Below are 72,089 nucleotides of genomic sequence, written 5' to 3'. Positions count from 1 at the left end.
TTCACACACCCTGTTTCTCTAATCTGCTTCACCAGTTTCTATAACACTCATTTTTAACTTTCACAAACCCTGTTTCTCTCACCTGCTTCACCAGTTTCCATAACACTCATTTTAACTTTCACACACCCTGTTTCTCTAATCTGATTCACCAGTTTCTATAACAATCATTTTAAACTTTCACACACCCTGTTTCTCTAATCTGCTTCACCAGTTTCTATAACACTCATTTTAAACTTTCACACACCCTGTTTCTCTAATCTGCTTCACCAGTTTCTATAACACTCATTTTAAACTTTCACACACCCTGTTTCTCTAATCTGATTCAACAGTTTCTATAACAATCATTTTTAACTTTCACACACCCTGTTTCTCTAACCTGCTTCACCAGTTTCTATAACACTCATTTTAAACTTTCACACACCCTGTTTCTCTAATCTGCTTCACCAGTTTCTATAACACTCATTTTAAACTTTCACACACCCTGTTTCTCTAATCGGATTCACCAGTTTCTATAACAAGCATTTTAAACTTTCACACACCCTGTTTGTCCAACCTGCTTCACCAGTTTCTATAACACTCATTTTAAACTTTTACACACCCTGTTTCTCTAATCTGCTTCACCAGTTTCTATAACAATCATTTTTTAACTTTCACACACCGTTTCTCTAATCGGATTCACCAGTTTCTATAACACTCATTTTTAACTTTCACACACCCTGTTTCTCTAACCTGATTCACCAGTTTCTATAACAAGCATTTTAAACTTTCACACACCCTGTTTGTCCAACCTGCTTCACCAGTTTCTATAACACTCATTTTAAACTTTTACACACCCTGTTTCTCTAATCTGCTTCACCAGTTTCTATAACAATCATTTTTTAACTTTCACACACCCTGTTTCTCTAATCGGATTCACCAGTTTCTATAACACTCATTTTTAACTTTCACACACCCTGTTTCTCTTATCTGCTTCACCAGTTTCGATAACAATCATTTTTAACTTTCACACACCCTGTTTCTCTAATCTGATTCACCAGTTTCCATAACACTCATTTTTAACTTTCACACACCCTGTTTCTCTAACCTGATTCACCAGTTTCTATAACACTCATTTTTAACTTTCACACACCCTGTTTCTCTAACCTGCTTCACCAGCTTCCATAACACTAATTTTTAACTTTCACACCCCCTGTTTCTCTAATCTCCTTCACCAGTTTCTATAACAATCATTTTTAACTTTCACACACCCTGTTTCTCTCACCTGCTTCACCAGTTTCCATGACACTCATTTTTAACTTTCACACACCCTGTTTCTCTAACCTGCTTCACCGGTTTCTATAACACTCATTTAAAACTTTCACACACCCTGTTTCTCTAATCTCCTTCACCAGTTTCTATAACAATCATTTTTAACTTTCACACACCCTGTTTCTCTCATCGGCTTCACCAGTTTCTATAACAATCATTTTTATCTTTCACACACCCTGTTTCTCTAATCTGCTTCACCAGTTTCTATAACAATCATTTTTAACTTTCACACACCCTGTTTCGCTAATCTCCCTCACCAGTTTCTATAACAATCATTTTAAACTTTCACACACCCTGTTTCTCTAATCTCTCTCACCAGTTTCTATAACAATCATTTTTAACTTTCACACACCCTGTTTCTCTAATCTGCTTCACCAGTTTCTATAACACTCATTTTAAACTTTCACACACCCTGTTTCTCTCACCTGCTTCACCAGTTTCCATAACACTAATTTTTAACTTTCACACACCCTGTTTCTCTAACCTGATTCACCAGTTTCTATAACACTCATTTTTAACTTTCACACACCCTGTTTCTCTAACCTGCTTCACCAGCTTCCATAACACTCATTTTTAACTTTCACACCCCCTGTTTCTCTAATCTCCTTCACCAGTTTCTATAACAATCATTTTTAACTTTCACACACCCTGTTTCTCTCACCTGCTTCACCAGTTTCCATGACACTCATTTTTAACTTTCACACACCCTGTTTCTCTAACCTGCTTCACCGGTTTCTATAACACTCATTTTAAACGTTCACACACCCTGTTTCTCTAATCTCCTTCACCAGTTTCTATAACAATCATTTTTAACTTTCACACACCCTGTTTCTCTCATCGGCTTCACCAGTTTCTATAACAATCATTTTTATCTTTCACACACCCTGTTTCTCTAATCTGCTTCACCAGTTTCTATAACAATCATTTTTAACTTTCACACACCCTGTTTCGCTAATCTCCCTCACCAGTTTCTATAACAATCATTTTAAACTTTCACACACCCTGTTTCTCTAATCTCTCTCACCAGTTTCTATAACAATCATTTTTAACTTTCACACACCCTGTTTCTCTAATCTGCTTCACCAGTTTATATAACACTCATTTTTAACTTTCACACACCCTGTTTCTCTTATCTCCTTCACCAGTTTCTATAACAATCATTTTAAACTTTCACACACCCTGTTTCTCTAATCTGATTCACCAGTTTCTATAACACTCATTTTAAACTTTCACACACCCTGTTTCTCTAACCTGCTTCACCGGTTTCTATAACACTCATTTTAAACTTTCACACACCCTGTTTCTCTAATCTCCTTCACCAGTTTCTATAACAATCATTTTTATCTTTCACACACCCTGTTTCTCTAATCTGCTTCACCAGTTTCTATAACAATCATTTTTAACTTTAACACACCCTGTTTCTCTAATCGGATTCACCAGTTTCTATAACACTCATTTTTAACTTTCACACACCCTGTTTCTCTAACCTGATTCACCAGTTTCTATAACACTCATTTTTAACTTTCACGCACCCTGTTTCTCTAACCTGCTTCACCAGTTTCCATAACACTCATTTTTAACTTTCACACCCCCTGTTTCTCTAATCTCCTTCACCAGTTTCTATAACAATCATTTTTAACTTTCACACACCCTGTTTCTCTCACCTGCTTCACCAGTTTCCATAACACTCATTTTTAACTTTCACACACCCTGTTTCTCTAACCTGCTTCACCAGTTTCTATAACACTCATTTTAAACTTTCACACACCCTGTTTCTCTAATCTCCTTCACCAGTTTCTATAACAATCATTTTTATCTTTCACACACCCTGTTTCTCTAATCTGCTTCACCAGTTTCTATAACAATCATTTTTAACTTTCACACACCCTGTTTCGCTAATCTCCCTCACCAGTTTCTATAACAATCATTTTTAACTTTCACACACCCTGTTTCTCTAATCTCTCTCACCAGTTTCTATAACAATCATTTTTTAACTTTCACACACCCTGTTTCTCTAATCTGATTCACCAGTTTCTATAACACTCATTTTTAACTTTCACACACCCTGTTTCTCTAACCTGATTCACCAGTTTCTATAACACTCATTTTTAACTTTCACACACCCTGTTTCTCTAACCTGCTTCACCAGTTTCCATAACACTCATTTTAAACTTTCACACACCCTGTTTCTCTAACCTGCTTCACCAGTTTCTATAACAATCATTTTTAACTTTCACACACCCTGTTTCTCTAACCTGCTTCACCAGTTTCTATAACACTCATTTTTAACTTTCACACACCCTGTTTCTCTTATCTGCTTCACCAGTTTCTATAACAATCATTTTTAACTTTCACACACCCTGTTTCTCTAATCTGATTCACCAGTTTCTATAACACTCATTTTTAACTTTCACACACCCTGTTTCTCTAACCTGATTCACCAGTTTCTATAACACTCATTTTTAACTTTCACACACCCTGTTTCTCTAACCTGCTTCACCAGCTTCCATAACACTCATTTTTAACTTTCACACCCCCTGTTTCTCTAATCTCCTTCACCAGTTTCTATAACAATCATTTTTAACTTTCACACACCCTGTTTCTCTAATCTCCTTCACCAGTTTCTATAACAATCATTTTTAACTTTCACACACCCTGTTTCTCTCATCGGCTTCACCAGTTTCTATAACAATCATTTTTATCTTTCACACACCCTGTTTCTCTAATCTGCTTCACCAGTTTCTATAACAATCATTTTAAACTTTCACACACCCTGTTTCACTAATCTCCCTCACCAGTTTCTATAACAATCATTTTAAACTTTCACACACCCTGTTTCTCTAATCTCTCTCACCAGTTTCTATAACAATCATTTTTAACTTTCACACACCCTGTTTCTCTAATCTGCTTCACCAGTTTCTATAACACTCATTTTTAACTTTCACACACCCTGTTTCTCTTATCTCCTTCACCAGTTTCTATAACAATCATTTTAAACTTTCACACACCCTGTTTCTCTCACCTGCTTCACCAGTTTCCATAACACTAATTTTTAACTTTCACACACCCTGTTTCTCTAACCTGATTCACCAGTTTCTATAACACTCATTTTTAACTTTCACACACCCTGTTTCTCTAACCTGCTTCACCAGCTTCCATAACACTCATTTTTAACTTTCACACCCCCTGTTTCTCTAATCTCCTTCACCAGTTTCTATAACAATCATTTTTAACTTTCACACACCCTGTTTCTCTCACCTGCTTCACCAGTTTCCATGACACTCATTTTTAACTTTCACACACCCTGTTTCTCTAACCTGCTTCACCGGTTTCTATAACACTCATTTTAAACGTTCACACACCCTGTTTCTCTAATCTCCTTCACCAGTTTCTATAACAATCATTTTTAACTTTCACACACCCTGTTTCTCTCATCGGCTTCACCAGTTTCTATAACAATCATTTTTATCTTTCACACACCCTGTTTCTCTAATCTGCTTCACCAGTTTCTATAACAATCATTTTTAACTTTCACACACCCTGTTTCGCTAATCTCCCTCACCAGTTTCTATAACAATCATTTTAAACTTTCACACACCCTGTTTCTCTAATCTCTCTCACCAGTTTCTATAACAATCATTTTTAACTTTCACACACCCTGTTTCTCTAATCTGCTTCACCAGTTTATATAACACTCATTTTTAACTTTCACACACCCTGTTTCTCTTATCTCCTTCACCAGTTTCTATAACAATCATTTTAAACTTTCACACACCCTGTTTCTCTAATCTGATTCACCAGTTTCTATAACACTCATTTTAAACTTTCACACACCCTGTTTCTCTAACCTGCTTCACCGGTTTCTATAACACTCATTTTAAACTTTCACACACCCTGTTTCTCTAATCTCCTTCACCAGTTTCTATAACAATCATTTTTATCTTTCACACACCCTGTTTCTCTAATCTGCTTCACCAGTTTCTATAACAATCATTTTTAACTTTAACACACCCTGTTTCTCTAATCGGATTCACCAGTTTCTATAACACTCATTTTTAACTTTCACACACCCTGTTTCTCTAACCTGATTCACCAGTTTCTATAACACTCATTTTTAACTTTCACACACCCTGTTACTCTAACCTGCTTCACCAGTTTCCATAACACTCATTTTTAACTTTCACACCCCCTGTTTCTCTAATCTCCTTCACCAGTTTCTATAACAATCATTTTAAACTTTCACACACCCTGTTTCTCTCACCTGCTTCACCAGTTTCCATAACACTCATTTTTAACTTTCACACACCCTGTTTCTCTAATCTGAATCACCAGTTTCTATAACAATCATTTTTAACTTTCATACACCCTGTTTCTCTGATCTGCTTCACCAGTTTCTATAACAATCATTTTTAACTTTCACACACCCTGTTTCTCTAATCGGCTTCACCAGTTTCTATAACAATCATTTTTATCTTTCACACACCCTGTTTCTCTAATCTGCTTCACCAGTTTCTATAACTATCATTTTAAACTTTCACACACCCTGTTTCTCTAATCTCCCTCACCAGTTCCTATTACAATCATTTTAAACTTTCACACACCCTGTTTCTCTAATCTGCTTCACCAGTTTCTATAACACTCATTTTTAACTTTCACACACCCTGTTTCTCTAATCTCCTTCACCAGTTTCTATAACAATCATTTTAAACTTTCACACACCCTGTTTCTCTCACCTGCTTCACCAGTTTCCATAACACTCATTTTAACTTTCACACACCCTGTTTCTCTAGTCTGCTTCACCAGTTTCTATAACAATCATTTTTAACTTTCACACACCCTGTTTCTGTAATCTGATTCACCAGTTTCTATAACACTCATTTTAAGCTTTCACACACCTTGTTTCTCTAACCTGCTTCACCAGTTTCCATAACACTCATTTTTAACTTTCACACACCCTGTTTCTCTAACCTGCTTCACCAGTTTCTATAACACTCATTTTAAACTTTCACACACCCTGTTTCTCTAATCTCCCTCACCAGTTTCTATAACACTCATTTTTAACTTTCATACACCCTGTTTCTCTAATCTGCTTCACCAGTTTCGATAACACTCATTTTTAACTTTCACACACCCCGTTTCTCTCATCTGCTTCACCAGTTTCTATAACAATCATTTTTAACTTTCACACACCCCGTTTCTCTCATCTGATTCACCAGTTTCCATAACACTCATTTTTAACTTTCACACACCCTGTTTCTCTAATCTGCTTCACCAGTTTCTATAACACTCATTTTTAACTTTCACACACTCTGTTTCTCTAATCTGCTTCACCAGTTTCTATAACACTCATTTTTAACGTTCACACACCCTGTTTCTCTAATCTGATTCACCAGTTTCTATAACAATCATTTTTAACTTTCACAGACCCTGTTTCTCTCATCCCCTTCACAAATTTCTATAACAATCATTTTTAACTTTCACACACCCCGTTTCTCTAATCTGCTTCACCAGTTTCTATAACACTCATTTTTAACTTTCACACACCCTGTTTCTCTAATCTGATTCACCAGTTTCTATAACAATCATTTTAAACTTTCACACACCCTGTTTCTCTAATCTGATTCACCAGTTTCTATAACAATCATTTTAAACTTTCACAGACCCTGTTTCTCTCATCCCCTTCACCAGTTTCTATAACAATCATTTTTAACATTCACACACCCTGTTTCTCTAATCTGATTCACCAGTTTCTATAACAATCATTTTAAACTTTCACACACACTGTTTCTCTCATCCCCTTCACCAATTTCTATAACAATCATTTTAAACTTTCACAGACCCTGTTTCTCTAATCTGAATCACCAGTTTCTATAACAATCATTTTTAACTTTCACACACCCTGTTTCTCTGATCTGCTTCACCAGTTTCTATAACAATCATTTTTAACTTTCACACACCCTGTTTCTCTAATCGGCTTCACCAGTTTCTATAACAATCATTTTTATCTTTCACACACCCTGTTTCTCTAATCTGCTTCACCAGTTTCTATAACTATCATTTTAAACTTTCACACACCCTGTTTCTCTAATCTCCCTCACCAGTTCCTATTACAATCATTTTAAACTTTCACACACCCTGTTTCTCTAAACTCCCTCACCAGTTTCTATAACAATCATTTTTAACTTTCACACACCCTGTTTCTCTAATCTGCTTCACCAGTTTCTATAACACTCATTTTTAACTTTCACAAACCATGTTTCTCTAATCTGCTTCACCAGTTTCGATAACACTCATTTTTAACTTTCACACACCCTGTTTCTCTAATCTGATTCACCAGTTTCTATAACAATCATTTTAAACTTTCACACACCCTGGTTCTCTAATCTGCTTCACCAGTTTCTATAACACTCATTTTAAACTTTCACACACCCTGTTTCTCTAATCTGCTTCACCAGTTTCTATAACACTCATTTTAAACTTTCACACACCCTGTTTCTCTAATCTGATTCAACAGTTTCTATAACAATCATTTTTAACTTTCACACACCCTGTTTCTCTAACCTGCTTCACCAGTTTCTGTTACACTCATTTTAAACTTTCACACACCCTGTTTCTCTAATCTGATTCACCAGTTTCTATAACAATCATTTTAAACTTTCACACACCCTGTTTGTCCAACCTGCTTCACCAGTTTATATAACACTCATTTTTAACTTTTACACACCCTGTTTCTCTAATCTGCTTCACCAGTTTCTATAACAATCATTTTTAACTTTCACACACCCTGTTTCTCTAATCTGATTCACCAGTTTCTATAACACTCATTTTTAACTTTCACACACCCTGTTTCTCTAACCTGATTCACCAGTTTCTATAACACTCATTTTTAACTTTCACACACCCTGTTTCTCTAACCTGCTTCACCAGTTTCCATAACACTCATTTTAAACTTTCACACACCCTGTTTCTCTTACCTGCTTCACCAGTTTCTATAACAATCATTTTTAACTTTCACACACCCTGTTTCTCTAACCTGCTTCACCAGTTTCTATAACACTCATTTTTAACTTTCACACACCCTGTTTCTCTAATCTGCTTCACCAGTTTCTATAACAATCATTTTAAACTTTCACACACCCTGTTTCTCTAATCTGATTCACCAGTTTCTATAACACTCATTTTTAACTTTCACACACCCTGTTTCTCTAACCGGATTCACCAGTTTCTATAACACTCATTTTTAACTTTCACACACCCTGTTTCTCTAACCTGCTTCACCAGTTTCCATAACACTCACTTTTAACTTTCACACCCCCTGTTTCTCTAATCCCCCTCACCAGTTTCTATAACACTCATTTTTAACTTTCATACACCCTGTTTCTCTAATCTGCTTCACCAGTTTCTATAACACTCATTTTTAACTTTCACACACCCCGTTTCTCTCATCTGCTTCACCAGTTTCTATAACAATCATTTTTAACTTTCACACACCCCGTTTCTCTCATCTGATTCACCAGTTTCCATAACACTCATTTTTAACTTTCACACACCCTGTTTCTCTAATCTGCTTCACCAGTTTCTACAACACTCATTTTTAACTTTCACACACCCTGTTTCTCTAATCTGCTTCACCAGTTTCTATAACACTCATTTTTAACTTTCACACACCCTGTTTCTCTAATCTGATTCACCAGTTTCTATAACAATCATTTTTAACTTTCACACACCCCGTTTCTCTAATCTGCTTCAGCAGTTTCTATAACACTCATTTTTAACTTTCACACACCCTGTTTCTCTAATCTGATTCACCAGTTTCTATAACAATCATTTTAAACTTTCACACACCCTGTTTCTCTAATCTGATTCACCAGTTTCTATAACAATCATTTTAAACTTTCACAGACCCTGTTTCTCTCATCCCCTTCACCAGTTTCTATAACAATCATTTTTAACATTCACACACCCTGTTTCTCTAATCTGATTCACCAGTTTCTATAACAATCATTTTAAACTTTCACACACACTGTTTCTCTCATCCCCTTCACCAATTTCTATAACAATCATTTTAAACTTTCACAGACAATGTTTCTCTAATCTGAATCACCAGTTTCTATAACAATCATTTTTAACTTTCACACACCCTGTTTCTCTGATCTGCTTCACCAGTTTCTATAACAATCATTTTTAACTTTCACACACCCTGTTTCTCAAATCGGCTTCACCAGTTTCTATAACAATCATTTTTTATCTTTCACACACCCTGTTTCTCTAATCTGCTTCACCAGTTTCTATAACTATCATTTTAAACTTTCACACACCCTGTTTCTCTAATCTCCCTCACCAGTTCCTATAACAATCATTTTTAACTTTCACACACCCTGTTTCTCTAAACTCCCTCACCAGTTTCTATAACAATAATTTTTTACTTTCACACACCCTGTTTCTCTAATCTGCTTCACCAGTTTCTATAACACTCATTTTTAACTTTCACAAACCCTGTTTCTCTAATCTGCTTCACCAGTTTCGATAACACTCATTTTTAACTTTCACACACCCTGTTTCTCTAATCTGATTCACCAGTTTCTATAACAATCATTTTAAACTTTCACACACCCTGTTTCTCTAATCTGCTTCACCAGTTTCTATAACACTCATTTTAAACTTTCACACACCCTGTTTCTCTAATCTGCTTCACCAGTTTCTATAACACTCATTTTTAACTTTCACACACCCTGTTTCTCTAATCTGATTCACCAGTTTCTATAACAATCATTTTTAACTTTCACACACCCTGTTTCTCTAACCTGCTTCACCAGTTTCTATAACACTCATTTTAAACTTTCACACACCCTGTTTCTCTAATCGGATTCACCAGTTTCTATAACACTCATTTTAAACTTTTACACACCCTGTTTCTCTAATCTGCTTCACCAGTTTCTATAACAATCATTTTTTAACTTTCACACACCCTGTTTCTCTAATCTGATTCACCAGTTTCTATAACACTCATTTTTAACTTTCACACACCCTGTTTCTCTAACCTGATTCACCAGTTTCTATAACACTCATTTTTAACTTTCACACACCCTGTTTCTCTAACCTGCTTCACCAGTTTCCATAACACTCATTTTAAACTTTCACACACCCTGTTTCTCTAACCTGCTTCACCAGTTTCTATAACAATCATTTTTAACTTTCACACACCCTGTTTCTCTAACCTGCTTCACCAGTTTCTATAACACTCATTTTTAACTTTCACACACCCTGTTTCTCTAATCTGCTTCACCAGTTTCTATAACAATCATTTTTAACTTTCACACACCCTGTTTCTCTAATCTGATTCACCAGTTTCTATAACACTCATTTTTAACTTTCACACACCCTGTTTCTCTAACCTGATTCACCAGTTTCTATAACACTCATTTTTAACTTTCACACACCCTGTTTCTCTAACCTGCTTCACCAGCTTCCATAACACTCATTTTTAACTTTCACACCCCCTGTTTCTCTAATCTCCTTCACCAGTTTCTATAACAATCATTTTTAACTTTCACACACCCTGTTTCTCTCACCTGCTTCACCAGTTTCCATGACACTCATTTTTAACTTTCACACACCCTGTTTCTCTAACCTGCTTCACCGGTTTCTATAACACTCATTTTAAACTTTCACACACCCTGTTTCTCTAATCTCCTTCACCAGTTTCTATAACAATCATTTTTAACTTTCACACACCCTGTTTCTCTCATCGGCTTCACCAGTTTCTATAACAATCATTTTTATCTTTCACACACCCTGTTTCGCTAATCTCCTTCACCAGTTTCTATAACAATCATTTTTAACTTTCACACACCCTGTTTCTCTCATCGGCTTCACCAGTTTCTATAACACTCATTTTAACTTTCACACACCCTGTTTCTCTAACCTGCTTCACCAGTTTCTATAACAATCATTTTTAACTTTCACACACCCTGTTTCTCTAACCTGCTTCACCAGTTTCTATAACACTCATTTTTAACTTTCACACACCCTGTTTCTCTTATCTGCTTCACCAGTTTCTATAACAATCATTTTTAACTTTCACACACCCTGTTTCTCTAATCTGATTCACCAGTTTCTATAACACTCATTTTTAACTTTCACACACCCTGTTTCTCTAACCTGATTCACCAGTTTCTATAACACTCATTTTTAACTTTCACACACCCTGTTTCTCTAACCTGCTTCACCAGCTTCCATAACACTCATTTTTAACTTTCACACCCCCTGTTTCTCTAATCTCCTTCACCAGTTTCTATAACAATCATTTTTAACTTTCACACACCCTGTTTCTCTAATCTCCTTCACCAGTTTCTATAACAATCATTTTTAACTTTCACACACCCTGTTTCTCTCATCGGCTTCACCAGTTTCTATAACAATCATTTTTATCTTTCACACACCCTGTTTCTCTAATCTGCTTCACCAGTTTCTATAACAATCATTTTAAACTTTCACACACCCTGTTTCGCTAATCTCCCTCACCAGTTTCTATAACAATCATTTTAAACTTTCACACACCCTGTTTCTCTAATCTCTCTCACCAGTTTCTATAACAATCATTTTTAACTTTCACACACCCTGTTTCTCTAATCTGCTTCACCAGTTTCTATAACACTCATTTTTAACTTTCACACACCCTGTTTCTCTTATCTCCTTCACCAGTTTCTATAACAATCATTTTAAACTTTCACACACCCTGTTTCTCTCACCTGCTTCACCAGTTTCCATAACACTAATTTTTAACTTTCACACACCCTGTTTCTCTAACCTGATTCACCAGTTTCTATAACACTCATTTTTAACTTTCACACACCCTGTTTCTCTAACCTGCTTCACCAGCTTCCATAACACTCATTTTTAACTTTCACACCCCCTGTTTCTCTAATCTCCTTCACCAGTTTCTATAACAATCATTTTTAACTTTCACACACCCTGTTTCTCTCACCTGCTTCACCAGTTTCCATGACACTCATTTTTAACTTTCACACACCCTGTTTCTCTAACCTGCTTCACCGGTTTCTATAACACTCATTTTAAACGTTCACACACCCTGTTTCTCTAATCTCCTTCACCAGTTTCTATAACAATCATTTTTAACTTTCACACACCCTGTTTCTCTCATCGGCTTCACCAGTTTCTATAACAATCATTTTTATCTTTCACACACCCTGTTTCTCTAATCTGCTTCACCAGTTTCTATAACAATCATTTTTAACTTTCACACACCCTGTTTCGCTAATCTCCCTCACCAGTTTCTATAACAATCATTTTAAACTTTCACACACCCTGTTTCTCTAATCTCTCTCACCAGTTTCTATAACAATCATTTTTAACTTTCACACACCCTGTTTCTCTAATCTGCTTCACCAGTTTATATAACACTCATTTTTAACTTTCACACACCCTGTTTCTCTTATCTCCTTCACCAGTTTCTATAACAATCATTTTAAACTTTCACACACCCTGTTTCTCTAATCTGATTCACCAGTTTCTATAACACTCATTTTAAACTTTCACACACCCTGTTTCTCTAACCTGCTTCACCGGTTTCTATAACACTCATTTTAAACTTTCACACACCCTGTTTCTCTAATCTCCTTCACCAGTTTCTATAACAATCATTTTTATCTTTCACACACCCTGTTTCTCTAATCTGCTTCACCAGTTTCTATAACAATCATTTTTAACTTTAACACACCCTGTTTCTCTAATCGGATTCACCAGTTTCTATAACACTCATTTTTAACTTTCACACACCCTGTTTCTCTAACCTGATTCACCAGTTTCTATAACACTCATTTTTAACTTTCACACACCCTGTTACTCTAACCTGCTTCACCAGTTTCCATAACACTCATTTTTAACTTTCACACCCCCTGTTTCTCTAATCTCCTTCACCAGTTTCTATAACAATCATTTTAAACTTTCACACACCCTGTTTCTCTCACCTGCTTCACCAGTTTCCATAACACTCATTTTTAACTTTCACACACCCTGTTTCTCTAATCTGAATCACCAGTTTCTATAACAATCATTTTTAACTTTCATACACCCTGTTTCTCTGATCTGCTTCACCAGTTCCTATTACAATCATTTTAAACTTTCACACACCCTGTTTCTCTAATCTGCTTCACCAGTTTCTATAACACTCATTTTTAACTTTCACACACCCTGTTTCTCTAATCTCCTTCACCAGTTTCTATAACAATCATTTTAAACTTTCACACACCCTGTTTCTCTCACCTGCTTCACCAGTTTCCATAACACTCATTTTAACTTTCACACACCCTGTTTCTCTAGTCTGCTTCACCAGTTTCTATAACAATCATTTTTAACTTTCACACACCCTGTTTCTGTAATCTGATTCACCAGTTTCTATAACACTCATTTTAAGCTTTCACACACCTTGTTTCTCTAACCTGCTTCACCAGTTTCCATAACACTCATTTTTAACTTTCACACACCCTGTTTCTCTAACCTGCTTCACCAGTTTCTATAACACTCATTTTAAACTTTCACACACCCTGTTTCTCTAATCTCCCTCACCAGTTTCTATAACACTCATTTTTAACTTTCATACACCCTGTTTCTCTAATCTGCTTCACCAGTTTCGATAACACTCATTTTTAACTTTCACACACCCCGTTTCTCTCATCTGCTTCACCAGTTTCTATAACAATCATTTTTAACTTTCACACACCCCGTTTCTCTCATCTGATTCACCAGTTTCCATAACACTCATTTTTAACTTTCACACACCCTGTTTCTCTAATCTGCTTCACCAGTTTCTATAACACTCATTTTTAACTTTCACACACTCTGTTTCTCTAATCTGCTTCACCAGTTTCTATAACACTCATTTTTAACGTTCACACACCCTGTTTCTCTAATCTGATTCACCAGTTTCTATAACAATCATTTTTAACTTTCACAGACCCTGTTTCTCTCATCCCCTTCACAAATTTCTATAACAATCATTTTTAACTTTCACACACCCCGTTTCTCTAATCTGCTTCACCAGTTTCTATAACACTCATTTTTAACTTTCACACACCCTGTTTCTCTAATCTGATTCACCAGTTTCTATAACAATCATTTTAAACTTTCACACACCCTGTTTCTCTAATCTGATTCACCAGTTTCTATAACAATCATTTTAAACTTTCACAGACCCTGTTTCTCTCATCCCCTTCACCAGTTTCTATAACAATCATTTTTAACATTCACACACCCTGTTTCTCTAATCTGATTCACCAGTTTCTATAACAATCATTTTAAACTTTCACACACACTGTTTCTCTCATCCCCTTCACCAATTTCTATAACAATCATTTTAAACTTTCACAGACCCTGTTTCTCTAATCTGAATCACCAGTTTCTATAACAATCATTTTTAACTTTCACACACCCTGTTTCTCTGATCTGCTTCACCAGTTTCTATAACAATCATTTTTAACTTTCACACACCCTGTTTCTCTAATCGGCTTCACCAGTTTCTATAACAATCATTTTTATCTTTCACACACCCTGTTTCTCTAATCTGCTTCACCAGTTTCTATAACTATCATTTTAAACTTTCACACACCCTGTTTCTCTAATCTCCCTCACCAGTTCCTATTACAATCATTTTAAACTTTCACACACCCTGTTTCTCTAAACTCCCTCACCAGTTTCTATAACAATCATTTTTAACTTTCACACACCCTGTTTCTCTAATCTGCTTCACCAGTTTCTATAACACTCATTTTTAACTTTCACAAACCATGTTTCTCTAATCTGCTTCACCAGTTTCGATAACACTCATTTTTAACTTTCACACACCCTGTTTCTCTAATCTGATTCACCAGTTTCTATAACAATCATTTTAAACTTTCACACACCCTGGTTCTCTAATCTGCTTCACCAGTTTCTATAACACTCATTTTAAACTTTCACACACCCTGTTTCTCTAATCTGCTTCACCAGTTTCTATAACACTCATTTTAAACTTTCACACACCCTGTTTCTCTAATCTGATTCAACAGTTTCTATAACAATCATTTTTAACTTTCACACACCCTGTTTCTCTAACCTGCTTCACCAGTTTCTGTTACACTCATTTTAAACTTTCACACACCCTGTTTCTCTAATCTGATTCACCAGTTTCTATAACAATCATTTTAAACTTTCACACACCCTGTTTGTCCAACCTGCTTCACCAGTTTCTATAACACTCATTTTTAACTTTTACACACCCTGTTTCTCTAATCTGCTTCACCAGTTTCTATAACAATCATTTTTAACTTTCACACACCCTGTTTCTCTAATCTGATTCACCAGTTTCTATAACACTCATTTTTAACTTTCACACACCCTGTTTCTCTAACCTGATTCACCAGTTTCTATAACACTCATTTTTAACTTTCACACACCCTGTTTCTCTAACCTGCTTCACCAGTTTCCATAACACTCATTTTAAACTTTCACACACCCTGTTTCTCTTACCTGCTTCACCAGTTTCTATAACAATCATTTTTAACTTTCACACACCCTGTTTCTCTAACCTGCTTCACCAGTTTCTATAACACTCATTTTTAACTTTCACACACCCTGTTTCTCTAATCTGCTTCACCAGTTTCTATAACAATCATTTTAAACTTTCACACACCCTGTTTCTCTAATCTGATTCACCAGTTTCTATAACACTCATTTTTAACTTTCACACACCCTGTTTCTCTAACCGGATTCACCAGTTTCTATAACACTCATTTTTAACTTTCACACACCCTGTTTCTCTAACCTGCTTCACCAGTTTCCATAACACTCACTTTTAACTTTCACACCCCCTGTTTCTCTAATCCCCCTCACCAGTTTCTATAACACTCATTTTTAACTTTCATACACCCTGTTTCTCTAATCTGCTTCACCAGTTTCTATAACACTCATTTTTAACTTTCACACACCCCGTTTCTCTCATCTGCTTCACCAGTTTCTATAACAATCATTTTTAACTTTCACACACCCCGTTTCTCTCATCTGATTCACCAGTTTCCATAACACTCATTTTTAACTTTCACACACCCTGTTTCTCTAATCTGCTTCACCAGTTTCTACAACACTCATTTTTAACTTTCACACACCCTGTTTCTCTAATCTGCTTCACCAGTTTCTATAACACTCATTTTTAACTTTCACACACCCTGTTTCTCTAATCTGATTCACCAGTTTCTATAACAATCATTTTTAACTTTCACACACCCCGTTTCTCTAATCTGCTTCAGCAGTTTCTATAACACTCATTTTTAACTTTCACACACCCTGTTTCTCTAATCTGATTCACCAGTTTCTATAACAATCATTTTAAACTTTCACACACCCTGTTTCTCTAATCTGATTCACCAGTTTCTATAACAATCATTTTAAACTTTCACAGACCCTGTTTCTCTCATCCCCTTCACCAGTTTCTATAACAATCATTTTTAACATTCACACACCCTGTTTCTCTAATCTGATTCACCAGTTTCTATAACAATCATTTTAAACTTTCACACACACTGTTTCTCTCATCCCCTTCACCAATTTCTATAACAATCATTTTAAACTTTCACAGACAATGTTTCTCTAATCTGAATCACCAGTTTCTATAACAATCATTTTTAACTTTCACACACCCTGTTTCTCTGATCTGCTTCACCAGTTTCTATAACAATCATTTTTAACTTTCACACACCCTGTTTCTCAAATCGGCTTCACCAGTTTCTATAACAATCATTTTTTATCTTTCACACACCCTGTTTCTCTAATCTGCTTCACCAGTTTCTATAACTATCATTTTAAACTTTCACACACCCTGTTTCTCTAATCTCCCTCACCAGTTCCTATAACAATCATTTTTAACTTTCACACACCCTGTTTCTCTAAACTCCCTCACCAGTTTCTATAACAATAATTTTTTACTTTCACACACCCTGTTTCTCTAATCTGCTTCACCAGTTTCTATAACACTCATTTTTAACTTTCACAAACCCTGTTTCTCTAATCTGCTTCACCAGTTTCGATAACACTCATTTTTAACTTTCACACACCCTGTTTCTCTAATCTGATTCACCAGTTTCTATAACAATCATTTTAAACTTTCACACACCCTGTTTCTCTAATCTGCTTCACCAGTTTCTATAACACTCATTTTAAACTTTCACACACCCTGTTTCTCTAATCTGCTTCACCAGTTTCTATAACACTCATTTTTAACTTTCACACACCCTGTTTCTCTAATCTGATTCACCAGTTTCTATAACAATCATTTTTAACTTTCACACACCCTGTTTCTCTAACCTGCTTCACCAGTTTCTATAACACTCATTTTAAACTTTCACACACCCTGTTTCTCTAATCGGATTCACCAGTTTCTATAACACTCATTTTAAACTTTTACACACCCTGTTTCTCTAATCTGCTTCACCAGTTTCTATAACAATCATTTTTTAACTTTCACACACCCTGTTTCTCTAATCTGATTCACCAGTTTCTATAACACTCATTTTTAACTTTCACACACCCTGTTTCTCTAACCTGATTCACCAGTTTCTATAACACTCATTTTTAACTTTCACACACCCTGTTTCTCTAACCTGCTTCACCAGTTTCCATAACACTCATTTTAAACTTTCACACACCCTGTTTCTCTAACCTGCTTCACCAGTTTCTATAACAATCATTTTTAACTTTCACACACCCTGTTTCTCTAACCTGCTTCACCAGTTTCTATAACACTCATTTTTAACTTTCACACACCCTGTTTCTCTAATCTGCTTCACCAGTTTCTATAACAATCATTTTTAACTTTCACACACCCTGTTTCTCTAATCTGATTCACCAGTTTCTATAACACTCATTTTTAACTTTCACACACCCTGTTTCTCTAACCTGATTCACCAGTTTCTATAACACTCATTTTTAACTTTCACACACCCTGTTTCTCTAACCTGCTTCACCAGCTTCCATAACACTCATTTTTAACTTTCACACCCCCTGTTTCTCTAATCTCCTTCACCAGTTTCTATAACAATCATTTTTAACTTTCACACACCCTGTTTCTCTCACCTGCTTCACCAGTTTCCATGACACTCATTTTTAACTTTCACACACCCTGTTTCTCTAACCTGCTTCACCGGTTTCTATAACACTCATTTTAAACTTTCACACACCCTGTTTCTCTAATCTCCTTCACCAGTTTCTATAACAATCATTTTTAACTTTCACACACCCTGTTTCTCTCATCGGCTTCACCAGTTTCTATAACAATCATTTTTATCTTTCACACACCCTGTTTCGCTAATCTCCTTCACCAGTTTCTATAACAATCATTTTTAACTTTCACACACCCTGTTTCTCTCATCGGCTTCACCAGTTTCTATAACACTCATTTTAACTTTCACACACCCTGTTTCTCTAGTCTGCTTCACCAGTTTCTATAACAATCATTTTTAACTTTCACACACCCTGTTTCTGTAATCTGATTCACCAGTTTCTATAACACTCATTTTAAACTTTCACACACCCCGTTTCTCTTACCTGCTTCACCAGTTTCCATAATACTTATTTTAAACTTTCACACACCCTGTTTCTCTAAGCTGCTTCACCAGTTTCTATAGCACTCATTTTAAACTTTCACACACCCTGTTTCTCTCACCCGCTTCACCAGTTTCTAGAACACTCATTTTTAACTTTCACACACCCTGTTTCTCTAATCTGATTCACCAGTTTCTATAACACTCATTTTAAGCTTTCACACACCTTGTTTCTCTAACCTGCTTCACCAGTTTCCATAACACTCATTTTTAACTTTCACACACCCTGTTTCTCTAACCTGCTTCACCAGTTTCTATAACACTCATTTTAAACTTTCACACACCCTGTTTCTCTAATCTCCCTCACCAGTTTCTATAACACTCATTTTTAACTTTCATACACCCTGTTTCTCTAATCTGCTTCACCAGTTTCGATAACACTCATTTTTAACTTTCACACACCCCGTTTCTCTCATCTGCTTCACCAGTTTCTATAACAATCATTTTTAACTTTCACACACCCCGTTTCTCTCATCTGATTCACCAGTTTCCATAACACTCATTTTTAACTTTCACACACCCTGTTTCTCTAATCTGCTTCACCAGTTTCTATAACACTCATTTTTAACTTTCACACACTCTGTTTCTCTAATCTGCTTCACCAGTTTCTATAACACTCATTTTTAACGTTCACACACCCTGTTTCTCTAATCTGATTCACCAGTTTCTATAACAATCATTTTTAACTTTCACAGACCCTGTTTCTCTCATCCCCTTCACAAATTTCTATAACAATCATTTTTAACTTTCACACACCCCGTTTCTCTAATCTGCTTCACCAGTTTCTATAACACTCATTTTTAACTTTCACACATCCTGTTTCTCTAATCTGATTCACCAGTTTCTATAACAATCATTTTAAACTTTCACACACCCTGTTTCTCTAATCTGATTCACCAGTTTCTATAACAATCATTTTAAACTTTCACAGACCCTGTTTCTCTCATCCCCTTCACCAGTTTCTATAACAATCATTTTTAACATTCACACACCCTGTTTCTCTAATCTGATTCACCAGTTTCTATAACAATCATTTTAAACTTTCACACACACTGTTTCTCTCATCCCCTTCACCAATTTCTATAACAATCATTTTAAACTTTCACAGACCCTGTTTCTCTAATCTGAATCACCAGTTTCTATAACAATCATTTTTAACTTTCACACACCCTGTTTCTCTGATCTGCTTCACCAGTTTCTATAACAATCATTTTTAACTTTCACACACCCTGTTTCTCTAATCGGCTTCACCAGTTTCTATAACAATCATTTTTATCTTTCACACACCCTGTTTCTCTAATCTGCTTCACCAGTTTCTATAACTATCATTTTAAACTTTCACACACCCTGTTTCTCTAATCTCCCTCACCAGTTCCTATTACAATCATTTTAAACTTTCACACACCCTGTTTCTCTAAACTCCCTCACCAGTTTCTATAACAATCATTTTTAACTTTCACACACCCTGTTTCTCTAATCTGCTTCACCAGTTTCTATAACACTCATTTTTAACTTTCACAAACCATGTTTCTCTAATCTGCTTCACCAGTTTCGATAACACTCATTTTTAACTTTCACACACCCTGTTTCTCTAATCTGATTCACCAGTTTCTATAACAATCATTTTAAACTTTCACACACCCTGGTTCTCTAATCTGCTTCACCAGTTTCTATAACACTCATTTTAAACTTTCACACACCCTGTTTCTCTAATCTGCTTCACCAGTTTCTATAACACTCATTTTAAACTTTCACACACCCTGTTTCTCTAATCTGATTCAACAGTTTCTATAACAATCATTTTTAACTTTCACACACCCTGTTTCTCTAACCTGCTTCACCAGTTTCTGTTACACTCATTTTAAACTTTCACACACCCTGTTTCTCTAATCTGATTCACCAGTTTCTATAACAATCATTTTAAACTTTCACACACCCTGTTTGTCCAACCTGCTTCACCAGTTTCTATAACACTCATTTTTAACTTTTACACACCCTGTTTCTCTAATCTGCTTCACCAGTTTCTATAACAATCATTTTTAACTTTCACACACCCTGTTTCTCTAATCTGATTCACCAGTTTCTATAACACTCATTTTTAACTTTCACACACCCTGTTTCTCTAACCTGATTCACCAGTTTCTATAACACTCATTTTTAACTTTCACACACCCTGTTTCTCTAACCTGCTTCACCAGTTTCCATAACACTCATTTTAAACTTTCACACACCCTGTTTCTCTTACCTGCTTCACCAGTTTCTATAACAATCATTTTTAACTTTCACACACCCTGTTTCTCTAACCTGCTTCACCAGTTTCTATAACACTCATTTTTAACTTTCACACACCCTGTTTCTCTAATCTGCTTCACCAGTTTCTATAACAATCATTTTAAACTTTCACACACCCTGTTTCTCTAATCTGATTCACCAGTTTCTATAACACTCATTTTTAACTTTCACACACCCTGTTTCTCTAACCGGATTCACCAGTTTCTATAACACTCATTTTTAACTTTCACACACCCTGTTTCTCTAACCTGCTTCACCAGTTTCCATAACACTCATTTTTAACTTTCACACCCCCTGTTTCTCTAATCTCCCTCACCAGTTTCTATAACACTCATTTTTAACTTTCATACACCCTGTTTCTCTAATCTGCTTCACCAGTTTCTATAACACTCATTTTTAACTTTCACACACCCCGTTTCTCTCATCTGCTTCACCAGTTTCTATAACAATCATTTTTAACTTTCACACACCCCGTTTCTCTCATCTGATTCACCAGTTTCCATAACACTCATTTTTAACTTTCACACACCCTGTTTCTCTAATCTGCTTCACCAGTTTCTACAACACTCATTTTTAACTTTCACACACCCTGTTTCTCTAATCTGCTTCACCAGTTTCTATAACACTCATTTTTAACTTTCACACACCCTGTTTCTCTAATCTGATTCACCAGTTTCTATAACAATCATTTTTAACTTTCACACACCCCGTTTCTCTAATCTGCTTCAGCAGTTTCTATAACACTCATTTTTAACTTTCACACACCCTGTTTCTCTAATCTGATTCACCAGTTTCTATAACAATCATTTTAAACTTTCACACACCCTGTTTCTCTAATCTGATTCACCAGTTTCTATAACAATCATTTTAAACTTTCACAGACCCTGTTTCTCTCATCCCCTTCACCAGTTTCTATAACAATCATTTTTAACATTCACACACCCTGTTTCTCTAATCTGATTCACCAGTTTCTATAACAATCATTTTAAACTTTCACACACACTGTTTCTCTCATCCCCTTCACCAATTTCTATAACAATCATTTTAAACTTTCACAGACAATGTTTCTCTAATCTGAATCACCAGTTTCTATAACAATCATTTTTAACTTTCACACACCCTGTTTCTCTGATCTGCTTCACCAGTTTCTATAACAATCATTTTTAACTTTCACACACCCTGTTTCTCAAATCGGCTTCACCAGTTTCTATAACAATCATTTTTTATCTTTCACACACCCTGTTTCTCTAATCTGCTTCACCAGTTTCTATAACTATCATTTTAAACTTTCACACACCCTGTTTCTCTAATCTCCCTCACCAGTTCCTATAACAATCATTTTTAACTTTCACACACCCTGTTTCTCTAAACTCCCTCACCAGTTTCTATAACAATAATTTTTTACTTTCACACACCCTGTTTCTCTAATCTGCTTCACCAGTTTCTATAACACTCATTTTTAACTTTCACAAACCCTGTTTCTCTAATCTGCTTCACCAGTTTCGATAACACTCATTTTTAACTTTCACACACCCTGTTTCTCTAATCTGATTCACCAGTTTCTATAACAATCATTTTAAACTTTCACACACCCTGTTTCTCTAATCTGCTTCACCAGTTTCTATAACACTCATTTTAAACTTTCACACACCCTGTTTCTCTAATCTGCTTCACCAGTTTCTATAACACTCATTTTTAACTTTCACACACCCTGTTTCTCTAATCTGATTCACCAGTTTCTATAACAATCATTTTTAACTTTCACACACCCTGTTTCTCTAACCTGCTTCACCAGTTTCTATAACACTCATTTTAAACTTTCACACACCCTGTTTCTCTAATCGGATTCACCAGTTTCTATAACACTCATTTTAAACTTTTACACACCCTGTTTCTCTAATCTGCTTCACCAGTTTCTATAACAATCATTTTTTAACTTTCACACACCCTGTTTCTCTAATCTGATTCACCAGTTTCTATAACACTCATTTTTAACTTTCACACACCCTGTTTCTCTAACCTGATTCACCAGTTTCTATAACACTCATTTTTAACTTTCACACACCCTGTTTCTCTAACCTGCTTCACCAGTTTCCATAACACTCATTTTAAACTTTCACACACCCTGTTTCTCTAACCTGCTTCACCAGTTTCTATAACAATCATTTTTAACTTTCACACACCCTGTTTCTCTAACCTGCTTCACCAGTTTCTATAACACTCATTTTTAACTTTCACACACCCTGTTTCTCTAATCTGCTTCACCAGTTTCTATAACAATCATTTTTAACTTTCACACACCCTGTTTCTCTAATCTGATTCACCAGTTTCTATAACACTCATTTTTAACTTTCACACACCCTGTTTCTCTAACCTGATTCACCAGTTTCTATAACACTCATTTTTAACTTTCACACACCCTGTTTCTCTAACCTGCTTCACCAGCTTCCATAACACTCATTTTTAACTTTCACACCCCCTGTTTCTCTAATCTCCTTCACCAGTTTCTATAACAATCATTTTTAACTTTCACACACCCTGTTTCTCTCACCTGCTTCACCAGTTTCCATGACACTCATTTTTAACTTTCACACACCCTGTTTCTCTAACCTGCTTCACCGGTTTCTATAACACTCATTTTAAACTTTCACACACCCTGTTTCTCTAATCTCCTTCACCAGTTTCTATAACAATCATTTTTAACTTTCACACACCCTGTTTCTCTCATCGGCTTCACCAGTTTCTATAACAATCATTTTTATCTTTCACACACCCTGTTTCGCTAATCTCCTTCACCAGTTTCTATAACAATCATTTTTAACTTTCACACACCCTGTTTCTCTCATCGGCTTCACCAGTTTCTATAACAATCATTTTTATCTTTCACACACCCTGTTTCTCTAATCTCCTTCACCAGTTTCTATAACAATCATTTTTAACTTTCACACACCCTGTTTCTCTAATCTGCTTCACCAGTTTCTATAACAATCATTTTTAACTTTCACACACCCTGTTTCGCTAATCTCCCTCACCAGTTTCTATAACAATCATTTTAAACTTTCACACACCCTGTTTCTCTGATCTCTCTCACCAGTTTCTATAACAATCATTTTTAACTTTCACACACCCTGTTTCTCTAATCTGCTTCACCAGTTTCTATAACACTCATTTTTAACTTTCACACACCCTGTTTCTCTTATCTCCTTCACCAGTTTCTATAACAATCATTTTAAACTTTCACACACCCTGTTTCTCTCACCTGCTTCACCAGTTTCCATAACACTCATTTTTTAACTTTCACACACCCTGTTTCTCTAACCCGATTCACCAGTTTCTATAACACTCATTTTTAACTTTCACACACCCTGTTTCTCTAACCTGCTTCACCAGTTTCCATGACACTCATTTTTAACTTTCACACACCCTGTTTCTCTAACCTGCTTCACCGGTTTCTATAACACTCGTTTTAAACGTTCACACACCCTGTTTCTCTAATCTCCTTCACCAGTTTCTATAACAATCATTTTTAACTTTCACACACCCTGTTTCTCTCATCGGCTTCACCAGTTTCTATAACAATCATTTTTATCTTTCACACACCCTGTTTCTCGAATCTGCTTCACCAGTTTCTATAACAATCATTTTTAACTTTCACACACCCTGTTTCTCTAATCTCCCTCACCAGTTTCTATAACAATCATTTTAAACTTTCACACACCCTGTTTCTCTAATCTCTCTCACCAGTTTCTATAACAATCATTTTTAACTTTCACACACCCTGTTTCTCTAACCTGCTTCACCAGCTTCCATAACACTCATTTTTAACTTTCACACACCCTGTTTCTCTAATCTGCTTCACCAGTTTCTATAACACTCATTTTAACTTTCACACACCCTGTTTCTCTAATCTGATTCACCAGTTTCTATAACAATCATTTTTAACTTTCACACACCCCGTTTCTCTAATCTGCTTCACCAGTTTCTATAACACTCATTTTTAACTTTCACACACCCTGTTTCTCTAATCTGATTCACCAGTTTCTATAACAATCATTTTAAACTTTCACACACCCTGTTTCTCTAATCTGATTCACCAGTTTCTATAACAATCATTTTAAACTTTCACAGACCCTGTTTCTCTCATCCCCTTCACCAGTTTCTATAACAATCATTTTTAACATTCACACACCCTGTTTCTCTAATCTGATTCACCAGTTTCTATAACAATCATTTAAAACTTTCACACACACTGTTTCTCTCATCCCCTTCACCAATTTCTATAACAATCATTTTAAACTTTCACAGACAATGTTTCTCTAATCTGAATCACCAGTTTCAATAACAATCATTTTTAACTTTCACACACCCTGTTTCTCTGATCTGCTTCACCAGTTTCTATAACAATCATTTTTAACTTTCACACACCCTGTTTCTCTAATCGGCTTCACCAGTTTCTATAACAATCATTTTTATCTTTCACACACCCTGTTTCTCTAATCTGCTTCACCAGTTTCTATAACTATCATTTTTAACTTTCACACACCCTGTTTCTCTAATCTCCCTCACCAGTTCCTATAACAATCATTTTTAACTTTCACACACCCTGTTTCTCTAAACTCCCTCACCAGTTTCTATAACAATAATTTTTTACTTTCACACACCCTGTTTCTCTAATCTGCTTCACCAGTTTCTATAACACTCATTTTTAACTTTCACAAACCCTGTTTCTCTAATCTGCTTCACCAGTTTCGATAACACTCATTTTTAACTTTCACACACCCTGTTTCTCTAATCTGATTCACCAGTTTCTATAACAATCATTTTAAACTTTCACACACCCTGTTTCTCTAATCTGCTTCACCAGTTTCTATAACACTCATTTTAAACTTTCACACACCCTGTTTCTCTAATCTGCTTCACCAGTTTCTATAACACTCATTTTTAACTTTCACACACCCTGTTTCTCTAATCTGATTCACCAGTTTCTATAACAATCATTTTTAACTTTCACACACCCTGTTTCTCTAACCTGCTTCACCAGTTTCTATAACACTCATTTTAAACTTTCACACACCCTGTTTCTCTAATCGGATTCACCAGTTTCTATAACAAGCATTTTAAACTTTCACACACCCTGTTTGTCCAACCTGCTTCACCAGTTTCTATAACACTCATTTTAAACTTTTACACACCCTGTTTCTCTAATCTGCTTCACCAGTTTCTATAACAATCATTTTTTTAACTTTCACACACCCTGTTTCTCTAATCTGATTCACCAGTTTCTATAACACTCATTTTTAACTTTCACACACCCTGTTTCTCTAACCTGATTCACCAGTTTCTATAACACTCATTTTTAACTTTCACACACCCTGTTTCTCTAACCTGCTTCACCAGTTTCCATAACACTCATTTTAAACTTTCACACACCCTGTTTCTCTAACCTGCTTCACCAGTTTCTATAACAATCATTTTAAACTTTCACACACCCTGTTTCTCTAACCTGCTTCACCAGTTTCTATAACACTCATTTTTAACTTTCACACACCCTGTTTCTCTAATCTGCTTCACCAGTTTCTATAACAATCATTTTTAACTTTCACACACCCTGTTTCTCTAATCTGATTCACCAGTTTCTATAACACTCATTTTTAACTTTCACACACCCTGTTTCTCTAACCTGATTCACCAGTTTCTATAACACTCATTTTTAACTTTCACACACCCTGTTTCTCTAACCTGCTTCACCAGCTTCCATAACACTCATTTTTAACTTTCACACCCCCTGTTTCTCTAATCTCCTTCACCAGTTTCTATAACAATCATTTTTAACTTTCACACACCCTGTTTCTCTCACCTGCTTCACCAGTTTCCATGACACTCATTTTTAACTTTCACACACCCTGTTTCTCTAACCTGCTTCACCGGTTTCTATGACACTCATTTTAAATTTTCACACACCCTGTTTCTCTAATCTCCTTCACCAGTTTCTATAACAATCATTTTTAACTTTCACACACCCTGTTTCTCTCATCGGCTTCACCAGTTTCTATAACAATCATTTTTATCTTTCACACACCCTGTTTCGCTAATCTCCTTCACCAGTTTCTATAACAATCATTTTTAACTTTCACACACCCTGTTTCTCTCATCGGCTTCACCAGTTTCTATAACAATCATTTTTATCTTTCACACACCCTGTTTCTCTAATCTCCTTCACCAGTTTCTATAACAATCATTTTTAACTTTCACACACCCTGTTTCTCTAATCTGCTTCACCAGTTTCTATATCAATCATTTTTAACTTTCACACACCCTGTTTCGCTAATCTCCCTCACCAGTTTCTATAACAATCATTTTAAACTTTCACACACCCTGTTTCTCTGATCTCTCTCACCAGTTTCTATAACAATCATTTTTAACTTTCACACACCCTGTTTCTCTAATCTGCTTCACCAGTTTCTATAACACTCATTTTTAACTTTCACACACCCTGTTTCTCTTATCTCCTTCACCAGTTTCTATAACAATCATTTTAAACTTTCACACACCCTGTTTCTCTCACCTGCTTCACCAGTTTCCATAACACTCATTTTTAACTTTCACACACCCTGTTTCTCTTACCCGATTCACCAGTTTCTATAACACTCATTTTTAACTTTCACACACCCTGTTTCTCTAACCTGCTTCACCAGCTTCCATAACACTCATTTTTAACTTTCACACCCCCTGTTTCTCTAATCTCCTTCACCAGTTTCTATAACAATCATTTTTAACTTTCACACACCCTGTTTCTCTCACCTGCTTCACCAGTTTCCATGACACTCATTTTTAACTTTCACACACCCTGTTTCTCTAACCTGCTTCACCGGTTTCTATAACACTCGTTTTAAACGTTCACACACCCTGTTTCTCTAATCTCCTTCACCAGTTTCTATAACAATCATTTTTAACTTTCACACACCCTGTTTCTCTCATCGGCTTCACCAGTTTCTATAACAATCATTTTTATCTTTCACACACCCTGTTTCTCTAATCTGCTTCACCAGTTTCTATAACAATCATTTTTAACTTTCACACACCCTGTTTCGCTAATCTCCCTCACCAGTTTCTATAACAATCATTTTAAACTTTCACACACCCTGTTTCTCTAATCTCTCTCACCAGTTTCTATAACAATCATTTTTAACTTTCACACACCCTGTTTCTCTTATCTCCTTCACCAGTTTCTATAACAATCATTTTAAACTTTCACACACCCTGTTTCTCTCATCTGATTCACCAGTTTCTATAACACTCATTTTAAACTTTCACACACCCCGTTTCTCTAACCTGCTTCACCAGTTTCCATAATACTCATTTTAAACTTTCACACACACTGTTTCTCTAACCTGCTTCACCAGTTTCTATAACACTCATTTTAAACTTTCACACACCCTGTTTCTCTCACCTGCTTCACCAGTTTCCATAACACTCATTTTTAACTTTCACACACCCTGTTTCTCTAACCTGCTTCACCAGTTTCTATAACACTCATTTTAAACTTTCACACACCCTGTTTCTCTAATCTCCCTCACCAGTTTCTATAACACTCATTTTTAACTTTCACACACCCTGTTTCTCTAATCTGCTTCACCAGTTTCTATAACAATCATTTTTAACTTTCACACACCCTGTTTCTCTAATCTGCTTCACCAGTTTCTATAACAATCATTTTAAACTTTCACACACCCTGTTTCTCTAATCTGCTTCACCAGTTTCTATAACAATCATTTTTAACTTTCACACACCCTGTTTCTCTAATCTGCTTCACCAGTTTCTATAACAATCATTTTTAACTTTCACACACCCTGTTTCTCTAATCTGCTTCACCAGTTTCTATAACAATCATTTTTAACTTTCACACACCCTGTTTCTCTAATCTGATTCACCAGTTTCTATAAAACTCATTTTAAACTTTCACACACCCTGTTTCTCTAATCTGATTCACCAGTTTCTATAACACTCATTTTAAACTTTCACACACCCTGTTTCTCTAACCTGCTTCACCAGTTTCCATAACACTCATTTTTTACTTTCACACACCCTGTTTCTCTAATCTGAATCACCAGTTTCTATAACAATCATTTTTAACTTTCACACACCCTGTTTCTCTGATCTGCTTCACCAGTTTCTATAACAATCATTTTTAACTTTCACACACCCTGTTTCTCTAATCGGCTTCACCAGTTTCTATTACAATCATTTTTATCTTTCACACACCCTGTTTCTCTAATCTGCTTCACCAGTTTCTATAACTATCATTTTTAACTTTCACACACCCTGTTTCTCTAATCTCCCTCACCAGTTCCTATAACAATCATTTTTAACTTTCACACACCCTGTTTCTCTAAACTCCCTCACCAGTTTCTATAACAATAATTTTTTACTTTCACACACCCTGTTTCTCTAATCTGCTTCACCAGTTTCTAGAACACTCATTTTTAACTTTCACACACCCTGTTTCTCTAATCTGATTCACCAGTTTCTATAACACTCATTTTAAACTTTCACACACCTTGTTTCTCTAACCTGCTTCACCAGTTTCCATAACACTCATTTTTAACTTTCACACACCCTGTTTCTCTAACCTGCTTCACCAGTTTCTATAACACTCATTTTTAACTTTCACACACCCTGTTTCTCTAATCTCCCTCACCAGTTTCTATAACACTCATTTTTAACTTTCACACACCCTGTTTCTCTAATCTGCTTCACCAGTTTCTATAACAATCATTTTTAACTTTCACACACCCTGTTTCTCTAATCTGCTTCACCAGTTTCTATAACAATCATTTTAAACTTTCACACACCCTGTTTCTCTAATCTGCTTCACCAGTTTCTATAACAATCATTTTAAACTTTCACACACCCTGTTTCTCTAATCTGCTTCACCAGTTTCTATAACAATCATTTTTAACTTTCACACACCCTGTTTCTCTTATCTCCTTCACCAGTTTCTATAACAATCATTTTTAACTTTCACACACCCTGTTTCGCTAATCTCCCTCACCAGTTTCTATAACAATCATTTTAAACTTTCACACACCCTGTTTCTCTAATCTCTCTCACCAGTTTCTATAACAATCATTTTTAACTTTCACACACCCTGTTTCTCTTATCTCCTTCACCAGTTTCTATAACAATCATTTTAAACTTTCACACACCCTGTTTCTCTCATCTGATTCACCAGTTTCTATAACACTCATTTTAAACTTTCACACACCCCGTTTCTCTAACCTGCTTCACCAGTTTCCATAATACTCATTTTAAACTTTCACACACACTGTTTCTCTAACCTGCTTCACCAGTTTCTATAACACTCATTTTAAACTTTCACACACCCTGTTTCTCTCACCTGCTTCACCAGTTTCTAGAACACTCATTTTTAACTTTCACACACCCTGTTTCTCTAATCTGATTCACCAGTTTCTATAACACTCATTTTAAACTTTCACACACCTTGTTTCTCTAACCTGCTTCACCAGTTTCCATAACACTCATTTTTAACTTTCACACACCCTGTTTCTCTAACCTGCTTCACCAGTTTCTATAACACTCATTTTAAACTTTCACACACCCTGTTTCTCTAATCTCCCTCACCAGTTTCTATAACACTCATTTTTAACTTTCACACACCCTGTTTCTCTAATCTGCTTCACCAGTTTCTATAACAATCATTTTTAACTTTCACACACCCTGTTTCTCTAATCTGCTTCACCAGTTTCTATAACAATCATTTTAAACTTTCACACACCCTGTTTCTCTAATCTGCTTCACCAGTTTCTATAACAATCATTTTTAACTTTCACACACCCTGTTTCTCTAATCTGCTTCACCAGTTTCTATAACAATCATTTTTAACTTTCACACACCCTGTTTCTCTAATCTGCTTCACCAGTTTCTATAACAATCATTTTTAACTTTCACACACCCTGTTTCTCTAATCTGATTCACCAGTTTCTATAAAACTCATTTTAAACTTTCACACACCCTGTTTCTCTAATCTGATTCACCAGTTTCTATAACACTCATTTTAAACTTTCACACACCCTGTTTCTCTAACCTGCTTCACCAGTTTCCATAACACTCATTTTTTACTTTCACACACCCTGTTTCTCTAATCTGAATCACCAGTTTCTATAACAATCATTTTTAACTTTCACACACCCTGTTTCTCTGATCTGCTTCACCAGTTTCTATAACAATCATTTTTAACTTTCACACACCCTGTTTCTCTGATCTGCTTCACCAGTTTCTATAACAATAATTTTTTACTTTCACACACCCTGTTTCTCTAATCTGCTTCACCAGTTTCTATAACACTCATTTTTAACTTTCACAAACCCTGTTTCTCTAATCTGCTTCACCAGTTTCGATAACACTCATTTTTAACTTTCACACACCCTGTTTCTCTAATCTGATTCACCAGTTTCTATAACAATCATTTTAAACTTTCACACACCCTGTTTCTCTAATCTGCTTCACCAGTTTCTATAACACTCATTTTTAACTTTCACACACCCTGTTTCTCTAATCTGATTCACCAGTTTCTATAACAATCATTTTTAACTTTCACACACCCTGTTTCTCTAACCTGCTTCACCAGTTTCTATAACACTCATTTTAAACTTTCACACACCCTGTTTCTCTAATCGGATTCACCAGTTTCTATAACACTCATTTTAAACTTTTACACACCCTGTTTCTCTAATCTGCTTCACCAGTTTCTATAACAATCATTTTTTAACTTTCACACACCCTGTTTCTCTAATCTGATTCACCAGTTTCTATAACACTCATTTTTAACTTTCACACACCCTGTTTCTCTAACCTGATTCACCAGTTTCTATAACACTCATTTTTAACTTTCACACACCCTGTTTCTCTAACCCGCTTCACCAGTTTCCATAACACTCATTTTAAACTTTCACACACCCTGTTTCTCTAACCTGCTTCACCAGTTTCTATAACAATCATTTTTAACTTTCACACACCCTGTTTCTCTAACCTGCTTCACCAGTTTCTATAACACTCATTTTTAACTTTCACACACCCTGTTTCTCTAATCTGCTTCACCAGTTTCTATAACAATCATTTTTAACTTTCACACACCCTGTTTCTCTAATCTGATTCACCAGTTTCTATAACACTCATTTTTAACTTTCACACACCCTGTTTCTCTAACCTGATTCACCAGTTTCTATAACACTCATTTTTAACTTTCACACACCCTGTTTCTCTAACCTGCTTCACCAGCTTCCATAACACTCATTTTTAACTTTCACACCCCCTGTTTCTCTAATCTCCTTCACCAGTTTCTATAACAATCATTTTTAACTTTCACACACCCTGTTTCTCTCACCTGCTTCACCAGTTTCCATGACACTCATTTTTAACTTTCACACACCCTGTTTCTCTAACCTGCTTCACCGGTTTCTATAACACTCATTTTAAACTTTCACACACCCTGTTTCTCTAATCTCCTTCACCAGTTTCTATAACAATCATTTTTAACTTTCACACACCCTGTTTCTCTCATCGGCTTCACCAGTTTCTATAACAATCATTTTTATCTTTCACACACCCTGTTTCGCTAATCTCCTTCACCAGTTTCTATAACAATCATTTTTAACTTTCACACACCCTGTTTCTCTCATCGGCTTCACCAGTTTCTATAACAATCATTTTTATCTTTCACACACCCTGTTTCTCTAATCTCCTTCACCAGTTTCTATAACAATCATTTTTAACTTTCACACACCCTGTTTCTCTAATCTGCTTCACCAGTTTCTATAACAATCATTTTTAACTTTCACACACCCTGTTTCGCTAATCTCCCTCACCAGTTTCTTTAACAATCATTTTAAACTTTCACACACCCTGTTTCTCTGATCTCTCTCACCAGTTTCTATAACAATCATTTTTAACTTTCACACACCCTGTTTCTCTAATCTGCTTCACCAGTTTCTATAACACTCATTTTTAACTTTCACACACCCTGTTTCTCTTATCTCCTTCACCAGTTTCTATAACAATCATTTTAAACTTTCACACACCCTGTTTCTCTCACCTGCTTCACCAGTTTCCATAACACTCATTTTTTAACTTTCACACACCCTGTTTCTCTAACCCGATTCACCAGTTTCTATAACACTCATTTTTAACTTTCACACACCCTGTTTCTCTAACCTGCTTCACCAGTTTCCATGACACTCATTTTTAACTTTCACACACCCTGTTTCTCTAACCTGCTTCACCGGTTTCTATAACACTCGTTTTAAACGTTCACACACCCTGTTTCTCTAATCTCCTTCACCAGTTTCTATAACAATCATTTTTAACTTTCACACACCCTGTTTCTCTCATCGGCTTCACCAGTTTCTATAACAATCATTTTTATCTTTCACACACCCTGTTTCTCTAATCTGCTTCACCAGTTTCTATAACAATCATTTTTAACTTTCACACACCCTGTTTCGCTAATCTCCCTCACCAGTTTCTATAACAATCATTTTAAACTTTCACACACCCTGTTTCTCTAATCTCTCTCACCAGTTTCTATAACAATCATTTTTAACTTTCACACACCCTGTTTCTCTAACCTGCTTCACCAGCTTCCATAACACTCATTTTTAACTTTCACACACCCTGTTTCTCTAATCTGCTTCACCAGTTTCTATAACACTCATTTTTAACTTTCACACACCCTGTTTCTCTAATCTGATTCACCAGTTTCTATAACAATCATTTTTAACTTTCACACACCCCGTTTCTCTAATCTGCTTCACCAGTTTCTATAACACTCATTTTTAACTTTCACACACCCTGTTTCTCTAATCTGATTCACCAGTTTCTATAACAATCATTTTAAACTTTCACACACCCTGTTTCTCTAATCTGATTCACCAGTTTCTATAACAATCATTTTAAACTTTCACAGACCCTGTTTCTCTCATCCCCTTCACCAGTTTCTATAACAATCATTTTTAACATTCACACACCCTGTTTCTCTAATCTGATTCACCAGTTTCTATAACAATCATTTTAAACTTTCACACACACTGTTTCTCTCATCCCCTTCACCAATTTCTATAACAATCATTTTAAACTTTCACAGACAATGTTTCTCTAATCTGAATCACCAGTTTCTATAACAATCATTTTTAACTTTCACACACCCTGTTTCTCTGATCTGCTTCACCAGTTTCTATAACAATCATTTTTAACTTTCACACACCCTGTTTCTCTAATCGGCTTCACCAGTTTCTATAACAATCATTTTTATCTTTCACACACCCTGTTTCTCTAATCTGCTTCACCAGTTTCTATAACTATCATTTTTAACTTTCACACACCCTGTTTCTCTAATCTCCCTCACCAGTTCCTATAACAATCATTTTTAACTTTCACACACCCTGTTTCTCTAAACTCCCTCACCAGTTTCTATAACAATAATTTTTTACTTTCACACACCCTGTTTCTCTAATCTGCTTCACCAGTTTCTATAACACTCATTTTTAACTTTCACAAACCCTGTTTCTCTAATCTGCTTCACCAGTTTCGATAACACTCATTTTTAACTTTCACACACCCTGTTTCTCTAATCTGATTCACCAGTTTCTATAACAATCATTTTAAACTTTCACACACCCTGTTTCTCTAATCTGCTTCACCAGTTTCTATAACACTCATTTTAAACTTTCACACACCCTGTTTCTCTAATCTGCTTCACCAGTTTCTATAACACTCATTTTTAACTTTCACACACCCTGTTTCTCTAATCTGATTCACCAGTTTCTATAACAATCATTTTTAACTTTCACACACCCTGTTTCTCTAACCTGCTTCACCAGTTTCTATAACACTCATTTTAAACTTTCACACACCCTGTTTCTCTAATCGGATTCACCAGTTTCTATAACAAGCATTTTAAACTTTCACACACCCTGTTTGTCCAACCTGCTTCACCAGTTTCTATAACACTCATTTTAAACTTTTACACACCCTGTTTCTCTAATCTGCTTCACCAGTTTCTATAACAATCATTTTTTAACTTTCACACACCCTGTTTCTCTAATCTGATTCACCAGTTTCTATAACACTCATTTTTAACTTTCACACACCCTGTTTCTCTAACCTGATTCACCAGTTTCTATAACACTCATTTTTAACTTTCACACACCCTGTTTCTCTAACCTGCTTCACCAGTTTCCATAACACTCATTTTAAACTTTCACACACCCTGTTTCTCTAACCTGCTTCACCAGTTTCTATAACAATCATTTTAAACTTTCACACACCCTGTTTCTCTAACCTGCTTCACCAGTTTCTATAACACTCATTTTTAACTTTCACACACCCTGTTTCTCTAATCTGCTTCACCAGTTTCTATAACAATCATTTTTAACTTTCACACACCCTGTTTCTCTAATCTGATTCACCAGTTTCTATAACACTCATTTTTAACTTTCACACACCCTGTTTCTCTAACCTGATTCACCAGTTTCTATAACACTCATTTTTAACTTTCACACACCCTGTTTCTCTAACCTGCTTCACCAGCTTCCATAACACTCATTTTTAACTTTCACACCCCCTGTTTCTCTAATCTCCTTCACCAGTTTCTATAACAATCATTTTTAACTTTCACACACCCTGTTTCTCTCACCTGCTTCACCAGTTTCCATGACACTCATTTTTAACTTTCACACACCCTGTTTCTCTAACCTGCTTCACCGGTTTCTATAACACTCATTTTAAACTTTCACACACCCTGTTTCTCTAATCTCCTTCACCAGTTTCTATAACAATCATTTTTAACTTTCACACACCCTGTTTCTCTCATCGGCTTCACCAGTTTCTATAACAATCATTTTTATCTTTCACACACCCTGTTTCGCTAATCTCCTTCACCAGTTTCTATAACAATCATTTTTAACTTTCACACACCCTGTTTCTCTCATCGGCTTCACCAGTTTCTATAACAATCATTTTTATCTTTCACACACCCTGTTTCTCTAATCTCCTTCACCAGTTTCTATAACAATCATTTTTAACTTTCACACACCCTGTTTCTCTAATCTGCTTCACCAGTTTCTATATCAATCATTTTTAACTTTCACACACCCTGTTTCGCTAATCTCCCTCACCAGTTTCTATAACAATCATTTTAAACTTTCACACACCCTGTTTCTCTGATCTCTCTCACCAGTTTCTATAACAATCATTTTTAACTTTCACACACCCTGTTTCTCTAATCTGCTTCACCAGTTTCTATAACACTCATTTTTAACTTTCACACACCCTGTTTCTCTTATCTCCTTCACCAGTTTCTATAACAATCATTTTAAACTTTCACACACCCTGTTTCTCTCACCTGCTTCACCAGTTTCCATAACACTCATTTTTAACTTTCACACACCCTGTTTCTCTTACCCGATTCACCAGTTTCTATAACACTCATTTTTAACTTTCACACACCCTGTTTCTCTAACCTGCTTCACCAGCTTCCATAACACTCATTTTTAACTTTCACACCCCCTGTTTCTCTAATCTCCTTCACCAGTTTCTATAACAATCATTTTTAACTTTCACACACCCTGTTTCTCTCACCTGCTTCACCAGTTTCCATGACACTCATTTTTAACTTTCACACACCCTGTTTCTCTAACCTGCTTCACCGGTTTCTATAACACTCGTTTTAAACGTTCACACACCCTGTTTCTCTAATCTCCTTCACCAGTTTCTATAACAATCATTTTTAACTTTCACACACCCTGTTTCTCTCATCGGCTTCACCAGTTTCTATAACAATCATTTTTATCTTTCACACACCCTGTTTCTCTAATCTGCTTCACCAGTTTCTATAACAATCATTTTTAACTTTCACACACCCTGTTTCGCTAATCTCCCTCACCAGTTTCTATAACAATCATTTTAAACTTTCACACACCCTGTTTCTCTAATCTCTCTCACCAGTTTCTATAACAATCATTTTTAACTTTCACACACCCTGTTTCTCTTATCTCCTTCACCAGTTTCTATAACAATCATTTTAAACTTTCACACACCCTGTTTCTCTCATCCGATTCACCAGTTTCTATAACACTCATTTTAAACTTTCACACACCCCGTTTCTCTAACCTGCTTCACCAGTTTCCATAATACTCATTTTAAACTTTCACACACACTGTTTCTCTAACCTGCTTCACCAGTTTCTATAACACTCATTTTAAACTTTCACACACCCTGTTTCTCTCATCTGCTTCACCAGTTTCTAGAACACTCATTTTTAACTTTCACACACCCTGTTTCTCTAATCTGATTCACCAGTTTCTATAACACTCATTTTAAACTTTCACACACCTTGTTTCTCTAACCTGCTTCACCAGTTTCCATAACACTCATTTTTAACTTTCACACACCCTGTTTCTCTAACCTGCTTCACCAGTTTCTATAACACTCATTTTAAACTTTCACACACCCTGTTTCTCTAATCTCCCTCACCAGTTTCTATAACACTCATTTTTAACTTTCACACACCCTGTTTCTCTAATCTGCTTCACCAGTTTCTATAACAATCATTTTTAACTTTCACACACCCTGTTTCTCTAATCTGCTTCACCAGTTTCTATAACAATCATTTTAAACTTTCACACACCCTGTTTCTCTAATCTGCTTCACCAGTTTCTATAACAATCATTTTTAACTTTCACACACCCTGTTTCTCTAATCTGCTTCACCAGTTTCTATAACAATCATTTTTAACTTTCACACACCCTGTTTCTCTAATCTGCTTCACCAGTTTCTATAACAATCATTTTTAACTTTCACACACCCTGTTTCTCTAATCTGATTCACCAGTTTCTATAAAACTCATTTTAAACTTTCACACACCCTGTTTCTCTAATCTGATTCACCAGTTTCTATAACACTCATTTTAAACTTTCACACACCCTGTTTCTCTAACCTGCTTCACCAGTTTCCATAACACTCATTTTTTACTTTCACACACCCTGTTTCTCTAATCTGAATCACCAGTTTCTATAACAATCATTTTTAACTTTCACACACCCTGTTTCTCTGATCTGCTTCACCAGTTTCTATAACAATCATTTTTAACTTTCACACACCCTGTTTCTCTAATCGGCTTCACCAGTTTCTATTACAATCATTTTTATCTTTCACACACCCTGTTTCTCTAATCTGCTTCACCAGTTTCTATAACTATCATTTTTAACTTTCACACACCCTGTTTCTCTAATCTCCCTCACCAGTTCCTATAACAATCATTTTTAACTTTCACACACCCTGTTTCTCTAAACTCCCTCACCAGTTTCTATAACAATAATTTTTTACTTTCACACACCCTGTTTCTCTAATCTGCTTCACCAGTTTCTATAACACTCATTTTAAACTTTCACACACCCTGTTTCTCTCACCTGCTTCACCAGTTTCTAGAACACTCATTTTTAACTTTCACACACCCTGTTTCTCTAATCTGATTCACCAGTTTCTATAACACTCATTTTAAACTTTCACACACCTTGTTTCTCTAACCTGCTTCACCAGTTTCCATAACACTCATTTTTAACTTTCACACACCCTGTTTCTCTAACCCGCTTCACCAGTTTCTATAACACTCATTTTTAACTTTCACACACCCTGTTTCTCTAATCTCCCTCACCAGTTTCTATAACACTCATTTTTAACTTTCACACACCCTGTTTCTCTAATCTGCTTCACCAGTTTCTATAACAATCATTTTTAACTTTCACACACCCTGTTTCTCTAATCTGCTTCACCAGTTTCTATAACAATCATTTTAAACTTTCACACACCCTGTTTCTCTAATCTGCTTCACCAGTTTCTATAACAATCATTTAAAACTTTCACACACCCTGTTTCTCTAATCTGCTTCACCAGTTTCTATAACAATCATTTTTAACTTTCACACACCCTGTTTCTCTTATCTCCTTCACCAGTTTCTATAACAATCATTTTTAACTTTCACACACCCTGTTTCGCTAATCTCCCTCACCAGTTTCTATAACAATCATTTAAAACTTTCACACACCCTGTTTCTCTAATCTCTCTCACCAGTTTCTATAACAATCATTTTTAACTTTCACACACCCTGTTTCTCTTATCTCCTTCACCAGTTTCTATAACAATCATTTTAAACTTTCACACACCCTGTTTCTCTCATCTGATTCACCAGTTTCTATAACACTCATTTTAAACTTTCACACACCCCGTTTCTCTAACCTGCTTCACCAGTTTCCATAATACTCATTTTAAACTTTCACACACACTGTTTCTCTAACCTGCTTCACCAGTTTCTATAACACTCATTTTAAACTTTCACACACCCTGTTTCTCTCACCTGCTTCACCAGTTTCTAGAACACTCATTTTTAACTTTCACACACCCTGTTTCTCTAATCTGATTCACCAGTTTCTATAACACTCATTTTAAACTTTCACACACCTTGTTTCTCTAACCTGCTTCACCAGTTTCCATAACACTCATTTTTAACTTTCACACACCCTGTTTCTCTAACCTGCTTCACCAGTTTCTATAACACTCATTTTAAACTTTCACACACCCTGTTTCTCTAATCTCCCTCACCAGTTTCTATAACACTCATTTTTTAACTTTCACACACCCTGTTTCTCTAATCTGCTTCACCAGTTTCTATAACAATCATTTTTAACTTTCACACACCCTGTTTCTCTAATCTGCTTCACCAGTTTCTATAACAATCATTTTAAACTTTCACACACCCTGTTTCTCTAATCTGCTTCACCAGTTTCTATAACAATCATTTTTAACTTTCACACACCCTGTTTCTCTAATCTGCTTCACCAGTTTCTATAACAATCATTTTTAACTTTCACACACCCTGTTTCTCTAATCTGCTTCACCAGTTTCTATAACAATCATTTTTAACTTTCACACACCCTGTTTCTCTAATCTGATTCACCAGTTTCTATAAAACTCATTTTAAACTTTCACACACCCTGTTTCTCTAATCTGATTCACCAGTTTCTATAACACTCATTTTAAACTTTCACACACCCTGTTTCTCTAACCTGCTTCACCAGTTTCCATAACACTCATTTTTTTACTTTCACACACCCTGTTTCTCTAATCTGAATCACCAGTTTCTATAACAATCATTTTTAACTTTCACACACCCTGTTTCTCTGATCTGCTTCACCAGTTTCTATAACAATCATTTTTAACTTTCACACACCCTGTTTCTCTAATCGGCTTCACCAGTTTCTATTACAATCATTTTTATCTTTCACACACCCTGTTTCTCTAATCTGCTTCACCAGTTTATATAACTATCATTTTTAACTTTCACACACCCTGTTTCTCTAATCTCCCTCACCAGTTCCTATAACAATCATTTTTAACTTTCACACACCCTGTTTCTCTAAACTCCCTCACCAGTTTCTATAACAATAATTTTTTACTTTCACACACCCTGTTTCTCTAATCTGCTTCACCAGTTTCTATAACACTCATTTTAAACTTTCACACACCCTGTTTCTCTCACCTGCTTCACCAGTTTCTAGAACACTCATTTTAACTTTCACACACCCTGTTTCTCTAATCTGATTCACCAGTTTCTATAACACTCATTTTAAACTTTCACACACCTTGTTTCTCTAACCTGCTTCACCAGTTTCCATAACACTCATTTTTAACTTTCACACACCCTGTTTCTCTAACCTGCTTCACCAGTTTCTATAACACTCATTTTTAACTTTCACACACCCTGTTTCTCTAATCTCCCTCACCAGTTTCTATAACACTCATTTTTAACTTTCACACACCCTGTTTCTCTAATCTGCTTCACCAGTTTCTATAACAATCATTTTTAACTTTCACACACCCTGTTTCTCTAATCTGCTTCACCAGTTTCTATAACAATCATTTTAAACTTTCACACACCCTGTTTCTCTAATCTGCTTCACCAGTTTCTATAACAATCATTTTAAACTTTCACACACCCTGTTTCTCTAATCTGCTTCACCAGTTTCTATAACAATCATTTTTAACTTTCACACACCCTGTTTCTCTAATCTGCTTCACCAGTTTCTATAACAATCATTTTTAACTTTCACACACCCTGTTTCTCTAATCTGATTCACCAGTTTCTATAAAACTCATTTTAAACTTTCACACACCCTGTTTCTCTAATCTGATTCACCAGTTTCTATAACACTCATTTTAAACTTTCACACACCCTGTTTCTCTAACCTGCTTCACCAGTTTCCATAACACTCATTTTTTACTTTCACACACCCTGTTTCTCTAATCTGAATCACCAGTTTCTATAACAATCATTTTTAACTTTCACACACCCTGTTTCTCTGATCTGCTTCACCAGTTTCTATAACAATCATTTTTAACTTTCACACACCCTGTTTCTCTAATCGGCTTCACCAGTTTCTATAACAATCATTTTTATCTTTCACACACCCTGTTTCTCTAATCTGCTTCACCAGTTTCTATAACTATCATTTTTAACTTTCACACACCCTGTTTCTCTAATCTCCCTCACCAGTTTCTATAACAATAATTTTTTACTTTCACACACCCTGTTTCTCTAATCTGCTTCACCAGTTTCTATAACACTCATTTTTAACTTTCACAAACCCTGTTTCTCTAATCTGCTTCACCAGTTTCGATAACACTCATTTTTAACTTTCACACACCCTGTTTCTCTAATCTGATTCACCAGTTTCTATAACAATCATTTTAAACTTTCACACACCCTGTTTCTCTAATCTGCTTCACCAGTTTCTATAACACTCATTTTAAACTTTCACACACCCTGTTTCTCTAATCTGCTTCACCAGTTTCTATAACACTCATTTTTAACTTTCACACACCCTGTTTCTCTAATCTGATTCACCAGTTTCTATAACAATCATTTTTAACTTTCACACACCCTGTTTATCTAACCTGCTTCACCAGTTTCTATAACACTCATTTTAAACTTTCACACACCCTGTTTCTCTAATCGGATTCACCAGTTTCTATAACAAGCATTTTAAACTTTCACACACCCTGTTTGTCCAACCTGCTTCACCAGTTTCTATAACACTCATTTTAAACTTTTACACACCCTGTTTCTCTAATCTGCTTCACCAGTTTCTATAACAATCATTTTTTAACTTTCACACACCCTGTTTCTCTAATCTGATTCACCAGTTTCTATAACACTCATTTTTAACTTTCACACACCCTGTTTCTCTAACCTGATTCACCAGTTTCTATAACACTCATTTTTAACTTTCACACACCCTGTTTCTCTAACCTGCTTCACCAGTTTCCATAACACTCATTTTAAACTTTCACACACCCTGTTTCTCTAACCTGCTTCACCAGTTTCTATAACAATCATTTTTAACTTTCACACACCCTGTTTCTCTAACCTGCTTCACCAGTTTCTATAACACTCATTTTTAACTTTCACACACCCTGTTTCTCTAATCTGCTTCACCAGTTTCTATAACAATCATTTTTAACTTTCACACACCCTGTTTCTCTAATCTGATTCACCAGTTTCTATAACACTCATTTTTAACTTTCACACACCCTGTTTCTCTAACCTGATTCACCAGTTTCTATAACACTCATTTTTAACTTTCACACACCCTGTTTCTCTAACTTGCTTTACCAGCTTCCATAACACTCATTTTTAACTTTCACACCCCCTGTTTCTCTAATCTCCTTCACCAGTTTCTATAACAATCATTTTTAACTTTCACACACCCTGTTTCTCTCACCTGCTTCACCAGTTTCCATGACACTCATTTTTAACTTTCACACACCCTGTTTCTCTAACCTGCTTCACCGGTTTCTATAACACTCATTTTAAACTTTCACACACCCTGTTTCTCTAATCTCCTTCACCAGTTTCTATAACAATCATTTTTAACTTTCACACACCCTGTTTCTCTCATCGGCTTCACCAGTTTCTATAACAATCATTTTTATCTTTCACACACCCTGTTTCGCTAATCTCCTTCACCAGTTTCTATAACAATCATTTTAAACTTTCACACACCCTGTTTCTCTCATCGGCTTCACCAGTTTCTATAACAATCATTTTTATCTTTCACACACCCTGTTTCTCTAATCTCCTTCACCAGTTTCTATAACAATCATTTTTAACTTTCACACACCCTGTTTCTCTAATCTGCTTCACCAGTTTCTATAACAATCATTTTTAACTTTCACACACCCTGTTTCGCTAATCTCCCTCACCAGTTTCTATAACAATCATTTTAAACTTTCACACACCCTGTTTCTCTGATCTCTCTCACCAGTTTCTATAACAATCATTTTTAACTTTCACACACCCTGTTTCTCTAATCTGCTTCACCAGTTTCTATAACACTCATTTTTAACTTTCACACACCCTGTTTCTCTTATCTCCTTCACCAGTTTCTATAACAATCATTTTAAACTTTCACACACCCTGTTTCTCTCACCTGCTTCACCAGTTTCCATAACACTCATTTTTAACTTTCACACACCCTGTTTCTCTCACCCGATTCACCAGTTTCTATAACACTCATTTTTTAACTTTCACACACCCTGTTTCTCTAACCTGCTTCACCAGCTTCCATAACACTCATTTTTAACTTTCACACCCCCTGTTTCTCTAATCTCCTTCACCAGTTTCTATAACAATCATTTTTAACTTTCACAGACCCTGTTTCTCTCATCCCCTTCACCAATTTCTATAACAATCATTTTTAACTTTCACACACCCTGTTTCTCTGATCTGCTTCACCAGTTTCTATAACAATCATTTTTAACTTTCACACACCCTGTTTCTCTAATCGGCTTCACCAGTTTCTATAACAATCATTTTAAACTTTCACAGACAATGTTTCTCTAATCTGAATCACCAGTTTCTATAACAATCATTTTAAACTTTCACACACCCTGTTTCTCTGATCTGCTTCACCAGTTTCTATAACAATCATTTTTAACTTTCACACACCCTGTTTCTCTAATCGGCTTCACCAGTTTCTATAACAATCATTTTTATCTTTCACACACCCTGTTTCTCTAATCTGCTTCACCAGTTTCTATAACTATCATTTTTAACTTTCACACACCCTGTTTCTCTAATCTCCCTCACCAGTTCCTATAACAATCATTTTTAACTTTCACACACCCTGTTTCTCTAAACTCCCTCACCAGTTTCTATAACAATAATTTTTTACTTTCACACACCCTGTTTCTCTAATCTGCTTCACCAGTTTCTATAACACTCATTTTTAACTTTCACAAACCCTGTTTCTCTAATCTGCTTCACCAGTTTCGATAACACTCATTTTTAACTTTCACACACCCTGTTTCTCTAATCTGATTCACCAGTTTCTATAACAATCATTTTAAACGTTCACACACCCTGTTTCTCTAATCTGCTTCACCAGTTTCTATAACACTCATTTTAAACTTTCACACACCCTGTTTCTCTAACCTGCTTCACCAGTTTCCATAACACTCATTTTTAACTTTCACACACCCTGTTTCTCTAACCTGCTTCACCAGTTTCTATAACACTCATTTTAACTTTCACACACCCTGTTTCTCTAATCTCCCTCACCAGTTTCTATAACACTCATTTTTAACTTTCACACACCCTGTTTCTCTAATCTGCTTCACCAGTTTCTATAACAATCATTTTTAACTTTCACACACCCTGTTTCTCTAATCTGCTTCACCAGTTTCTATAACAATCATTTTAAACTTTCACACACCCTGTTTCTCTAATCTGCTTCACCAGTTTCTATAACAATCATTTTTAACTTTCACACACCCTGTTTCTCTAATCTGCTTCACCAGTTTCTATAACAATCATTTTTAACTTTCACACACCCTGTTTCTCTAATCTGCTTCACCAGTTTCTATAACAATCATTTTTAACTTTCACACACCCTGTTTCTCTAATCTGATTCACCAGTTTCTATAAAACTCATTTTAAACTTTCACACACCCTGTTTCTCTAATCTGATTCACCAGTTTCTATAACACTCATTTTAAACTTTCACACACCCTGTTTCTCTAACCTGCTTCACCAGTTTCCATAACACTCATTTTTTACTTTCACACACCCTGTTTCTCTAATCTGAATCACCAGTTTCTATAACAATCATTTTTAACTTTCACACACCCTGTTTCTCTGATCTGCTTCACCAGTTTCTATAACAATCATTTTTAACTTTCACACACCCTGTTTCTCTAATCGGCTTCACCAGTTTCTATAACAATCATTTTTATCTTTCACACACCCTGTTTCTCTAATCTGCTTCACCAGTTTCTATAACTATCATTTTTAACTTTCACACACCCTGTTTCTCTAATCTCCCTCACCAGTTCCTATAACAATCATTTTTAACTTTCACACACCCTGTTTCTCTAAACTCCCTCACCAGTTTCTATAACAATAATTTTTTACTTTCACACACCCTGTTTCTCTAATCTGCTTCACCAGTTTCTATAACACTCATTTTTAACTTTCACAAACCCTGTTTCTCTAATCTGCTTCACCAGTTTCGATAACACTCATTTTTAACTTTCACACACCCTGTTTCTCTAATCTGATTCACCAGTTTCTATAACAATCATTTTAAACTTTCACACACCCTGTTTCTCTAATCTGCTTCACCAGTTTCTATAACACTCATTTTAAACGTTCACACACCCTGTTTCTCTAATCTGCTTCACCAGTTTCTATAACACTCATTTTTAACTTTCACACACCCTGTTTCTCTAATCTGATTCACCAGTTTCTATAACAATCATTTTTAACTTTCACACACCCTGTTTCTCTAACCTGCTTCACCAGTTTCTATAACACTCATTTTAAACTTTCACACACCCTGTTTCTCTAATCGGATTCACCAGTTTCTATAACAAGCATTTTAAACTTTCACACACCCTGTTTGTCCAACCTGCTTCACCAGTTTCTATAACACTCATTTTAAACTTTTAAACTTTTACACACCCTGTTTCTCTAATCTGCTTCACCAGTTTCTATAACAATCATTTTTTAACTTTCACACACCCTGTTTCTCTAATCTGATTCACCAGTTTCTATAACACTCATTTTTAACTTTCACACACCCTGTTTCTCTAACCTGCTTCACCAGTTTCCATAACACTCATTTTAAACTTTCACACACCCTGTTTCTCTAACCTGCTTCACCAGTTTCTATAACAATCATTTTTAACTTTCACACACCCTGTTTCTCTAACCTGCTTCACCAGTTTCTATAACACTCATTTTTAACTTTCACACACCCTGTTTCTCTAATCTGCTTCACCAGTTTCTATAACAATCATTTTTAACTTTCACACACCCTGTTTCTCTAATCTGATTCACCAGTTTCTATAACACTCATTTTTAACTTTCACACACCCTGTTTCTCTAATCTGCTTCACCAGTTTCTATAACACTCATTTTAAACTTTCACACACCCTGTTTCTCTAATCTGCTTCACCAGTTTCTATAACACTCATTTTTAACTTTCACACACCCTGTTTCTCTAATCTGATTCACCAGTTTCTATAACAATCATTTTTAACTTTCACACACCCTGTTTCTCTAACCTGCTTCACCAGTTTCTATAACACTCATTTTAAACTTTCACACACCCTGTTTCTCTAATCGGATTCACCAGTTTCTATAACAAGCATTTTAAACTTTCACACACCCTGTTTGTCCAACCTGCTTCACCAGTTTCTATAACACTCATTTTAAACTTTTACACACCCTGTTTCTCTAATCTGCTTCACCAGTTTCTATAACAATCATTTTTTAACTTTCACACACCCTGTTTCTCTAATCTGATTCACCAGTTTCTATAACACTCATTTTTAACTTTCACACACCCTGTTTCTCTAACCTGCTTCACCAGTTTCCATAACACTCATTTTAAACTTTCACACACCCTGTTTCTCTAACCTGCTTCACCAGTTTCTATAACAATCATTTTTAACTTTCACACACCCTGTTTCTCTAACCTGCTTCACCAGTTTCTATAACACTCATTTTTAACTTTCACACACCCTGTTTCTCTAATCTGCTTCACCAGTTTCTATAACAATCATTTTTAACTTTCACACACCCTGTTTCTCTAATCTGATTCACCAGTTTCTATAACACTCATTTTTGACTTTCACACACCCTGTTTCTCTAACCTGATTCACCAGTTTCTATAACACTCATTTTTAACTTTCACACACCCTGTTTCTCTAACCTGCTTCACCAGCTTCCATAACACTCATTTTTAACTTTCACACCCCCTGTTTCTCTAATCTCCTTCACCAGTTTCTATAACAATCATTTTTAACTTTCACACACCCTGTTTCTCTCACCTGCTTCACCAGTTTCCATGACACTCATTTTTAACTTTCACACACCCTGTTTCTCTAACCTGCTTCACCGGTTTCTATAACACTCATTTTAAACTTTCACACACCCTGTTTCTCTAATCTCCTTCACCAGTTTCTATAACAATCATTTTTAACTTTCACACACCCTGTTTCTCTCATCGGCTTCACCAGTTTCTATAACAATCATTTTTATCTTTCACACACCCTGTTTCGCTAATCTCCTTCACCAGTTTCTATAACAATCATTTTAACCTTTCACACACCCTGTTTCTCTCATCGGCTTCACCAGTTTCTATAACAATCATTTTTATCTTTCACACACCCTGTTTCTCTAATCTCCTTCACCAGTTTCTATAACAATCATTTTTAACTTTCACACACCCTGTTTCTCTAATCTGCTTCACCAGTTTCTATAACAATCATTTTAAACTTTCACACACCCTGTTTCGCTAATCTCCCTCACCAGTTTCTATAACAATCATTTTAAACTTTCACACACCCTGTTTCTCTGATCTCTCTCACCAGTTTCTATAACAATCATTTTTAACTTTCACACACCCTGTTTCTCTAATCTGCTTCACCAGTTTCTATAAGACTCATTTTTAACTTTCACACACCCCGTTTCTCTTATCTCCTTCACCAGTTTCTATAACAATCATTTTAAACTTTCACACACCCTGTTTCTCTCACCTGCTTCACCAGTTTCCATAACACTCATTTTTAACTTTCACACACCCTGTTTCTCTAACCCGATTCACCAGTTTCTATAACACTCATTTTTAACTTTCACACACCCTGTTTCTCTAACCTGCTTCACCAGCTTCCATAACACTCATTTTTAACTTTCACACCCCCTGTTTCTCTAATCTCCTTCACCAGTTTCTATAACAATCATTTTTAACTTTCACAGACCCTGTTTCTCTCATCCCCTTCACCAATTTCTAAAACAATCATTTTTTACTTTCACACACCCTGTTTCTCTGATCTGCTTCACCAGTTTCTATAACAATCATTTTTAACTTTCACACACCCTGTTTCTCTAATCGGCTTCACCAGTTTCTATAACAATCATTTTTATCTTTCACACACCCTGTTTCTCTAATCTGCGTCACCAGTTTCTATAACTATCATTTTAAACTTTCACACACCCTGTTTCTCTAATCTCCCTCACCAGTTCCTATTACAATCATTTTAAACTTTCACACACCCTGTTTCTCTAAACTCCCTCACCAGTTTCTATAACAATCATTTTTAACTTTCACACACCCTGTTTCTCTAATCTGCTTCACCAGTTTCTATAACACTCATTTTTAACTTTCACACACCCTGTTTCTCTAATCTGCTTCACCAGTTTCTATAACAATCATTTTTATCTTTCACACACCCTGTTTCTCTAATCTGATTCACCAGTTTCTATAACAATCATTTTTAACTTTTACACACCCTGTTTCTCTAATCTGCTTCACCAGTTTCTATAACAATCATTTTTATCTTTCACACACCCTGTTTCTCTAATCTGCTTCACCAGTTTCTATAACAATCATTTTTAACTTTCACACACCCTGTTTCTCTAATCGGCTTCACCAGTTTCTATAACAATCATTTTTATCTTTCACACACCCTGTTTCTCTAATCTGCGTCACCAGTTTCTATAACTATCATTTTAAACTTTCACACACCCTGTTTCTCTAATCTCCCTCACCAGTTCCTATTACAATCATTTTAAACTTTCACACACCCTGTTTCTCTAAACTCCCTCACCAGTTTCTATAACAATCATTTTTAACTTTCACACACCCTGTTTCTCTAATCTGCTTCACCAGTTTCTATAACACTCATTTTTAACTTTCACACACCCTGTTTCTCTAACCGGATTCACCAGTTTCTATAACACTCATTTTTAACTTTCACACACCCTGTTTCTCTAACCTGCTTCACCAGTTTCCATAACACTCATTTTTAATTTTCACACCCCCTGTTTCTCTAATCTCCTTCACCAGTTTCTATAACAATCATTTTTAACTTTCACACACCCTGTTTCTGTAATCTGATTCACCAGTTTCTATAACACTCATTTTAAACTTTCACACACCCCGTTTCTCTAACCTGCTTCACCAGTTTCCATAATACTCATTTTAAACTTTCACACACCCTGTTTCTCTAACCTGCTTCACCAGTTTCTATAGCACTCATTTTAAACTTTCACACACCCTGTTTCTCTCACCTGCTTCACCAGTTTCTAGAACACTCATTTTTAACTTTCACACACCCTGTTTCTCTAATCGGATTCACCAGTTTCTATAACACTCATTTTAAACTTTCACACACCTTGTTTCTCTAACCTGGTTCACCAGTTTCCATAACACTCATTTTTAACTTTCACACACCCTGTTTCTCTAACCTGCTTCACCAGTTTCTATAACACTCATTTTTAACTTTCACACACCCTGTTTCTCTAATCTCCCTCACCAGTTTTTATAACACTCATTTTTAACTTTCATACACCCTGTTTCTCTAATCTGCTTCACCAGTTTCTATAACACTCATTTTTAACTTTCACACACCCCGTTTCTCTCATCTGCTTCACCAGTTTCTATAACAATCATTTTTAACTTTCACACACCCCGTTTCTCTCATCTGATTCACCAGTTTCCATAACACTCATTTTTAACTTTCACACACCCTGTTTCTCTAATCTGCTTCACCAGTTTCTACAACACTCATTTTTAACTTTCACACACCCTGTTTCTCTAATCTGCTTCACCAGTTTCTATAACACTCATTTTTAACTTTCACACACCCTGTTTCTCTAATCTGATTCACCAGTTTCTATAACAATCATTTTTAACTTTCACACACCCCGTTTCTCTCACCTGATTCACCAGTTTCTATAACAATCATTTTAAACTTTCACACACACTGTTTCTCTCATCCCCTTCACCAATTTCTATAACAATCATTTTAAACTTTCACAGACAATGTTTCTCTAATCTGAATCACCAGTTTCTATAACAATCATTTTTAACTTTCACACACCCTGTTTCTCTGATCTGCTTCACCAGTTTCTATAACAATCATTTTTAACTTTCACACACCCTGTTTCTCTAATCGGCTTCACCAGTTTCTATAACAATCATTTTTATCTTTCACACACCCTGTTTCTCTAATCTGCTTCACCAGTTTCTATAACTATCATTTTTAACTTTCACACACCCTGTTTCTCTAATCTCCCTCACCAGTTCCTATAACAATCATTTTTAACTTTCACACACCCTGTTTCTCGAAACTCCCTCACCAGTTTCTATAACAATAATTTTTTACTTTCACACACCCTGTTTCTCTAATCTGCTTCACCAGTTTCTATAACACTCATTTTTAACTTTCACAAACCCTGTTTCTCTAATCTGCTTCACCAGTTTCGATAACACTCATTTTTAACTTTCACACACCCTGTTTCTCTAATCTGATTCACCAGTTTCTATAACAATCATTTTAAACTTTCACACACCCTGTTTCTCTAATCTGCTTCACCAGTTTCTATAACACTCATTTTAAACTTTCACACACCCTGTTTCTCTAATCTGCTTCACCAGTTTCTATAACACTCATTTTTAACTTTCACACACCCTGTTTCTCTAATCTGATTCACCAGTTTCTATAACAATCATTTTTAACTTTCACACACCCTGTTTCTCTAACCTGCTTCACCAGTTTCTATAACACTCATTTTAAACTTTCACACACCCTGTTTCTCTAATCGGATTCACCAGTTTCTATAACAAGCATTTTAAACTTTCACACACCCTGTTTGTCCAACCTGCTTCACCAGTTTCTATAACACTCATTTTAAACTTTTACACACCCTGTTTCTCTAATCTGCTTCACCAGTTTCTATAACAATCATTTTTTAACTTTCACACACCCTGTTTCTCTAATCTGATTCACCAGTTTCTATAACACTCATTTTTAACTTTCACACACCCTGTTTCTCTAACCTGATTCACCAGTTTCTATAACACTCATTTTTAACTTTCACACACCCTGTTTCTCTAACCTGCTTCACCAGTTTCCATTACACTCATTTTAAACTTTCACACACCCTGTTTCTCTAACCTGCTTCAGCAGTTTCTATAACAATCATTTTTAACTTTCACACACCCTGTTTCTCTAACCTGCTTCACCAGTTTCTATAACACTCATTTTTAACTTTCACACACCCTGTTTCTCTAATCTGCTTCACCAGTTTCTATAACAATCATTTTTAACTTTCACACACCCTGTTTCTCTAATCTGATTCACCAGTTTCTATAACACTCATTTTTAACTTTCACACACCCTGTTTCTCTAACCTGATTCACCAGTTTCTATAACACTCATTTTTAACTTTCACACACCCTGTTTCTCTAACCTGCTTCACCAGCTTCCATAACACTCATTTTTAACTTTCACACCCCCTGTTTCTCTAATCTCCTTCACCAGTTTCTATAACAATCATTTTTAACTTTCACACACCCTGTTTCTCTCCCCTGCTTCACCAGTTTCCATGACACTCATTTTTAACTTTCACACACCCTGTTTCTCTAACCTGCTTCACCAGTTTCTATAACACTCATTTTTAACTTTCACACACCCTGTTTCTCTAATCTCCTTCACCAGTTTCTATAACAATCATTTTTAACTTTCACACACCCTGTTTCTCTCATCGGCTTCACCAGTTTCTATAACAATCATTTTTATCTTTCACACACCCTGTTTCACTAATCTCCTTCACCAGTTTCTATAACAATCATTTTTAACTTTCACACACCCTGTTTCTCTCATCGGCTTCACCAGTTTCTATAACAATCATTTTTATCTTTCACACACCCTGTTTCTCTAATCTCCTTCACCAGTTTCTATAACAATCATTTTTAACTTTCACACACCCTGTTTCTCTAATCTGCTTCACCAGTTTCTATAACAATCATTTTTAACTTTCACACACCCTGTTTCGCTAATCTCCCTCACCAGTTTCTATAACAATCATTTTAAACTTTCACACACCCTGTTTCTCTGATCTCTCTCACCAGTTTCTATAACAATCATTTTTAACTTTCACACACCCTGTTTCTCTAATCTGCTTCACCAGTTTCTATAACACTCATTTTTAACTTTCACACACCCTGTTTCTCTTATCTCCTTCACCAGTTTCTATAACAATCATTTTAAACGTTCACACACCCTGTTTCTCTCACCTGCTTCACCAGTTTCCATAACACTCATTTTTTACTTTCACACACCCTGTTTCTCTAACCCGATTCACCAGTTTCTATAACACTCATTTTTAACTTTCACACACCCTGTTTCTCTAACCTGCTTCACCAGCTTCCATAACACTCATTTTTAACTTTCACACCCCCTGTTTCTCTAATCTCCTTCACCAGTTTCTATAACAATCATTTTTAACTTTCACACACCCTGTTTCTCTCACCTGCTTCACCAGTTTCCATGACACTCATTTTTAACTTTCACACACCCTGTTTCTCTAACCTGCTTCACCGGTTTCTATAACACTCGTTTTAAACGTTCACACACCCTGTTTCTCTAATCTCCTTCACCAGTTTCTATAACAATCATTTTTAACTTTCACACACCCTGTTTCTCTCATCGGCTTCACCAGTTTCTATAACAATCATTTTTATCTTTCACACACCCTGTTTCTCTCATCTGCTTCACCAGTTTCTTTAACAATCATTTTTAACTTTCACACACCCTGTTTCGCTAATCTCCCTCACCAGTTTCTATAACAATCATTTTAAACTTTCACACACCCTGTTTCTCTAATCTCTCTCACCAGTTTCTATAACAATCATTTTTAACTTTCACACACCCTGTTTCTCTAATCTGCTTCACCAGTTTATATAACACTCATTTTTAACTTTCACACACCCTGTTTCTCTTATCTCCTTCACCAGTTTCTATAACAATCATTTTAAACTTTCACACACCCTGTTTCTCTCATCTGATTCACCAGTTTCTATAACACTCATTTTAAACTTTAACACACCCCGTTTCTCTAACCTGCTTCACCAGTTTCCATAATACTCATTTTAAACTTTCACACACACTGTTTCTCTAACCTGCTTCACCAGTTTCTATAACACTCATTTTAAACTTTCACACACCCTGTTTCTCTCACCTGCTTCACCAGTTTCTAGAACACTCATTTTTAACTTTCACACACCCTGTTTCTCTAATCTGATTCACCAGTTTCTATAACACTCATTTTAAACTTTCACACACCTTGTTTCTCTAACCTGCTTCACCAGTTTCCATAACACTCATTTTAAACTTTCACACACCCTGTTTCTCTAACCTGCTTCACCCGTTTCTATAACACTCATTTTAAACTTTCACACACCCTGTTTCTCTAATCTCCCTCACCAGTTTCTATAACACTCATTTTAAACTTTCACACACCCTGTTTCTCTAATCTGCTTCACCAGTTTCTATAACAATCATTTTTAACTTTCACACACCCTGTTTCTCTAATCTGCTTCACCAGTTTCTATAACAATCATTTTAAACTTTCACACACCCTGTTTCTCTAATCTGCTTCACCAGTTTCTATAACAATCATTTTTAACTTTCACACACCCTGTTTCTCTAATCTGCTTCACCAGTTTCTATAACAATCATTTTAAACTTTCACACACCCTGTTTCTCTAATCTGCTTCACCAGTTTCTATAACAATCATTTTTAACTTTCACACACCCTGTTTCTCTAATCTGATTCACCAGTTTCTATAAAACTCATTTTAAACTTTCACACACCCTGTTTCTCTAATCTGATTCACCAGTTTCTATAACACTCATTTTAAACTTTCACACACCCTGTTTCTCTAACCTGCTTCACCAGTTTCCATAACACTCATTTTTTACTTTCACACACCCTGTTTCTCTAATCTGAATCACCAGTTTCTATAACAATCATTTTTAACTTTCACACACCCTGTTTCTCTGATCTGCTTCACCAGTTTCTATAACAATCATTTTTAACTTTCACACACCCTGTTTCTCTAATCGGCTTCACCAGTTTCTATAACAATCATTTTTATCTTTCACACACCCTGTTTCTCTAATCTGCTTCACCAGTTTCTATAACTATCATTTTTAACTTTCACACACCCTGTTTCTCTAATCTCCCTCACCAGTTCCTATAACAATCATTTTTAACTTTCACACACCCTGTTTCTCTAAACTCCCTCACCAGTTTCTATAACAATAATTTTTTACTTTCACACACCCTGTTTCTCTAATCTGCTTCACCAGTTTCTATAACACTCATTTTAAACTTTCACACACCCTGTTTCTCTCACCTGCTTCACCAGTTTCTAGAACACTCATTTTAAACTTTCACACACCCTGTTTCTCTAATCTGATTCACCAGTTTCTATAACACTCATTTTAAACTTTCACACACCTTGTTTCTCTAACCTGCTTCACCAGTTTCCATAACACTCATTTTTAACTTTCACACACCCTGTTTCTCTAACCTGCTTCACCAGTTTCTATAACACTCATTTTTAACTTTCACACACCCTGTTTCTCTAATCTCCCTCACCAGTTTCTATAACACTCATTTTTAACTTTCACACACCCTGTTTCTCTAATCTGCTTCACCAGTTTCTATAACAATAATTTTTAACTTTCACACACCCTGTTTCTCTAATCTGCTTCACCAGTTTCTATAACAATCATTTTAAACTTTCACACACCCTGTTTCTCTAATCTGCTTCACCAGTTTCTATAACAATCATTTTAAACTTTCACACACCCTGTTTCTCTAATCTGCTTCACCAGTTTCTATAACAATCATTTTTAACTTTCACACACCCTGTTTCTCTAATCTGCTTCACCAGTTTCTATAACAATCATTTTTAACTTTCACACACCCTGTTTCTCTAATCTGATTCACCAGTTTCTATAAAACTCATTTTAAACTTTCACACACCCTGTTTCTCTAATCTGATTCACCAGTTTCTATAACACTCATTTTAAACTTTCACACACCCTGTTTCTCTAACCTGCTTCACCAGTTTCCATAACACTCATTTTTTTACTTTCACACACCCTGTTTCTCTAATCTGAATCACCAGTTTCTATAACAATCATTTTTAACTTTCACACACCCTGTTTCTCTGATCTGCTTCACCAGTTTCTATAACAATCATTTTTATCTTTCACACACCCTGTTTCTCTAATCTGCTTCACCAGTTTCTATAACTATCATTTTTAACTTTCACACACCCTGTTTCTCTAATCTCCCTCACCAGTTCCTATAACAATCATTTTTAACTTTCACACACCCTGTTTCTCTAAACTCCCTCACCAGTTTCTATAACAATAATTTTTTACTTTCACACACCCTGTTTCTCTAATCTGCTTCACCAGTTTCTATAACACTCATTTTTAACTTTCACAAACCCTGTTTCTCTAATCTGCTTCACCAGTTTCGATAACACTCATTTTTAACTTTCACACACCCTGTTTCTCTAATCTGATTCACCAGTTTCTATAACAATCATTTTAAACTTTCACACACCCTGTTTCTCTAATCTGCTTCACCAGTTTCTATAACACTCATTTTAAACTTTCACACACCCTGTTTCTCTAATCTGCTTCACCAGTTTCTATAACACTCATTTTTAACTTTCACACACCCTGTTTCTCTAATCTGATTCACCAGTTTCTATAACAATCATTTTTAACTTTCACACACCCTGTTTCTCTAACCTGCTTCACCAGTTTCTATAACACTCATTTAAACTTTCACACACCCTGTTTCTCTAATCGGATTCACCAGTTTCTATAACAAGCATTTTAAACTTTCACACACCCTGTTTGTCCAACCTGCTTCACCAGTTTCTATAACACTCATTTTAAACTTTTACACACCCTGTTTCTCTAATCTGCTTCACCAGTTTCTATAACAATCATTTTTTAACTTTCACACACCCTGTTTCTCTAATCTGATTCACCAGTTTCTATAACACTCATTTTTAACTTTCACACACCCTGTTTCTCTAACCTGATTCACCAGTTTCTATAACACTCATTTTTAACTTTCACACACCCTGTTTCTCTAACCTGCTTCACCAGTTTCCATAACACTCATTTTAAACTTTCACACACCCTGTTTCTCTAACCTGCTTCACCAGTTTCTATAACAATCATTTTTAACTTTCACACACCCTGTTTCTCTAACCTGCTTCACCAGTTTCTATAACACTCATTTTTAACTTTCACACACCCTGTTTCTCTAATCTGCTTCACCAGTTTCTATAACAATCATTTTTAACTTTCACACACCCTGTTTCTCTAATCTGATTCACCAGTTTCTATAACACTCATTTTTAACTTTCACACACCCTGTTTCTCTAACCTGATTCACCAGTTTCTATAACACTCATTTTTAACTTTCACACACCCTGTTTCTCTAACTTGCTTCACCAGCTTCCATAACACTCATTTTTAACTTTCACACCCCCTGTTTCTCTAATCTCCTTCACCAGTTTCTATAACAATCATTTTTAACTTTCACACACCCTGTTTCTCTCACCTGCTTCACCAGTTTCCATGACACTCATTTTTAACTTTCACACACCCTGTTTCTCTAACCTGCTTCACCGGTTTCTATAACACTCATTTTAAACTTTCACACACCCTGTTTCTCTAATCTCCTTCACCAGTTTCTATAACAATCATTTTTAACTTTCACACACCCTGTTTTGCTAATCTCCCTCACCAGTTTCTATAACAATCATTTTAAACTTTCACACACCCTGTTTCTCTAATCTCCTTCACCAGTTTCTATAACAATCATTTTTAACTTTCACACACCCTGTTTCTCTTATCTCCTTCACCAGTTTCTATAACAATCATTTTAAACTTTCACACACCCTGTTTCTCTCACCTGCTTCACCAGTTTCCATAACACTCATTTTTAACTTTCACACACCCTGTTTCTCTAACCCGATTCACCAGTTTCTATAACACTCATTTTTAACTTTCACACACCCTGTTTCTCTAACCTGCTTCACCAGCTTCCATAACACTCATTTTTAACTTTCACACCCCCTGTTTCTCTAATCTCCTTCACCAGTTTCTATAACAATCATTTTTAACTTTCACAGACCCTGTTTCTCTCATCCCCTTCACCAATTTCTATAACAATCATTTTAAACTTTCACACACCCTGTTTCTCTGATCTGCTTCACCAGTTTCTATAACAATCATTTTTAACTTTCACACACCCTGTTTCTCTAATCGGCTTCACCAGTTTCTATAACAATCATTTTAAACTTTCACAGACAATGTTTCTCTAATCTGAATCACCAGTTTCTATAACAATCATTTTTAACTTTCACACACCCTGTTTCTCTGATCTGCTTCACCAGTTTCTATAACAATCATTTTTAACTTTCACACACCCTGTTTCTCTAATCGGCTTCACCAGTTTCTATAACAATCATTTTTATCTTTCACACACCCTGTTTCTCTAATCTGCTTCACCAGTTTCTATAACTATCATTTTAAACTTTCACACACCCTGTTTCTCTAATCTCCCTCACCAGTTCCTATAACAATCATTTTTAACTTTCACACACCCTGTTTCTCTAAACTCCCTCACCAGTTTCTATAACAATAATTTTTTACTTTCACACACCCTGTTTCTCTAATCTGCTTCACCAGTTTCTATAACACTCATTTTTAACTTTCACAAACCCTGTTTCTCTAATCTGCTTCACCAGTTTCGATAACACTCATTTTTAACTTTCACACACCCTGTTTCTCTAATCTGATTCACCAGTTTCTATAACAATCATTTTAAACGTTCACACACCCTGTTTCTCTAATCTGCTTCACCAGTTTCTATAACACTCATTTTAAACTTTCACACACCCTGTTTCTCTAATCTGCTTCACCAGTTTCTATAACACTCATTTTTAACTTTCACACACCCTGTTTCTCTAATCTGATTCACCAGTTTCTATAACAATCATTTTTAACTTTCACACACCCTGTTTCTCTAACCTGCTTCACCAGTTTCTATAACACTCATTTTAAATTTTCACACACCCTGTTTCTCTAATCGGATTCACCAGTTTCTATAACAAGCATTTTAAACTTTCACACACCCTGTTTGTCCAACCTGCTGCACCAGTTTCTATAACACTCATTTTAAACTTTTACACACCCTGTTTCTCTAATCTGCTTCACCAGTTTCTATAACAATCATTTTTTAACTTTCACACACCCTGTTTCTCTAATCTGATTCACCAGTTTCTATAACACTCATTTTTAACTTTCACACACCCTGTTTCTCTAACCTGATTCACCAGTTTCTATAACACTCATTTTTAACTTTCACACACCCTGTTTCTCTAACCTGCTTCACCAGTTTCCATAACACTCATTTTAAACTTTCACACACCCTGTTTCTCTAACCTGCTTCACCAGTTTCTATAACAATCATTTTTAACTTTCACACACCCTGTTTCTCTAACCTGCTTCACCAGTTTCTATAACACTCATTTTTAACTTTCACACACCCTGTTTCTCTAATCTGCTTCACCAGTTTCTATAACAATCATTTTTAACTTTCACACACCCTGTTTCTCTAATCTGATTCACCAGTTTCTATAACACTCATTTTTAACTTTCACACACCCTGTTTCTCTAACCTGATTCACCAGTTTCTATAACACTCATTTTTAACTTTCACACACCCTGTTTCTCTAACCTGCTTCACCAGCTTCCATAACACTCATTTTTAACTTTCGCACCCCCTGTTTCTCTAATCTCCTTCACCAGTTTCTATAACAATCATTTTTAACTTTCACACACCCTGTTTCTCTCACCTGCTTCACCAGTTTCCATGACACTCATTTTTAACTTTCACACACCCTGTTTCTCTCATCGGCTTCACCAGTTTCTATAACAATCATTTTTATCTTTCACACACCCTGTTTCGCTAATCTCCTTCACCAGTTTCTATAACAATCATTTTTAACTTTCACACACCCTGTTTCTCTCATCGGCTTCACCAGTTTCTATAACAATCATTTTTATCTTTCACACACCATGTTTCTCTAATCTCCTTCACCAGTTTCTATAACAATCATTTTTAACTTTCACACACCCTGTTTCTCTAATCTGCTTCACCAGTTTCTATAACAATCATTTTTAACTTTCACACACCCTGTTTCGCTAATCTCCCTCACCAGTTTCTATAACAATCATTTTAAACTTTCACACACCCTGTTTCTCTGATCTCTCTCACCAGTTTCTATAACAATCATTTTTAACTTTCACACACCCTGTTTCTCTAATCTGCTTCACCAGTTTCTATAACACTCATTTTTAACTTTCACACACCCTGTTTCTCTTATCTCCTTCACCAGTTTCTATAACAATCATTTTAAACTTTCACACACCCTGTTTCTCTCACCTGCTTCACCAGTTTCCATAACACTCATTTTTAACTTTCACACACCCTGTTTCTCTAACCCGATTCACCAGTTTCTATAACACTCATTTTTAACTTTCACACACCCTGTTTCTCTAACCTGCTTCACCAGCTTCCATAACACTCATTTTTAACTTTCACACCCCCTGTTTCTCTAATCTCCTTCACCAGTTTCTATAACAATCATTTTTAACTTTCACACACCCTGTTTCTCTCACCTGCTTCACCAGTTTCCATGACACTCATTTTTAACTTTCACACACCCTGTTTCTCTAACCTGCTTCACCGGTTTCTATAACACTCGTTTTAAACGTCCACACACCCTGTTTCTCTAATCTCCTTCACCAGTTTCTATAACAATCATTTTTAACTTTCACACACCCCGTTTCTCTCATCGGCTTCACCAGTTTCTATAACAATCATTTTTATCTTTCACACACCCTGTTTCTCTAATCTGCTTCACCAGTTTCTATAACAATCATTTTTAACTTTCACACACCCTGTTTCGCTAATCTCCCTCACCGGTTTCTATAACAATCATTTTAAACTTTCACACACCCTGTTTCTCTAATCTCTCTCACCAGTTTCTATAACAATCATTTTTAACTTTCACACACCCTGTTTCTCTAATCTGCTTCACCAGTTTATATAACACTCATTTTTAACTTTCACACACCCTGTTTCTCTTATCTCCTTCACCAGTTTCTATAACAATCATTTTAAACTTTCACACACCCTGTTTCTCTCATCTGATTCACCAGTTTCCATAATACTCATTTTAAACTTTCACACACACTGTTTCTCTAACCTGCTTCACCAGTTTCTATAACACTCATTTTAAACTTTCACACACCCTGTTTCTCTCACCTGCTTCACCAGTTTCTAGAACACTCATTTTTAACTTTCACACACCCTGTTTCTCTAATCGGATTCACCAGTTTCTATAACACTCATTTTAAACTTTCACACACCTTGTTTCTCTAACCTGCTTCACCAGTTTCCATAACACTCATTTTTAACTTTCACACACCCTGTTTCTCTAACCTGCTTCACCAGTTTCTATAACACTCATTTTAAACTTTCACACACCCTGTTTCTCTAATCTGCTTCACCAGTTTCTATAACAATCATTTTTAACTTTCACACACCCTGTTTCTCTAATCTGCTTCACCAGTTTCTATAACAATCATTTTAAACTTTCACACACCCTGTTTCTCTAATCTGCTTCACCAGTTTCTATAACAATCATTTTTAACTTTCACACACCCTGTTTCTCTAATCTGCTTCACCAGTTTCTATAACAATCATTTTTAACTTTCACACACCCTGTTTCTCTAATCTGCTTCACCAGTTTCTATAACAATCATTTTTAACTTTCACACACCCTGTTTCTCTAATCTGATTCACCAGTTTCTATAAAACTCATTTTAAACTTTCACACACCCTGTTTCTCTAATCTGATTCACCAGTTTCTATAACACTCATTTTAAACTTTCACACACCCTGTTTCTCTAACCTGCTTCACCAGTTTCCATAACACTCATTTTTTACTTTCACACACCCTGTTTCTCTAATCTGAATCACCAGTTTCTATAACAATCATTTTTAACTTTCACACACCCTGTTTCTCTGATCTGCTTCACCAGTTTCTATAACAATCATTTTTAACTTTCACACACCCTGTTTCTCTAATCGGCTTCACCAGTTTCTATAACAATCATTTTTATCTTTCACACACCCTGTTTCTCTAATCTGCTTCACCAGTTTCTATAACTATCATTTTTAACTTTCACACACCCTGTTTCTCTAATCTCCCTCACCAGTTCCTATAACAATCATTTTTAACTTTCACACACCCTGTTTCTCTAAACTCCCTCACCAGTTTCTATAACAATAATTTTTTACTTTCACACACCCTGTTTCTCTAATCTGCTTCACCAGTTTCTATAACACTCATTTTTAACTTTCACAAACCCTGTTTCTCTAATCTGCTTCACCAGTTTCGATAACACTCATTTTTAACTTTCACACACCCTGTTTCTCTAATCTGATTCACCAGTTTCTATAACAATCATTTTAAACGTTCACACACCCTGTTTCTCTAATCTGCTTCACCAGTTTCTATAACACTCATTTTAAACTTTCACACACCCTGTTTCTCTAATCTGCTTCACCAGTTTCTATAACACTCATTTTTAACTTTCACACACCCTGTTTCTCTAATCTGATTCACCAGTTTCTATAACAATCATTTTTAACTTTCACACACCCTGTTTCTCTAACCTGCTTCACCAGTTTCTATAACACTCATTTTAAACTTTCACACACCCTGTTTCTCTAATCGGATTCACCAGTTTCTATAACAAGCATTTTAAACTTTCACACACCCTGTTTGTCCAACCTGCTTCACCAGTTTCTATAACACTCATTTTAAACTTTTACACACCCTGTTTCTCTAATCTGCTTCACCAGTTTCTATAACAATCATTTTTTAACTTTCACACACCCTGTTTCTCTAATCTGATTCACCAGTTTCTATAACACTCATTTTTAACTTTCACACACCCTGTTTCTCTAACCTGATTCACCAGTTTCTATAACACTCATTTTTAACTTTCACACACCCTGTTTCTCTAACCTGCTTCACCAGTTTCCATAACACTCATTTTAAACTTTCACACACCCTGTTTCTCTAACCTGCTTCACCAGTTTCTATAACAATCATTTTTAACTTTCACACACCCTGTTTCTCTAACCTGCTTCACCAGTTTCTATAACACTCATTTTTAACTTTCACACACCCTGTTTCTCTAATCTGCTTCACCAGTTTCTATAACAATCATTTTTAACTTTCACACACCCTGTTTCTCTAATCTGATTCACCAGTTTCTATAACACTCATTTTTAACTTTCACACACCCTGTTTCTCTAACCTGATTCACCAGTTTCTATAACACTCATTTTTAACTTTCACACACCCTGTTTCTCTAACCTGCTTCACCAGCTTCCATAACACTCATTTTTAACTTTCACACCCCCTGTTTCTCTAATCTCCTTCACCAGTTTCTATAACAATCATTTTTAACTTTCACACACCCTGTTTCTCTCACCTGCTTCACCAGTTTCCATGACACTCATTTTTAACTTTCACACACCCTGTTTCTCTCATCGGCTTCACCAGTTTCTATAACAATCATTTTTATCTTTCACACACCCTGTTTCGCTAATCTCCTTCACCAGTTTCTATAACAATCATTTTTAACTTTCACACACCCTGTTTCTCTCATCGGCTTCACCAGTTTCTATAACAATCATTTTTATCTTTCACACACCATGTTTCTCTAATCTCCTTCACCAGTTTCTATAACAATCATTTTTAACTTTCACACACCCTGTTTCTCTAATCTGCTTCACCAGTTTCTATAACAATCATTTTTAACTTTCACACACCCTGTTTCGCTAATCTCCCTCACCAGTTTCTATAACAATCATTTTAAACTTTCACACACCCTGTTTCTCTGATCTCTCTCACCAGTTTCTATAACAATCATTTTTAACTTTCACACACCCTGTTTCTCTAATCTGCTTCACCAGTTTCTATAACACTCATTTTTAACTTTCACACACCCTGTTTCTCTTATCTCCTTCACCAGTTTCTATAACAATCATTTTAAACTTTCACACACCCTGTTTCTCTCACCTGCTTCACCAGTTTCCATAACACTCATTTTTAACTTTCACACACCCTGTTTCTCTAACCCGATTCACCAGTTTCTATAACACTCATTTTTAACTTTCACACACCCTGTTTCTCTAACCTGCTTCACCAGCTTCCATAACACTCATTTTTAACTTTCACACCCCCTGTTTCTCTAATCTCCTTCACCAGTTTCTATAACAATCATTTTTAACTTTCACACACCCTGTTTCTCTCACCTGCTTCACCAGTTTCCATGACACTCATTTTTAACTTTCACACACCCTGTTTCTCTAACCTGCTTCACCGGTTTCTATAACACTCGTTTTAAACGTCCACACACCCTGTTTCTCTAATCTCCTTCACCAGTTTCTATAACAATCATTTTTAACTTTCACACACCCCGTTTCTCTCATCGGCTTCACCAGTTTCTATAACAATCATTTTTATCTTTCACACACCCTGTTTCTCTAATCTGCTTCACCAGTTTCTATAACAATCATTTTTAACTTTCACACACCCTGTTTCGCTAATCTCCCTCACCGGTTTCTATAACAATCATTTTAAACTTTCACACACCCTGTTTCTCTAATCTCTCTCACCAGTTTCTATAACAATCATTTTTAACTTTCACACACCCTGTTTCTCTAATCTGCTTCACCAGTTTATATAACACTCATTTTTAACTTTCACACACCCTGTTTCTCTTATCTCCTTCACCAGTTTCTATAACAATCATTTTAAACTTTCACACACCCTGTTTCTCTCATCTGATTCACCAGTTTCCATAATACTCATTTTAAACTTTCACACACACTGTTTCTCTAACCTGCTTCACCAGTTTCTATAACACTCATTTTAAACTTTCACACACCCTGTTTCTCTCACCTGCTTCACCAGTTTCTAGAACACTCATTTTTAACTTTCACACACCCTGTTTCTCTAATCGGATTCACCAGTTTCTATAACACTCATTTTAAACTTTCACACACCTTGTTTCTCTAACCTGCTTCACCAGTTTCCATAACACTCATTTTTAACTTTCACACACCCTGTTTCTCTAACCTGCTTCACCAGTTTCTATAACACTCATTTTAAACTTTCACACACCCTGTTTCTCTAATCTGCTTCACCAGTTTCTATAACAATCATTTTTAACTTTCACACACCCTGTTTCTCTAATCTGCTTCACCAGTTTCTATAACAATCATTTTAAACTTTCACACACCCTGTTTCTCTAATCTGCTTCACCAGTTTCTATAACAATCATTTTTAACTTTCACACACCCTGTTTCTCTAATCTGCTTCACCAGTTTCTATAACAATCATTTTTAACTTTCACACACCCTGTTTCTCTAATCTGCTTCACCAGTTTCTATAACAATCATTTTTAACTTTCACACACCCTGTTTCTCTAATCTGATTCACCAGTTTCTATAAAACTCATTTTAAACTTTCACACACCCTGTTTCTCTAATCTGATTCACCAGTTTCTATAACACTCATTTTAAACTTTCACACACCCTGTTTCTCTAACCTGCTTCACCAGTTTCCATAACACTCATTTTTTACTTTCACACACCCTGTTTCTCTAATCTGAATCACCAGTTTCTATAACAATCATTTTTAACTTTCACACACCCTGTTTCTCTGATCTGCTTCACCAGTTTCTATAACAATCATTTTTAACTTTCACACACCCTGTTTCTCTAATCGGCTTCACCAGTTTCTATAACAATCATTTTTATCTTTCACACACCCTGTTTCTCTAATCTGCTTCACCAGTTTCTATAACTATCATTTTTAACTTTCACACACCCTGTTTCTCTAATCTCCCTCACCAGTTCCTATAACAATCATTTTTAACTTTCACACACCCTGTTTCTCTAAACTCCCTCACCAGTTTCTATAACAATAATTTTTTACTTTCACACACCCTGTTTCTCTAATCTGCTTCACCAGTTTCTATAACACTCATTTTAAACTTTCACACACCCTGTTTCTCTCACCTGCTTCACCAGTTTCTAGAACACTCATTTTTAACTTTCACACACCCTGTTTCTCTAATCTGATTCACCAGTTTCTATAACACTCATTTTAAACTTTCACACACCTTGTTTCTCTAACCTGCTTCACCAGTTTCCATAACACTCATTTTTAACTTTCACACACCCTGTTTCTCTAACCTGCTTCACCAGTTTCTATAACACTCATTTTTAACTTTCACACACCCTGTTTCTCTAATCTCCCTCACCAGCTTCTATAACACTCATTTTTAACTTTCACACACCCTGTTTCTCTAATCTGCTTCACCAGTTTCTATAACAATCATTTTTAACTTTCACACACCCTGTTTCTCTAATCTGCTTCACCAGTTTCTATAACAATCATTTTAAACTTTCACACACCCTGTTTCTCTAATCTGCTTCACCAGTTTCTATAACAATCATTTTAAACTTTCACACACCCTGTTTCTCTAATCTGCTTCACCAGTTTCTATAACAATCATTTTTAACTTTCACACACCCTGTTTCTCTAATCTGCTTCACCAGTTTCTATAACAATCATTTTTAACTTTCACACACCCTGTTTCTCTAATCTGATTCACCAGTTTCTATAAAACTCATTTTAAACTTTCACACACCCTGTTTCTCTAATCTGATTCACCAGTTTCTATAACACTCATTTTAAACTTTCACACACCCTGTTTCTCTAACCTGCTTCACCAGTTTCCATAACACTCATTTTTTACTTTCACACACCCTGTTTCTCTAATCTGAATCACCAGTTTCTATAACAATCATTTTTAACTTTCACACACCCTGTTTCTCTGATCTGCTTCACCAGTTTCTATAACAATCATTTTTAACTTTCACACACCCTGTTTCTCTAATCGGCTTCACCAGTTTCTATAACAATCATTTTTATCTTTCACACACCCTGTTTCTCTAATCTGCTTCACCAGTTTCTATAACTATCATTTTTAACTTTCACACACCCTGTTTCTCTAATCTCCCTCACCAGTTCCTATAACAATCATTTTTAACTTTCACACACCCTGTTTCTCTAAACTCCCTCACCAGTTTCTATAACAATAATTTTTTACTTTCACACACCCTGTTTCTCTAATCTGCTTCACCAGTTTCTATAACACTCATTTTTAACTTTCACAAACCCTGTTTCTCTAATCTGCTTCACCAGTTTCGATAACACTCATTTTTAACTTTCACACACCCTGTTTCTCTAATCTGATTCACCAGTTTCTATAACAATCATTTTAAACTTTCACACACCCTGTTTCTCTAATCTGCTTCACCAGTTTCTATAACACTCATTTTAAACTTTCACACACCCTGTTTCTCTAATCTGCTTCACCAGTTTCTATAACACTCATTTTTAACTTTCACACACCCTGTTTCTCTAATCTGATTCACCAGTTTCTATAACAATCATTTTTAACTTTCACACACCCTGTTTCTCTAACCTGCTTCACCAGTTTCTATAACACTCATTTTAAACTTTCACACACCCTGTTTCTCTAATCGGATTCACCAGTTTCTATAACAAGCATTTTAAACTTTCACACACCCTGTTTGTCCAACCTGCTTCACCAGTTTCTATAACACTCATTTTAAACTTTTACACACCCTGTTTCTCTAATCTGCTTCACCAGTTTCTATAACAATCATTTTTTAACTTTCACACACCCTGTTTCTCTAATCTGATTCACCAGTTTCTATAACACTCATTTTTAACTTTCACACACCCTGTTTCTCTAACCTGATTCACCAGTTTCTATAACACTCATTTTTAACTTTCACACACCCTGTTTCTCTAACCTGCTTCACCAGTTTCCATAACACTCATTTTAAACTTTCACACACCCTGTTTCTCTAACCTGCTTCACCAGTTTCTATAACAATCATTTTTAACTTTCACACACCCTGTTTCTCTAATCTGCTTCACCAGTTTCTATAACACTCATTTTTAACTTTCACACACCCTGTTTCTCTAATCTGCTTCACCAGTTTCTATAACAATCATTTTTAACTTTCACACACCCTGTTTCTCTAATCTGATTCACCAGTTTCTATAACACTCATTTTTAACTTTCACACACCCTGTTTCTCTAACCTGATTCACCAGTTTCTATAACACTCATTTTTAACTTTCACACACCCTGTTTCTCTAACTTGCTTCACCAGCTTCCATAACACTCATTTTTAACTTTCACACCCCCTGTTTCTCTAATCTCCTTCACCAGTTTCTATAACAATCATTTTTAACTTTCACACACCCTGTTTCTCTCACCTGCTTCACCAGTTTCCATGACACTCATTTTTAACTTTCACACACCCTGTTTCTCTAACCTGCTTCACCGGTTTCTATAACACTCATTTTAAACTTTCACACACCCTGTTTCTCTAATCTCCTTCACCAGTTTCTATAACAATCATTTTTAACTTTCACACACCCTGTTTCTCTCATCGGCTTCACCAGTTTCTATAACAATCATTTTTATCTTTCACACACCCTGTTTCGCTAATCTCCTTCACCAGTTTCTATAACAATCATTTTAAACTTTCACACACCCTGTTTCTCTCATCGGCTTCACCAGTTTCTATAACAATCATTTTTATCTTTCACACACCCTGTTTCTCTAATCTCCTTCACCAGTTTCTATAACAATCATTTTTAACTTTCACACACCCTGTTTCTCTAATCTGCTTCACCAGTTTCTATAACAATCATTTTTAACTTTCACACACCCTGTTTCGCTAATCTCCCTCACCAGTTTCTATAACAATCATTTTAAACTTTCACACACCCTGTTTCTCTGATCTCTCTCACCAGTTTCTATAACAATCATTTTTAACTTTCACACACCCTGTTTCTCTAATCTGCTTCACCAGTTTCTATAACACTCATTTTTAACTTTCACACACCCTGTTTCTCTTATCTCCTTCACCAGTTTCTATAACAATCATTTTAAACTTTCACACACCCTGTTTCTCTCACCTGCTTCACCAGTTTCTATAACACTCATTTTAAACTTTCACACACCCTGTTTCTCTAATCTGCTTCACCAGTTTCTATAACTATCATTTTTAACTTTCACACACCCTGTTTCGCTAATCTCCCTCACCAGTTTCTATAACAATCATTTTTAACTTTCACACACCCTGTTTCTCTAACCTGCTTCACCAGCTTCCATAACACTCATTTTTAACTTTCACACCCCCTGTTTCTCTAATCTCGTTCACCAGTTTCTATAACAATCATTTTTAACTTTCACACACCCTGTTTCTCTCACCTGCTTCACCAGTTTCCATGACACTCATTTTTAACTTTCACACACCCTGTTTCTCTAACCTGCTTCACCGGTTTCTATAACACTCGTTTTAAACGTTCACACACCCTGTTTCTCTAATCTCCTTCACCAGTTTCTATAACAATCATTTTTAACTTTCACACACCCTGTTTCGCTAATCTCCCTCACCAGTTTCTATAACAATCATTTTAAACTTTCACACACCCTGTTTCTCTAATCTCTCTCACCAGTTTCTATAACAATCATTTTAAACTTTCACACACCCTGTTTCTCTCACCTGCTTCACCAGTTTCTAGAACACTCATTTTTAACTTTCACACACCCTGTTTCTCTAATCTGATTCACCAGTTTCTATAACACTCATTTTAAACTTTCACACACCTTGTTTCTCTAACCTGCTTCACCAGTTTCCATAACACTCATTTTAAACTTTCACACACCCTGTTTCTCTAACCTGCTTCACCCGTTTCTATAACACTCATTTTAAACTTTCACACACCCTGTTTCTCTAATCTCCCTCACCAGTTTCTATAACACTCATTTTTAACTTTCACACACCCTGTTTCTCTAATCTGCTTCACCAGTTTCTATAACAATCATTTTTAACTTTCACACACCCTGTTTCTCTTATCTGCTTCACCAGTTTCTATAACAATCATTTTAAACTTTCACACACCCTGTTTCTCTAATCTGCTTCACCAGTTTCTATAACAATCATTTTTAACTTTCACACACCCTGTTTCTCTAATCTGCTTCACCAGTTTCTATAACAATCATTTTTAACTTTCACACACCCTGTTTCTCTAATCTGCTTCACCAGTTTCTATAACAATCATTTTTAACTTTCACACACCCTGTTTCTCTAATCTGATTCACCAGTTTCTATAAAACTCATTTTAAACTTTCACACACCCTGTTTCTCTCACCTGCTTCACCAGTTTCTAGAACACTCATTTTTAACTTTCACACACCCTGTTTCTCTAATCTGATTCACCAGTTTCTATAACACTCATTTTAAACTTTCACACACCTTGTTTCTCTAACCTGCTTCACCAGTTTCCATAACACTCATTTTAAACTTTCACACACCCTGTTTCTCTAACCTGCTTCACCCGTTTCTATAACACTCATTTTAAACTTTCACACACCCTGTTTCTCTAATCTCCCTCACCAGTTTCTATAACACTCATTTTTAACTTTCACACACCCTGTTTCTCTAATCTGCTTCACCAGTTTCTATAACAATCATTTTTAACTTTCACACACCCTGTTTCTCTAATCTGCTTCACCAGTTTCTATAACAATCATTTTAAACTTTCACACACCCTGTTTCTCTAATCTGCTTCACCAGTTTCTATAACAATCATTTTTAACTTTCACACACCCTGTTTCTCTAATCTGCTTCACCAGTTTCTATAACAATCATTTTTAACTTTCACACACCCTGTTTCTCTAATCTGCTTCACCAGTTTCTATAACAATCATTTTTAACTTTCACACACCCTGTTTCTCTAATCTGATTCACCAGTTTCTATAAAACTCATTTTAAACTTTCACACACCCTGTTTCTCTAATCTGATTCACCAGTTTCTATAACACTCATTTTAAACTTTCACACACCCTGTTTCTCTAACCTGCTTCACCAGTTTCCATAACACTCATTTTTTACTTTCACACACCCTGCTTCTCTAATCTGAATCACCAGTTTCTATAACAATCATTTTTAACTTTCACACACCCTGTTTCTCTGATCTGCTTCACCAGTTTCTATAACAATCATTTTTAACTTTCACACACCCTGTTTCTCTAATCGGCTTCACCAGTTTCTATAACAATCATTTTTATCTTTCACACACCCTGTTTCTCTAATCTGCTTCACCAGTTTCTATAACTATCATTTTTAACTTTCACACACCCTGTTTCTCTAATCTCCCTCACCAGTTCCTATAACAATCATTTTTAACTTTCACACACCCTGTTTCTCTAAACTCCCTCACCAGTTTCTATAACAATAATTTTTTACTTTCACACACCCTGTTTCCCTAATCTGCTTCACCAGTTTCTATAACACTCATTTTAAACTTTCACACACCCTGTTTCTCTCACCTGCTTCACCAGTTTCTAGAACACTCATTTTTAACTTTCACACACCCTGTTTCTCTAATCTGATTCACCAGTTTCTATAACACTCATTTTAAACTTTCACACACCTTGTTTCTCTAACCTGCTTCACCAGTTTCCATAACACTCATTTTTAACTTTCACACACCCTGTTTCTCTAACCTGCTTCACCAGTTTCTATAACACTCATTTTAATTTCACACACCCTGTTTCTCTAATCTCCCTCACCAGTTTCTATAACACTCATTTTTAACTTTCACACACCCTGTTTCTCTAATCTGCTTCACCAGTTTCTATAACAATCATTTTTAACTTTCACACACCCTGTTTCTCTAATCTGCTTCACCAGTTTCTATAACAATCATTTTAAACTTTCACACACCCTGTTTCTCTAATCTGCTTCACCAGTTTCTATAACAATCATTTTAAACTTTCACACACCCTGTTTCTCTAATCTGCTTCACCAGTTTCTATAACAATCATTTTTAACTTTCACACACCCTGTTTCTCTAATCTGCTTCACCAGTTTCTATAACAATCATTTTTAACTTTCACACACCCTGTTTCTCTAATCTGATTCACCAGTTTCTATAAAACTCATTTTAAACTTTCACACACCCTGTTTCTCTAATCTGATTCACCAGTTTCTATAACACTCATTTTAAACTTTCACACACCCTGTTTCTCTAACCTGCT

Source organism: Myxine glutinosa, chromosome 2 (genome assembly GCF_964187855.1).
Source record: "Myxine glutinosa chromosome 2, kmMyxGlut1.1, whole genome shotgun sequence".
In the NCBI taxonomy this organism is placed as follows: Eukaryota; Metazoa; Chordata; class Myxini; order Myxiniformes; family Myxinidae; genus Myxine; species Myxine glutinosa.
Note: the sequence above shows the minus strand (reverse complement) of the source record.